We start from the raw sequence: 71632 nt of genomic DNA, 5'->3' as shown, positions 1-71632 counted from the left end.
TTCGACTTCACCGGAAAGGACACGCTCACGGACGAAATGGTAGTGCACCTCAATGTGCTTGGTCCGTGTGTGGAAAACGGGGTTTTTCGCGAGCTGGATGCTGTTGAGGTTGTCGCAATAGATCGTCGTCGGATCTGACACCTCCTCTTGCAGGTCCTTAAGTAGCCCCTTCAACCATATGGCTTCGCATGTCGCGACAGCCACTCCTCGGTACTCAGCTTCTGTGCTCGACAATGCAACTGTCAGCTGCTTCTTACTGCTCCACGCGATCGCGGCACTCCCGAGGGAGAACGCATATCCGGACGTGGATCGATGATCGGCGGCGTTGCCAGCCCAATCCGCATCGGTGTAGCCGACTAACTGCGCGGCTGCACCGGTCCGATATAGCAGTCCCTGGTCCTTAGTGCCGTTGACATACCGAAGTATGCGTTGCGCACACTAAAGGTGCTCCTCGGTAGGTCGCGCCATGAACTGACTGATCACTCCGACTGGATAACTGAGGTCGGGTCGGGTGATGGTCAAGTATATGAGGCTTCCGACAATTTGTCGGAACCTCGTCGGGTCGCATATCGTTCCCGTATCGGGACGAAGCTTGACGGTTCTGTACAGAGGAGTCGAGACGGACTTACAGTCGGCCATCCCGAGTTTGAAGAGCATACCCAGCACGTAATGACGTTGGCTGATCAATATGCCTTCAGGGTTACGGATCACTTCGATCCCGAGGAAGTAATGAAGGTCCCCTAGATCCTTCATGTCGAACGATGCCGCAAGCTGGAGCTTCACGCGGTCGATTTCACCTAGGTGGGCGCCGGTGATGACCAAGTCATCAACATATAGTAAAATACTAACCGGTCCGAGTCGACCTTTCCGGATTGTTGAGCGGCAAGCTCAACCGGAGCCGGATCGGCTGAATAAGCCGGAGCCGGTAAGCGAGACGGATCGGGAGAAACGGATCGGTATTACGGTGAGCAACCGAACCGGCAAGCAGTGGAGGCCGGGTGCAATCCGTAACCAGAAGTCCAATCAGAAGCCTAGTATAGGATAGACTACTAGGTAGCTATAGTCTCGTAGTAAGTGTCAGATGCTCGTGTGAGCATTGAAGTACATGGTACTTCTGTCAGTCCCAAGAGGACTTGTATAAATAGTGCTACTTAGCACATTGTGTGTACAGAGTCTTGATATAATTTTGAAATTGTGTTCTGCTCTCTCTCTCTCTCTCTCTCTCTCTCTCTCTCTCTCTCTCTCTCTCTCTCTCTCTCTCTCTCTCTCTCTCTGTTGTTCTCTGTTTTACGCTTCTGCAAACACTTACGTTTACATGGTATCAGAGCGCGATGGTTGAGAACCTCTGCTGCAGACATTTACTCTTGAGAAGAAAACCCTAACAGGTCGAAAACAGACACAGTAAAAGACATGGATAGAGGCATGGCTATGTCGCTCCCGGTGGAGAAGCTCGACAGGAGCAACTACGCATCCTGGTCTTACAAGATGCACCAGTACCTGCTTGGACACAGGTACTGGAGTTATGTCGAAGGAGCGAATGATGCGGCGCCCGACTCGACACACAAGGACTTCCCGGTATGGGAACAGGCGGCAAAAAGGGTGATGTACTGCTTCGCGTCCAGTGTCGGCGATCAACTGCTCAGCCACGTCCGTGACGCCAAGACACCGAAGGATGCTTGGGGGAACCTGAAAAAGGTTTTCGCTGCAAGCACCACTGCCCGGAAGCTGCAACTCAGACAGGAGTTGAGCAATGTTCGACAGAAGAACATGTCCGTGGCAGACTACACGGGCCGGATAAAGGAGATCTGCGACTCGCTCGCCTCTATCAATGTTACCGTAGAGGAAGACGAGATGGTGCAGGTATGTCTCAGAGGCCTGGCGTCCAAGTTCGGAGCGTTCCGGACTACGGTGTGTACAAGGGAGAATACCCCCTCATTCTTCGACTTACAGTCGATGCTCCTTCTAGAGGAGAACCACGCCGGTGCATCTACCAGTGCATCCCCGGACAGCCGAATGTTGTACACGGGAACGGATCGGCTCCGTGGGCATGGTGGAAGAGGTGGGTCGGCACGCAATGGAGGCGGCCGGCAAGAGCAGGAACGGAGGCACTATGAGCGTGTCAACAGCAGTTCCGGGACTTCCACAAGTAGGGGGAGTCAAGGCGGTGCCGGAGGTCGGCAAGACAAATCCGCTACGGAATGCTGGTACTGTGGCAAAAAAGGCCACAGGGAAAGCGAGTGCTAGAGAAAGCGTGCCGATTCGGACAAATCCGGATCCGGCAAGACCGGTAAGGATGGCCGGCAAAACTCGCACTACGCAAACGGATCAAGAGGATCCAGAACCGGAAAGGCCGGTAAGGGGCCAGCTTTGGTGATGAATCACAAGGCAAACTCAATGAAGAAGACCACTTCCAAAATGGAGGAAGTGTGGTATGTTGATTCTGGCGCGTCGAACCACATGACGAGCCACAAAGAGTGGTTCTCCTTTCTAGAGAAACCGGATCAACCAGGAGTAGTCGAAACCGGAGACAACACTCCTCATCCAATCGTGCACGTCGGAGAAGTCCCTCTAAGCCACGTCGGACAGAAAGGGAAGCTGATAAACGTATTACACGTTCCGACAATCACGAAGAACCTACTGTCCGTCGGTCAGATTGTCGACCAGGGGATGCAGGTGCGGTTTACGCACCTCGGGTGCTTCATTGAGGATGAGGGCGAAGTCATTGCGCAAGGGCGCAGAGACGGGAGGATGTTTATCCTCGACACCAATGACTTTGGCACCACTCTGTTCGCGAAACGACAGAAGGTCGAGTCGGACATCGACCTGTGGCACAAGCGTATAGGCCACGTCAACTACTGGAGGCTTCAAGACCTGCAAACGAAACAAGTCGTTTTCGGTTTGCCGAAGTTCAGCGGCCGGAGAGCCGAAATCTATGAAGCCTGCCAACTTGGGAAGCAACACCGGCTTCCATTCCCCACCAAACGGAACCGAAGCCGTAACAAGCTCGATCTCATCCATTCGGATGTGTGGGGACCGGCACAAAGTGTAAGCCTTGGCGGGAGCCGGTACTTCGTCTCCTTCATCGACGACTATACTTGACATACTTGGATCTACCTCATTGAGCAGAAGAGCGAAGTCTTCGACTGTTTCCAGAGCCTCCAGAAGATGGTGGAACGGGAATCGGAGAGGAAGATCAAATGCCTTCAGTCGGATGGCGGAAAGGAATATTTTTCCGGCCAGCAAAAGGGAATTCGGCGAGAGTTCAACTGCAGATACACACCGGAGCAAAACGGTGTGGCCGAAAGGAAGAACTGGACACTCGTCGAAGCGGCAAGGACAATGCTGGAGGAGAAGAGCATGCCCCGGTTCTACTGGGCGGAGGCGGTCCGGACGGCCGTCTACATACAAAACCTCATTGGTGACAAGGTGTCAGCTCATGAGTTGTATTTCGGGCGCAAGCCGAACTTAAAACACCTTCGGATATTCGGCAGCATAGCATATGTGCATGTACCGGATCAGAAGCGGAGAAAGCTGGATGCAAAATTGGAAAAATGCATCCTAGTCGGCTATGCTCAAGAGCAAAAGGGGTATAAGTGCTATAACCCCCGGACGAAGGAAGTCCGAGTTAGCCGGGATGTCGAGTTCGACGAATCGGCATCCTCCTGGTACTCCGTACCGACTCTGACTTCCGATCCCGACCCAATGTCGGAAGATCAGGCCAGTGAGCCTGAATCAGCCCTGGCAGAGGATGATGAAGCCGGGACTCAAGATGAGAGTCTGGAATCTTTTCGGTTGAGTGGACCGAACGAGCGACTGAGTCGATTGGACCAGTCGGATGAAGAGACGGCAAGTGGTGGAGACTCTGTTGTGCTCTCCCCGCGCAAGGAACTGAGGAAACGGTTCACGCGCAAAGAGAAGGGGAAGAGGAAGATGCCGGAATTCGAAACCGGCAACGATGAGTCGGATCGGTGCGTATCCGACTCCGGAAAGGAGAAAGGCAGATCTTCGGCAACGAAGACCGAACTGGCCAAGAAGGGCCTCAAATCAAGTGACGGTGCGTTGCGCCGATCAACCCGTCAGAAGGATCCCGTCGTGCGGTACGGGTACAATGAATACATGGCGCATCATTATGCGTACATGACTAAGGTGACAGAAGTGCGTGAGCCAGAGAGCTACGCAGAAGCGGCAAGGGACGCAAATTGGCGTGCCACTATGGACGAAGAAATGCGGGCACTCGATGCCAACGAAACTTGGGACCTAGTTGATCCTCCCCGTCACTGTAAACCAATCGGATGCAAGTGGGTGTACAAGGTCAAGTACAATGCTGACGGTTCAGTTAACCGGTACAAAGCCTGGTTAGTGGTGAAGGGATACGCGCAGACCCACGGAATCGACTACGACGAGACCTTCGCTCCTGTGGCGAAGATGACGACGGTTCGTGTGGTACTGGCGGTTGCTGCGGCAAGGGGGTGGCATCTTCACCAGATGGATGTGAAGAACGCCTTCCTTCAAGGAGAGCTTGAAGAAGAAGTCTTTATGACTCGGCCCCCCGGGTTTCAATCGGAGATGAACAAATTGGCGGTATGCCGACTGAAGAAGTCACTTTACGGCTTGAAGCAAGCCCCCCGAGCTTGGAACGCAAAGATCATGCACCGGTTGCGTAAGCTGGGGTTTGCTGTCTCTAAGTCGGACTCTTCGTTGTTCATCCGGCAAGGCTCTGACAGTCCGGTATGTATACTCTTGTATGTGGATGATTTAGTCATCACCGGACCGGGTCTTCCCGAAATCAACCGCGTCAAGTCCCAGTTGTCAGACGCATTCGAAATGAAGGACCTCGGGAACCTTCATTATTTTCTTGGGATCGAAGTGATCTGGACCCCCGATGGCATATTGCTCTCACAACGACATTACGTGTTGAATATGTTGTATAAGTTCGGCATGACGGATTGCCGACCTGTCTCCACACCCCTGGACCGGAACCAGAAGCTCCGTCCCAACTCCGGACCGGCCTGCAATGAGAAACGGTTCCGACAGGTTGTCGGGAGCCTGATCTACTTAACCATCACCCGACCCGACATCAGCTATCCGGTCGGCATGGTAAGTCAGTTCATGCAGAAGCCGACCGTGGAGCACCTTCAGTGCACGCAACGAATATTACGGATTGTCAGCGGCACTAAGGACCGGGGACTGCTATACCGGCGAGGTATACCCGAAGAGCTTGTCGGTTACACAGATGCTGACTGGGCCGGCAATGCGTCTGATCGCCGCTCCACTTCCGGATACATGTTCTCCATAGGTAGCGCGGCCGTTGCGTGGAGCAGCAAGAAGCAGCCCACAGTGGCTTTGTCAAGCACTGAGGCTGAGTACCGGGCCGCTACCGTAGCCACTTGTGAAGCCATCTGGCTTCGGCGACTGCTGCGAGACTTGCGGATCGAGGTACCAACCCCGATCCCGATTTACTGCGATAACATGAGCAGCCTGCAGCTCGCCAGGAACCCTGTGTTCCATGTTCGCACAAAGCACATCGAGGTGCACTACCACTTCGTGCGTGAGCGGGTCCTGAGCAGTGAAGTTGACCTACGGTATGTTCATACGGATCAGCAAGTTGCCGACATCTTCACCAAGCCGCTCGGATCGGACAAGTTGCAGCACTTTACCGACATGCTTGGTATTCAGCATCTCGACGTGCCGCACTTGAGGGGGAGAAGCAAGGGCAAAGTCTCTACCGAAACGGGCAAAGGCCAGAAAACTGTTGAACCTGTCGGTAAGAGGAGAGCCGGAAGAAGAGGAGACAAGAAGATGAAGGAAGTCGACACATCCGAACAGGTCGGAGGAAGCGGCTGTGAAGAAGAGTTGTGCACTTAGGAAGAGAAGCGTATGCAGTGCGGAGGTCATCACGACGGTACTGACCATGATACAGAGTCGAATGAAGAATTCAATTTCGGTTCACCGGCTGAAGAAGCCGAGGGAAGCATGGAGAAGGCCAAGACTCGGAAGTGGTTCGATGTGGTGAGAGGCCTGAAGCCGGAAGTCGAATCGGAGTGTACCGATTCGGACAAGAGCTGGAACGAGTCGGAGACAGCTGACTCGGATCAATAGATGGATCCGGATGAGTCGGATCGACTGAAGGCCAAGGGGACACGGACACAGCGGAAGTCGATGCCATCGTGGGAGAACCGACGGATTGGCAAGCGCCGGAGTCACAGTAACGTGAGTGCTGAGATGGGCCTATTGAGCAGACATGCCGACCGAGAGGGTCGAGGCACGCAGAACCAAAGGGGTCGCGGCAAACGGGACCGGACCGGACGAGGAGCGCGAGCAAGGCGGAGTGACGCCAGGAGAAGTCGGTTGGAAGAACCGACTGCACAGAGGTCGACACTACGACCCCACCTCAGGTTGAGCTTGAGGGGGAGTGTTGAGCAGCAAGCTCAACCGGAGCCGGATCGGCTGAATAAGCCGGAGCCGGTAAGCGAGACGGATCGGGCGAAACGGATCGGTATTACGGTGAGCAACCGAACCGGCAAGCAGTGGAGGCCGGGTGCAATCCGTAACCGGAAGTCCAATCGGAAGCCTAGTATAGGATAGACTACTAGGTAGCTATATTCTCGTAGTAAGTGTCAGATGCTCGTGTGAGCATTGAAGTACATGGTACTTCTGTCAGTCCCAAGAGGACTTGTATAAATAGTGCTACTTAGCACAGTGTGTGTACAGAGTCTTGATATAATTTTGAAATTGTGTTCCGCTCTCTCTGTCTCTCTCTCTGTCTCTCTCTCTCTCTCTCTCTCTCTCTCTGTTGTTCTCTGTTTTACGCTTCCGCAAACACTTACGTTTACACGGATGAACAGGGAAGAGTTCGATTTTGATGTGATGAAGCCCATCCGACGCAGTTGTTGGGTGATCTTCGCGTTCCAAGCACACGGGGCTTGCTTCAGTCTGTAAAGGGACTTCTTCAGTCGGCATACTGCCGAGGAGTTCGTTCCGGAGTGAAATCCGGGGGGTTGTACCATGTACACCTGTTCCTCAAGGTCACCTTGCAGGAACGCATTCTTTACATCCATTTGATGTAGGTGCCACCCCTTGGCCGCGGCTACTACGAGCAAAACACGGACGGTCATCATTTTCGCGACCGGCGCAAATGTCTCATTGTAGTCAATGCCGTGTTTCTACGCGTAGCCCTTTGCCACTACCCGAGCCTTGTACCGGTTGACCGAGCCATCGGTGTTGTACTTGACTTTGTACACCCACCTACACCTGATCAGTTTTACCCCTCTTGGTGTGTCAACCAGGTCCCAGGTCTCGTTCTCCGCCAATGCGTGCATCTCTTCCTCCATCGCGGCACGCCAATTTGCGTCTTTAGCCGCTTCTGCGTAGCTCTCCGGCTCACGCACTTCCGCTACACGGGTCATGTACGCATAATGATGTGCCATATACTCATTGTATCCGAACCGCAAAACAGGATTCTTCTGGCGGGTAGATCGGCGTAATCTCACATTAGCCGATGTCGAGGCCTTCTCGGTCGACGCGGTCTTCACCTTTAAAGACCCGTCACCGGTTCCCTCAGAGTCGGACTCGCGTCGGTCTGACTCGTTCCTATCCATGCAGGAATCTGACACCTTCTTCTTCCCTTTCTCTTTGCGCGTAAGCCATCTCCTCGGCTTCCTGCGCGGGGAATGCACGACCGAGTCTCCACTACTCGCCGGCTCTTCATCGGACTGGTCGTACCGACTCAGTCGTCAAATCGGTCCACTTAAACGGAGTGAAATCGGACTCTCTTCGCGGGTCTCGATTTCGGGCTCATCCGGAGGCATCTCGGCCTCGCTGACCTCATCGTCAGAGCTCGGATTGGAGTCGGGGTTCAGAGTCGGGGGCTAGTACCAGGATGCAGACTCGTCAAACACAACGTCGCGGCTGACACGCGCTTGTTTGGTGCGAGGGTTATAGCACTTATAACCCTTCTGCTCGTCCGAGTAACCGACCAAGATGCATTTCTCTGCCTTTGCGTCCAGCTTCCTCCTTTTCTCCTTCGGTATATGCACATACTCAATGCTACCAAACACCCTCAAGTATCGCAAGTTCGGCTTCGTTCCAAAATATAGCTCGTGCGCCGACACTTTGTCTCCGATCCGGTTCTGGACGTATACTACAGTCCTTACCGCCTCAGCCCAGTAGAACTTGGGCAAGCTCTTCTCCTCCAACATTGCCCGTGCCACTTCCACAACTAACCGATTCTTCCTCTTGGCCACGCCGTTCTGCTCTGGCGTGTATCTACAACTGAATTCACGCCGGATTCCCATTTGTTGTAGATAACCGTTGAATTGACCAGAAAAGTACTCTTTCCCGCCATCCGACCGCAGGCACTTGATCTTTCGTCCCGTTTCTGTTTCCACAAACCCTTTGAGGTCCCGGAAACAGTCGAAGACTTCGCTCTTCCTCTCAATGAGGTAGATCCACGTGTGCCGCATGTGGTCGTCGATGAAGGAGACGAAATATCGGCTCCCGCCAAGACTAGCGTTTTGTGTCGGCCCCCATACATCGGAGTGTATAAGGTCAAGCTTATTCTGGCTCTGGTTTCCCTCGTTGGGGAAAGGAAGTCGGTGTTGCTTCCCGAGCTGGCAAGCTTCACAAATTTGTGCCTTTCGGCCACTATCATTGGGCAATCCGAACACTACCTGTTTCGATTGCAGATCTTGAAGCCGCTAGTAGTTGACGTGGCCTATCCGCTTGTGCCACAAGTCGATGTCCGACTCGGTTTTTCTTCCCTTCGCGAACATTGCGGTGCCGCCGTCAGTGGAGTCGAGGATGAACATCCTCCCGTCTCTGCGCCCTTGCGCAATCACACGGCCTTCTTCCTCAATGAAGCACCCGAGGTGTGTAAACCGAACCTCCATCCCTTGGTCGACAATCTGTCCGACCGAAACCAAGTTCTTCGTGATTGTCGGAACGTGCAGCACATTCATGCGTTTCCCTTTCTGCCCGACATGGCTAAGGGGAACTTCTCTGACATTCGCGATTGGATGCGGAGTGTCGTCTCCAGTTGGGACTACTCCAGATTGTATCAGTTTTTCAAGGTACGAGAACCACTCCTTATGTCTCGTCATGTGGTTTGACGCGCCTGAGTCTACATACCACACCTCGTCCGATCTTGGGGTGATCCGTTTCATTGACTTTGCTTCGTGTCTCGTCACGAAGGCAGACCCTTCTCTGGCTCTCCCGGAGTCTTCGGCGTAGTGTGATCGTTGCCGATTTCGCTTGTCGGTATGTCCGGAGCCGTTTCCGGAACCGGTTCTCTCCGAATCGATGCGCTTCTTCCAGCACTCACTTTCCCTGTGGCCTTTCTTGCCACAGTACCAGCACTCCGCGATGGCCTTCCCTTGCCGGTTCTCATCGCTTCGACTCCCCCTGTTTTCGGAGGGTCCGGAGTTGCTGTCAGCATCACTTCGGTGCCTTCTTCCTTGATCTCGTCGGCCGCCTCCATTGCGCGCCGACTCGCCTCATCCTCCACATCCACGGGGCCTATCTCCCTTCGTGTACAGCATTCTGTTGTCGGTGTGCGTGCTTGTAGACGCACCCGCGTGGTTCTCCTCTACCAGGAGCATTGACTGTAAGTTGAAAAAGGACGGCGTATTCTCCCAAGTACACACAACCGTCCGGAACGCTCCGAGCTTCGACGCCAAACCTCTGAGACAGATCTGGACCATCTCGCTCTCCTCGATGTTCACCTCTATGGAGGCGAGGGAGTCGCAGATATCCTTGATCTTCGAGGTATAGTCCGCCACCGACAAGTCGCGTTGTCGTAGGTTGCTCAACTCCTGTCAGAGTTGAAGCTTCCTGGCTGTGGTGCTCGCGGCGAAGATCTTCTTCAGATTTTCCCACGCACCCTTCGGCGTCTTTGCATCACGAACATAGCTCAATAGTTGTTCGCCCACACACGACACAAAGCAGTATAATACCCTGCTCGCCAATTGCTCCCACGACGGGAAGTCTCTGTGTGTCAATTCGAGTGCTGCGTCATTAGCTCCTTCGACATAACTCCAGTAGTCGTGCCCGAGCAGGTACTGGTGCATCTTGTAAGACCAAGATGCGTAGTTGGTTCTGTCGAGCTTCTCTGTTGGAAGCGAGCTCGCCATGCCTCTATCCATCGTTCTTCTTGTTCTTCTTCGTCAAGCTGTGTCGGCTGCAGAGAGGTTCTCAACCCTCGCGCTCTGATACCATGTAAGAAGTAACGTGCGGAAGCAAGTATGAAGACGGAACAAAAGGAAGAAAACTCAGGTTTAATGGAGAGCTTGAGCTTACACAGTATACGCGGGAGAGACAGCGAGAGTGAGAGAGAGAAAACACAAGAACTATATTCAACAAAAGATCTTGATTCACTCCTCTACGCATATGTGTGTTCCATGAACACTTTTATACAAGTCCTCGAAGGACTGACTGAAGTACTGACCGTACTTCAATGCTCTTTAAGAGCTCCTACACTAACTCCCAAATATATTCCTCACGGAATATCTTTGCTAACGGCCTCCCGGTTTACGCACTCGGCCTAACCGATCCGGTCCTCGGCTTCTTCAGCCGATCCGGCCGATGTTGAGCTTGTCTCTCAACAGGTTTCAACAAGACACAAGCCGATCATTGTGTCTTTGTGAAGAAGTATGATGGAGGAGACATTCTCATCCTACTATTGTATGTTGATGACATGTTGATAGTCGGACAAGACATGAAGAAGATAACAAGTCTGAAAAAGGCTTTGGGAAAGTCCTTTGCCATAAAGGATATGGGTTCGGCTAAGCAAATTCTAGGTATGCATATTGTCCGAGATCGGATAAAGAAGATGCTATGATTGTCACAAGAAAAATATGTGATGAAGGTGCTCCAGAGCTTCAACATGCAAAACACAAAGCCGATCGGCTTGACACTGGCAACAATTTGCAAGCTGAACAAAAGTCAATGTCTGAAGTCAAAGAAGGAGAAAGCTAAGATGAACAAGATTGCCTATGCCTCAACAATCGGAAGCGTAATTTATGCAATGGTTTGCACCAAGCAGGACATTGCATATGATGTCGGAGTAGTCAGTTGATTTATGAGTAATCCTAGGCTCTTTGAGTAATCCTGGGAAAGAGCATTGGGTCGCTTCTTTCTGGGTTTTCACCTCACTTTGAGGTTTCCCACTAGTAATGAAATTGTTACTAAAAAAATCAATTGTTTGTTTGAATGCCACACAAAAATTATATCTATTAATGTGGCAATAATTTTTTTCACTCTAATACTTCACATCTATTTGAATAACAATGAAGTAGTAGGTTATTATGCATTGTTTACTTATAGTAATCAAAGCATGCATGAGAAATTTTATGAAAGCTTGTTAACACTATGTATTATATGTCTTCCTTGAAATGATGGTTAGATTTATATTACTATATGGTATTTGCAATGTTTTTAGGCAACTATTTGAGCAACAATATTAATAAAATTCATGTAAAAGTAGAATCATGATTTAGTGATCCTAATAATACTTTTCAGTTATTACAACATTCGCAAATTGAGACATTAAATGGATAGAAAACATCACACATTTTAATATTGAGGGCATGTTGTTTTATATAGATCACATCATTCTTTAAACTTATAAACATACAAACACACTTGTAGTTCTCAAGTAGACTTATAGTATGATAGAAAATTAAGACTATATACCTAAAACTTCTATTGCGTTCACATCTAGTGGACCAAATAAGAATGATTACTAGGGTTGACCAATTGCAAACGAAATAATAGTCCTTCCAACAACATTTGATTGTGAAAGAGTAACTATTGTGACTTGTATAAAGAGTTCAAGGGATCAAATATCACTTTTGAATGGTCATCCTTGTTTTATATTCAACACATAAGTCTAAAACTAGCATTACCTACCTACAAAACGTAATTTTGACGAAGGTTGCAATGCACCATTGTTTGAGTAAAGTCGCATGAGAATCCCTCTAAGGTGGAATTCCTTGGAACTCCACCTCCCATTTACAATTATTGAGATGACAAAAATACTTCTTGGGAAGCATAATGCCTATCATGCTTACGTATAGCACATGCGATTAACCATTAAAAAGCATTTCAACTCCCACACGAAATGGAATAAGTGAATGGTCAATACTAGCAAGTGGCATGCCACATAGAAAAGCTAAGCCATTTGTGTAGCAAAGCATTTCCAGGCATTGATTTTGGCTACGAATAGGTAGTCCCCAAACCGAGATTAAGAATTACGAGAAAAACACTTGAGCAAGCATGAGAAGAGAGTTCTACTATACAGAGACTAGTCGATGATGGGGATATATATATATATATATATGTACATGGAAGAGGAACAAACTACAACCGGTTAATATTCTAGTCCAAATGCCATATATCATCGATATGAGAAAAATACTCAAGAGAGAGCACAACCAAAGGGGTTTGCTACCGGGGGGGGGGGGGGGGGGGGGGCGTAGGTACATACATACATATACATATGGAGACACAGACCGACACCTACATTATATGAGAGTACACATTACAAGAGTTCCAAGTAATGAGAAATGTAAATGTATGTATACATACATATGTGTAGATGATGGTCCACGTGTGCGCGTGTGTACATATATGTGTGTAGAGAGGAAGCGAAAGCATGAAATGCGTGGACAAGTAATTAATACATACATATGTACCGTATATGTATGTATGTAATGTAAAATGTATGTAGAAATAATATATGTAGTAGTAACATCACTTCCAAGTTCCTCCTCCTCCTCCTGCTTCTGCTTCTTCTTCCGTTCTTACTTACCATAACCATGGCTACTACTGCTTCTGCTGCTTCTTCTTCGACTACGACAAAGTCTGTGTCTGAAGGCGCCGCTGCAGCAGCAGAAGCTACCTGATCCATCCAAACCCTCCAACTCCTCCGATCCTACCATTCTTCAACGACAATGGTTCTCCCTGCCAATGGTTGCTACCTCTGTGCCCCACTGGTCGCCCACACGGTGGATGAAATGGTGGAGCAGATGCACCTAGCTGTTGCCCAGGGCGCGGACATCGTCGAGCTCAGGATAGACCACATCTCTAACTTCCATCCATCTAGAGATCTCCCATTGCTCCTCCATGGAAGGCCCTTGCCTGTTATCGTCACTTACAGGTACATCTATGCAATGCTAAATTCTGTTTGCTTTCTTTCTCTCTATTGTGACATTCATTACTAAAGTTCTTGAACATCGATAGCAGCTACTCACTTTCACATGCATTATACGAAACTGTTTTTATTCTTGGTCATGTAGGCCCAGATTTGACCTTAGAAGACAATTATAAAATCATCTCAGTCCCTCTCCTTCTGTGTGTGTGTGTCTCTCTCTCTGTGAATTCACATGGAAGATGTGTATGACTTCAGGTAGAGAGAAGAAAGAAAGAAATGAAGAAGATAATTCACTTGGAAGATGTGTCACTTCAAATAGAGAGAGAGAGAGAGAGGGATTAATCTTTTGATGTGACAAAAACCAGGGGTTATTTTTATGCGCTATTTCTAGCACCTCCTACATATGGATGCTATGTATGATACTTTTTTTAGTGGTGGAGAGTCTAGATATTTTTTGGGGGGAGAAAAAATCGAAATGGAATTTAATATCAGTGTCCATAAAATGCCAAAACGACGTACTTGACCAGTCTTGAAACGGATATATCTAACCAGCCCTTGAACATTTCTATGATATTGTAGTATGTACATGCATGAGATGAACATGACATACATGACCCGTCATCGAGATAGATATATCTGAAACCAACCCTGAACATGTGATGTTGCTACAATATTCATAGTATTTACATACATGGGATGAATTCCTAATATTAGACTATATATTAGATACAACTTGATCGAAAGCTAGAACTTCTTGCAACAGCCTTTGACACATAATGAGAAACTATTGTGCCATTGAGAATGAGCAATGACCACCACTTAAAGGTACTTAAAGGTACTCAGTGACATGGAAAAATATAAATGCATTTGTCTTTGTGGATTCATGTTTCGATACAAGAAACTTGTTATTGTAGGCCAGCATGGGAAGGAGGGGAGTATGTGGGAAGTGAATCTGCTCGTTTAGATGCTCTTCGGTTAGCAATCAACCTTGGAGCTGATTTTGTTGATGTTGAGTTTAAGGTTTGCATTACAGTTACTTCAATTATAATAACTATACTCGCAGCAACATTACATATAACGGCTTCTTCTTTTCTATGCTTTCATCTGTACATAGATTGCTCCAAACTTCTTGGAAAGCTTGCAAGGTAAGAAGTCAACTGATTGCCACATTGTGGTGTCTAACCATAATTTTGAAACAACCCCATCACCGGAGGAGCTTGGTTCACTGGTTGCGAGCATTCAAGCTTGTGGGGCTGATGTTGTAAAATTTGTAACAACTGCCAACAAGATTACAGATGTTGCACCCGTCTTTAACATATTGTCAAGGTCACAAGTAAGTATGTATGTGTTGTACTTCACGTTCATCATTTGAAAGTTTATTCTTATACATAAGTTCTGGGATGGTGATTGTCAATGCATGGAGATACCATAGTATTGTTGGATAGTCACCGTACATTTTAAGCAGTTCCAATAGAATTATAGGTGTTGATAGGTGATTTTTTTTACATTTATTTTATGATTTGTTATATCCTAAAGAAAATGTGTATAACTGCTACAAAATTGAGCTGCAGATTCCGACAATTGCTTTGGTAATGGGTCAAGGGGGTATCATAAGCCGGCTTTTGAGCCCGAAATTTGGTGGATTCCTGACATTTGGTTCCCTTGCATCTGGTAAGGAATCTGCTCCTGGGCAGCCTACATTGGCAGACTTGAGAAATATTTATGGATTACAAGGTGTCAGTAGAGAAACAAAAATTTATGGCATTATTGGAAAGCCTGTAAGTCACAGCAAAGGACCAATTATCCACAATGCGGCATTTAGGAGTATTGGATATGATGGTATTTATGTTCCATTCCTTGTCGATAACTTAAAGGAGTTTCTCACTGTGTACAATGGCACAGATTTCACAGGTTTCAGGTAATAAAATGTCTTATATTGATGGAAAAAGGATGACACTTTTTTACAAGTTCTTTAGTATTGCTCTTATCTGTTATCAGTGTGACGATCCCCCACAAGGAAGCAGCTTTGGAGTGTTGTGATGAAGTCGAACCACTTGCCAAGGTTGATGAATAATCCTTTCTATTCTACCAATGCTTGATTGTGGTGTACTTGTCATGCTTAATGGATATTGGCATTGTCTTTTAGCAGCCATTCACCTCTCTTTTTATATTACCAATACTTGATCCCCCACTGAGATGAGATTGTGAACAGTCCTGAATTGATAGAGTTGTTTTGTGTCAACCTGGGTTATAAGTTCCTAAAAGAATTATACTTACTGGAATTTTCTGGTAGCAACCTTTTACCTCTCTACTTCTCTCTTCTCCCCCACTTAGAGGAGATTGTGATCCTCACTTGAATTAGTACAGTTATAGCTTCCTGAATGCGGAGAAAAAATGTTTGCCATGAACCACAGCCCTTAACAAAAATGTTCAGGCTCCGTGCATGTGGCCGCATTCCTCTAAGTATATTCATTTGCCTTCTAACTTTCTCTCAAGACATCCAGATAGGCCAATTTGAGCATCTCTTTTTGTGGTTCTTAATGGTGTAAATTTCGGAAGGCATTAAGCTGCTATCGTTCAATGAAAACGGCATCATGAATTCTCTTGATTCTCAGCCAAGACTGCTGTGACCAGCTATAAGAGCTCCCTGGTTAAGGTGGGTTATAAGAGATGAGATTGTGAACAGTCCTGAATTGATAGAGTTGTTTTGTGTCAACCTGGGTTATAAGTTCCTAAAAGAATTATACTTACTGGAATTTTCTGGTAGCAACCTTTTACCTCTCTACTTCTCTCTTCTCCCCCACTTAGAGGAGATTGTGATCCTCACTTGAATTAGTACAGTTATAGCTTCCTGAATGCGGAGAAAAAATGTTTGCCATGAACCACAGCCCTTAACAAAAATGTTCAGGCTCCGTGCATGTGGCCGCATTCCTCTAAGTATATTCATTTGCCTTCTAACTTTCTCTCAAGACATCCAGATAGGCCAATTTGAGCATCTCTTTTTGTGGTTCTTAATGGTGTAAATTTCGGAAGGCATTAAGCTGCTATCGTTCAATGAAAACGGCATCATGAATTCTCTTGATTCTCAGCCAAGACTGCTGTGACCAGCTATAAGAGCTCCCTGGTTAAGGTGGCCATCTGCCTTATGGGTATTAATGGGTGACCATCTATCCATAGGAGCCCTGCATTTAAAATCTCAAAATTTATCCTGAAAACTGAGTAAATTTTGTGTTTTAAGCTTAAGTTGTTTTGGTATACCCTCTTCACCCCTAAATCCATATATAAACATGTACACACACCAAGGAGACCTGTGAATATGTAAGCCACCAATTTTGTCTACTATGTACACAAGTTTATGAACCCTAAACTTTACGGATAGACTTTCACTCTTACTGGGCACTTCTACGAAAAGTATGTAAGAGTAGAATGTAGTAAACATTGAATGAACTCGGTTTAGCATCTGTATGAGCGATAATATCAGTGCGAAAGCTGCAGGTTGTTGCATATATTTGATATGCAGTTTATTTGGTCTTTTGGCAGGCTATTGGTGCTGTTAATACAATTGTTAGAAGAAATGGAAAGCTTATTGGATACAATACTGATTGTGAAGGAGCAATCACTGCCATAGAAGATGGATTGCGGGGTATGGTTATATAATCTTAGGTGGTGTTTGTCTGGATTTGCTTGCTAACAATTTACTGTAATCAGCTGATTTTCTCAAGCAAGTAGCACTGCGAAATCACCAAATTTAGGTGGTGTTTATCTATAATTGCTTGCTAACAATCGACGATAATCAACTAATTTTCTTAGGCATTTCAGGAGTAAATACAAGTAGCACTCCAACATCACCACTTTTTGGACGTACTTTTGTGGTGATTGGTGCTGGAGGAGCAGGCAAAGCCATTGCATATGGAGCAAAACATAGAGGCGCTGACGTTTTTATCGCAAATAGGAGTTTTGGTAAGTGTCTATTTTTCTCTTAATCATACTCTTGTGGATGCATTGGTTTCACAAAGGTTTTCTTTCTTAGAGAAGGCATTGTATTTGCATACACATGTGTCAGACAAATATCAAATTTTTAGGTTTTCTTACCAAGTACATCGGTAACTAAGGACTAAGTAGTAAATACTAGTTATAAAACCTCCAATTTGGTTAGATGACTTAGATAGGCTGACAATAAGCTAGTTCTTGAATTTCACTATTCTGGTCTTCCACGAGTTCTCGTTCTATTTTTGGGTAGACTTTCTTTTGGAGGGTGACAACCCCAGAACTGATATCTCCCTTTTGCAATCTCTCTGCACATTTTCTCTCTCTAGATTTACTTTATTCCAGCATTAATTACAACTGACTTTTAGAACCTACATCTACTTCATTACAATATTTAATGCATTTTTCTTTTTCTCACCAAGTAGAAATGTGGGGACTGAGTCTTAACAAGACAAATAAATGGAAAGATTTAGAGAGACATTTGGTCTCAATGATTGCCTGCATGATAAGGAGCATAGCATCAATGCTCCATGATATAATCCGGGCAATGATGTGAGCAGCCCCAATAATCATCAAGGCATTATTTCGAATAGTGATTTGTATCCAACAGCTTTGAGAGCTCCGTAAAGGTACTCAAGGTTGGCACTTATGTCATCAAAACAACTTACTGAACATAGAGACATTGATTGTTGGTATGCTGAAATGCAACAATGGTTTGATGCACATGGAAAAAGTGTAAATGCACTACCCCTGTTCCAAACTCCAATATAGCTTGGATTCTCCTCATCTAAACATGACCAAAATGGAAAAGAATAGAGTGATCTGAACTGATATTTAAACTTGGAAAGAAAGGTAACATGGATCAGCCCCAAAATATCACTCGGGGGCCCACTATAAGACACTATAAGACACTTTTTGCACACATCAAAGGGTGGATTCATCATTAGGACATCTTATATGGACATACATCTATCCTATTCGCTGCACAGTGTGATAGAGTAGTTGCAAACTTCATTTATTAGTTTGAAATTGAGGTAACAGATATGCATGAATACCTCTAGAAGACAGAATTTGCCAATTGTGTCATCAGGGAGTGGAATTTGAAGAACCCGACTCTAGTGTGTTTTATGAAATAAGAGGGAGATACTATTGCCTCTTTAAGGAAGGCTTTGACCCACTATTCAAGGTAATGGAATATGAGGACCAATGGTGCTTGGGGCCTTTCTTTCTTCTTTCTTTCTCCACTCATCTACTACTTTAACTCATTATGTACCTGGGAATATTTTATCTCCTTTCATAAAAGCATGGGTTACAAAACCCACTCTCCTTTTTGTAGTTTAAGGCTTTGAGCCTCATGAAGAAATATAGTTCTTCTTTTTGCTTATAGTTAGCTATTACTACCTTCTTTGACATCTTACAAGTGTTCATAACAATTTTCTTACATGGTATTAGAGCTGTGTGGTCTCCATAACCTCCACTCATATTTCTTTCTCCTATTCAACTCAATTTTATTTGAGTAGCCAACCATTTGTTTCTATTTTTTCCATTTCCATCCCTCCCACCTTTCGGAGAACAGTCTCCAAACAGCCATATATTTTCCCACTGGAACTATCATTTATGAAGTAGGCAGCCCTTGTGAACCTATTTAAGACAAACAGTTTATATCTTTAGAGGAGGTATTTATGGCTTCCAATGCCAGTATTATCTCTTCCACCATTCCACAACTTCCCAATGATTCTATTCTAGATGGAGCCAACCATCTAAATTGGGAACTGCACATGATGACCTTGCTACAATAGCATCGTTTGTGGAATATTGTAAAAGAAACAGGGTCCAATCTGGAAGCGGCCTCTATTGTTTCATCTTCAACACCCACACAGAATGCAATTGAATCTTGGCAAGACGATGATGGTCGCACTCATGCTTTCATGCTCTTCAATCTGAATCTTCAAGTTGCTCGTCAATTTCTTGGCAAAGATGTTGAGACAGCAAGAGAATGTGGGATACAGTCCAACAAAGGTATTATAGAGCTAATAAGGCCCAAATTATTGTGTTGGAGAACTAACTAGCGGATCTTCAAGTTTTTGATGGCCCTAATATTATGGATCAGATTGCACATTTTGTCTCTCTCAAAAAGAAGTTTGTTTCCTTAGGAAGCGAGGCCACTGAATTTGATGACAACACGCCCAGAATCTTTTGAGACATTTTGTAACACTATTTCCCATCTTCCCACTACCCCCTCTTTGAATAACTTTGTAGGGATGTTACAAGATACAGCTGCAGTAGAGAGACTCTTCTTCATGTTAAAGTCCAAGGCAAATGGAATGCCTCTCCAAATAACAATAAATCTTCATCAAAACCAGCTAACAATCCAGCCCACAAAGAGCTTACTTGTCACCATTGTAACTTATGCTCTTAACCATGCCTAAATGGTGTCATAAAATTTCATTTGTATTTTCTCCATTTCATTCCATGCATGAGCATGTTGGAATACTGCCTCTTAATATCAGTTTTACATAGCTGAGTTTGCCCCAGATGCTCTAGTCTCCCATCTTTGGGTTGTGCTCAAGTGGCATATCCTAAATCTACATTGACCACTTTTATATGTTAGAAATATGCCTCGTTCTACATCTCCACTGCTATATGTTAAAAATATGCCTTGTTCTACATCTGCCACTGCTATATGTTAGAGATTTAGACGCATCACATATGTTTTTCTCATCCATTTGGTAAAAGAAATAATCTGTATATATCATTGCAATACATATGCACAATTGTTCTATTTTTACAATCACTTTGAGGTTTTGGGCTTTCTGTAAACACATAATGTTTGGAAATCTTTTGCATCAAACATTGATCCTGGGCATGATTCTCTTTTTTGGGTCTTATTTTGTTCTGTAAATTCAGAGAGAGCAAAAGAGCTTGCAGAGGCTGTAGGTGCAGAAGCCTTGTCCTTAGAGCAACTCAGTACCTTCCGACCAACCACAGAAATGGTGTTAGCAAATACTACATCGGTTGGTATGCATCCCAATATTGCAGACACACCTATTCCAAAGGTTTTTATCAAAACGCCGACTATCTAAAACGAGATTGTTTTCTTTTTCTTTTACATCCACTTCTAAGGGAAGGCTACATGCATTTTGCAGGATGCTTTAAGTGCTTATAGCCTTGTATTTGATGCCGTGTACACACCAAGAGTCACGAGACTGTTGAAAGAAGCTGAAGAAGCTGGAGCTACTGTTGTGAGTGGTCTTGAAATGTTCATTCGGCAGGCAATGCAACAATTTTCCCTTTTCACTGAACATCCTCGTAAGTTTTATGCTTTAAGTCATTTTCTTAAAGTTCCATATGTACGGTTATTGAAACTCATTGCTATGCTTAATACTGATCAAATTTTGTTTTATACAAAATGTGGGCAGCTCCTGAGCGGCTAATGAGAGAAATGATGACTAACACTTGAAACTGGGAATTTCTATTCACTAATTTTGTACCAAAGAACATTGGGCAAGTTTTCAATGAGAATCTTCATACTTGACAACGAAACTTCTGCTTTGATTGAGACAGTAGGTCCTTCTGCCATTATTTATTCACATTAAATAAGTTGGAGCAGCACATACACTAGTCGAATTTGACATTGGCTGACCTCCCTTTTAGAGATAGGGTTGTTTACAAGAATCATTCAGCCGTTCAAAGCTGATCTACTCGTTCAACAAGTTGTGCATGTGGTTTTGTGTGATTTACAGACAGTGGTTTCTTTGTGAATTCAACATTAGGTTCTTCAACATGATCTCAACTCTTGAAATGCTGTCATGCTTTACATGTACTGTTAATATATTGGCAAGTGTTGTAAATTTACATGTTCTTTATTTTCACTTTAAGACCATGAATGGAGCTATTTTGAGATGCTTTGGATTTTATAGGCTTGACATGCTTTTGGGTTCCATAATGTATTGCTAACGTATTATAAGGCCCTCTTTCCCCCTTAAGTTTATTTCAGGATTGTGTTTCGTTAGTGCCATCTAGATCTTGGCTGACTCGTAAGTGAAATCAATCTTGAATTCAATTTACATTTCAGATAATCTCATTTCTCACTTTTGGAGAATAATGGTTGACATTGGCATGCCCTTTAAGTGAAGCTTGTGGATTAACTCATTGTTCAGCTCCATCAAAGCCCCCAAGGCTTGAAATCATATGCATTCATCTATTCGCTCAATATGATCATTTGCCTCACCATCACTTTTGATTTATTATTTTGGAATGTTTCTAGTGGTGTCAATTCTGATCACCTCCTAAATGCCCACAGTTCAATACCATGGTCTAAATCCATTTTATCTCTATTCTACTTTCATTATGCCCATCTTTAATCCAATGGTTCCCATCCATCCATTTGCTATGGCCTCCATGTTTTAGGGTTTTGTTGTCCGATGTTGAACAAAGAGGGTAATGGTGCTCTATGTCAAGAAACATGGTATTAATGGTGTGATGGTCTCCATGCTCCATGATTTTGGCTGCCTAAAAGACAAACATTTACCTCTATTCATTGGTCAATGAGGAACACCTATTTGTAATGCCTTGCCAAGGGTTGATGATGGCTTTGTTACCTTTTGTGACTACTTCCAACAAAGGGAGAAAATATTTCTGGTTTTATGCAACAAAGACAAGCTCTGATTTCCAAGAAATTGAACTGATCAGTGTCACATACTTTGGTGGTGTTCTCTCCTCTCAATGAACAACATTGTTGATCACGAACTCATTTCATCTGTGCAAGGAGAAGGATAATGGTCATTAATTGATAATTGATCATTTTATATAACATCCACATCATAAACGGCTATAATATTTCACTGACAATTTATGATGGTATCATAAAACATCGCTTCCAGATTGTTGTTGGTTGTTTGTCTAAGAAGAATCTTATTATCTCAAGTTGATGATGCTTGCTAGGAAAGAATCTGGGAAAGATACATTTGCTTGATGATGATTGATCAATGTCAACATTTTGGAATTTTACACTAAAAGTTGGACGATAAGATAGTTTCATACAAGAGAGTAAAAGTTATTTAACTAAGGAAAAAGAAATGTAAGAGAACATCTATATTCCAGCATTGTTCATGACAAATGACAATCAAATTAAATATGTTTTTGCATGCATTGCCTAATTTGTATTTTTCTGCTTACATGTTGAGTGTCTATGCATGGACTTGAATAGATGTGCATGATCTCACATTTTGGTATACAGCCATTTATGCCCCAATAACCGAATTATAGATATGGAAAGAAGGAAACTTGCATTATCATTCGTGTGTTACCCAATGGGACATGTGGGACAAGGTGTGAAAAGAGTAGAGAGAGCCAAGCACCATCTAAAACGAATAAAGGGAACCAAGTACCGTAATAGGCCCTACAAAGGCTATAAAAAACCGAATGCTTAGAAGCATAAAAAAGGGGATATAGATAGATGGTTCAAATGTAAAGCATCTTACTTATAGAAAAATATAAATGGTTCAAATGTCAAACTCAAAACCACACATTGTGTGTGAACACAAACTCACTTGGGGTACTCAATGCAACCGTTGTCTTAATGAATGGGAGGTTCCTTTGCATTAGTGAAGTGGATATTTTAGATATCCCACACTTTCCCATTCATTAGTAGATAGATCATGACTTCTATGTGTACTTACATTTATGTTCTATATAAGTCAAGCACCAATTCTTCTATCTTATGTTGATTTCTACTTGATATAGTGTTGATTCCCGATGATTTTTACTTGATTATATAGCTGGTTCTTTATCATTATATGATCACTTGCAATTATTCTAATATACATTGTCTTTGGCATACATTGTATGTTGTCTGCAACACACAGTCTCTTCTTTCACACATACATACAAAACACACACCGTGTACTTATCTCCATTATGGATACATGTGATCCTCGAGAGAACTATTCTTAAGGTCTTTACATAAACCACTCCACGTGCCAAGAATTGAAAACAATAACACTGCATCATATATGAATGTCGCCAAAAAGCGTAGTTTTGGAAAAACATGTCCTTGGCACCGAAAGAAACATTAGGCCCAAATCATCAGATGATGGGATGGATCATGGGACGGAGCAAACAATCGCGACCGCCGACCATGTCATAGAATGTGAAAGGGATGTTATTGACAAACAAAGTGTTCCACATTGTCTATAACTCTAAAGTTATAACTTATTACTACTCTGACAACTGAAAAAAATGTTCCCACACCACCACATTTGAATTTTGAAGAACACCAACCACATCTCCTACTGTAGAATTTGAAACCGAGAGAGAATGGTCGTGAAGGAGAATCAGACACAGTGACAGTGACAGTGACAGTGACAGCGACCGCGACAGAGAGATGCCTGTGCCGCGACAGAGAGTCATCGCTCACGTTGATCTCGATTGCTTTTATGTCCAAGGTACAATCTAAGCTCATCCAATCATACAGCGAACCTCCGCATCCATCCGCACACATCGTCAATTTCTCGAGGTTTCCATCGCTAGAAATATGCTGCAGAGACTCTTCTGTTTTCCTGATTCTGTGTATTCTAAAGAAGTAACAAATATTTTGATCAAAATGCACATAGCAGGAATTCACTCACAATGTGCTGTAAAGAGACGGGAATTGATCCGAAAATGATGCACAGGATTGTAAGATTTCACTGGCTATGTTCTGCAAAGAAGTAGGGAAATGGAGTGAGAAATGATGTACAAGTTTATAAAAGTTGATTTGCCATTATGCGTTGGAAAGGAGAGAATTTGATTAAAAAATGATGCACAGACTTGTAAGATTTCGCTGGCTATTTTGTTGTAAAGAAATAGGGAAATTAATCAAGAAGAACACAGGTGACTTCATTGCAAAGAAGTAGGGGCCACGAAACTGTAGCATGTTTTTGATGTTTTGTAGGAAAATAAACTCTGTATTTTTCCTGTATGAAGCTCATATAAAAACCAGAGGCTGTATGTTTGTGCCTGATGCTATGACATATCCAAAGATCTGATTCATATGCACAAAAGTGAAGGGAAGAGAGCTCTATGTGACTGAAACAATAGAGTGTGTAGCCAGCCAAGCCAGAGAATTAAAACATTTTTGGTCTCTTTGAACCATGATTAAAAAGTCGTTCATTCTCTCAAGCCTCTTGTACATAGACATTTAGGATTGTTTGCTCTTTTACAATTCAACTTGGCATATAGTAGATGGTGTCTATGTTGATTTTGCACTCAGTGCTTAGTTTACCCATGCTACAAACATTCACATCACACAAGGAAGAAAAGCTGAAGGATTATGCAGGAATTCCTTAAATTCGGGCATGTTGAAAGAGTTCTGAGGGATCTTGTAACACATAAACTCGAATAAAAGCAATAAATAAAGTAAGTAATTATTAAGTAATTGTCATACAAGAAGAGCTTAATTAACACCACCTAGTGATATTCCTGTTTATTGCAGGGTGCATCTTCTCATTCTTTTCTCCTTCCATGATTGTATCACAAATCTTATTTGAAACTAGGGCTCATGTCTAATGGGCATACAAAAAGCAATTTCATTTCAAATGGGCATTTGTAGTAAAATAAAAAGTTACAGACATGACACATTTGACGAATTCAATAATCTCAATCAAGATGCATTTAAAATGAACATAGCCTCGAACATATTTTTCTATTGATAGCATCAAATCATTAAGTAAACGGCGTAGTTAACATGCAATGTTGAAAGTCAAAAGTCTTTTTTCATGGGATATCTATTTTGCATGCAACCAACACCAACACACCATCATTATCAATATTTATTATGAGAATCGACTGCATATTCATTGCATGTATATTTTCCCTGTTTTACAGTGGAGCAAAGAAAACGTCCTGAGCTCCAAGGCAAGCCTACTGGAGTGGTTCAGTATAACCCATGGAAGGGTGGGGGCCTGATAGCTGTGGGTTATGAAGCTCGCCATTATGGAGTAACACGGTTCAAAATCTTTATCAGCTTCTTCAGTTTTGATCTGTTTGTATTGGAGTTTTCTTTGTGAGAGATGAGTTAGAAACAAGAATATTCACTAAATTCTTGATAATAGTTTTTGGATATAACAACGGTTATGGTATTCCTCCTGATTACACTGCCCACTTTTGCACTCAATTGACAAGACACGTATTTGAGTTAGGTCTAAACATTATCACTTTTGCAATCAAGTGACAAGTTTTGTAATGAGATAGATTGATGGTTCTAGAGTCAAGATCGTTGAAATTCTTTCTATGGAGGATAAATTAGTGTCAACTGTATCATGAGCTGTACACTGGGTTCCATATGTAGCTTATTGCTAGAAACTTTCCGCTAGCTCCCACTAACATATTCATACGTTCCATATATGAGCCTGCACATTGTCGATTTTCTTGATGTTTACATCAGCCTTCTTCAAGTAGATTCGTCTACATTTTTAAGGAACTCAAGGTGCAAGCTCACTGACCAAAACCCTCAACTTACAAGTTGTTGGATGGGCTGAAAAATGAAGCCCAGAAGAAGTTCGAAATCTCAGAATATGGATTGGGGCATATAATATACCCATTGTTTCAGGATAGAATATGAGTAGAGATGATTCTAGACCTAAGGCTTTAATCATCTGACTCACAGATATGGACAAGGAGCTTTTCAATCCAAGATAAGGACACCCAAGAGTGACAAAGTTCATTTAGACGAAGTTCTCACATCATCTCAAGTGGCACACTGCAGAGAAAACATGCTGCAAGTGATTGCCGCAAGAAATTATGGAAAATGGGCTGCCTATAGAGATGGCAGGGTCATTATTACAGAGAAGAGAGTTGCATGAAAAATTATGCCCTATGAGACTTTATGCATGACTATATGGAATTGCAATGGCTCTTCAAGGATAGATACCTGGTATTTTGAAAATACCTTCATGAAAACAGATGTTGTGTACAAAGAGACCCATCAAGGCACTAGCAATAAACTCCTCAAGTTATTGGGTTTAGATAGAGTCGGCATGCCGTCCCCAAGTATGCATCCTAGGAAGCACTAGAGACTCCAGTGGAGTGGTGCTATACAAAGAAGAGCTTCACGATAGAGTATGTGTTGTGCATAAGGATTTAGATGCACATTATGTGCATATGAATTCAAGGGGGGATTGTAGAGAGTTATATGCTGCAATTTGCTACTTTCCACTTCTCTACTCGTGTAGAGAGTTATTTGATATCATAAGATACACTAGTATGAGAGATACTATATTGTTATGGGACTTCAATGCAAATAGTAGGGATGACCAAACAAGTTTGTTTGACACAAGCAAGACAATGTGAGGAGAATTCTTGGTAAAGGAAGTTGGCCAAAAGTGATGTCTTGATCCCTTCGTACAGGGGTGGTTGGGTGGACCAGCACCCTTCCTTCTCTCTTTTTCTTGTCTATCTTATATTTCCTTCTCTAATGCTTGCATTAGAAATAATCTCTAACATATACTATGGTTTGTCACAATGGTCAAGATCAGATGCTTTGACATTTTGGAACCCCATGGGAGGTGCAAGGACAATTGATTACTTGATGGGATCCCTATCCCTTCTATTTGAGACAGCATATTTCACTCTCTCTAGTACACCTATTGTCTTGGCAACAGATCAGCAAATTATTACTAGAGGTCAAGAGATATAGATGGAAGTTATTGAAGAGCAAGAATACAACCACAAGCCATCAACAAAGGACAATTACAACTTTCTTTAGCCACATCACTCTTTCTCATGCTACAAGTCATTCAAGGACTGTGTAAGTTGATTCTTGACCAAGACACTTGAAAGAGGTTACAAATATCAAATAATACTGGTTATCGTGCACGTAGGCCACTGCCATTTGGATTGTGGGCTCACCATCCTTATCACCCAAAAATAAAGGTCATTATCACCTAGCAGTGAAGGTGCTTCCCTCGTTTTGGATATATCTTCATCTCGGAGCAGCCCATTTTGGAAACTTTTTGAAGAAAAATGTTTCAGTCTGTCTAAATTTAGGATCTTAAGTTCTTAGATATATATGTAAATTCTTCACTACCATATGCTTAGTTGTGTTTAATGTCAATATGCATATACATTGCATGAAAATAGATACATCCTTCTGTTGGCCACTTTACAGGATCCTAATATCTGTGAGGATCACTTTAGAAGATGCTCTCTATAGGTCAATCAGATTCTCAAGCATTTGTCTATATCTGTGATGATCTAGATTTTAATCATATCCATCGAATGATCATTGTGGGGAAACAAAGCTATCCACACTGGGAGCCTGATGGATCTATCTCTATTTAGCGTTCATTCACTTCCTGTTCAATAATATATTGCTATTTATGCACATTGCCATATTTATATATACAACATTTGATGTGTATTAATGATTTTATCTGTGAAGAAAATGTTTAAGCATGTTTCCTGACTATTTACATCTTTTTGTGTTTAAACTCATTCTCTTTTTCACTGAAAGGAACATGCGAGGAGATGATGCAAAGAAGTTCTGCCCAGAAATAGAGCTGATTCAAGTCCCCGTAGCTCATGGAAAAGCGGATCTTACACAATATCGAGAAGCAGGCTCAGAGGTGCTGGCCATGGTTAAATATTAAATCTGGACCATTCATATCTTTTATGTGTGGGATGTTTCTAGTTTTAAAAAACATCAGTCTGTTTTGAAGGTTGTATCTATCCTTTCTCGGAAAGGAACATGTGAAAGAGCGTCAATTGACGAGGTCTATTTGGACATCACAGAGGAAGCATCAATGTTGCAATTAAAGGAACCATTCTCAGAAGAAGTTCTTAAGTCCTATATACTTGGATACTCCGAGGTATGCATCTTGGTTAGTTCAATGAGTTTCATTGAACCTATATTCTGTGAATGAATTACAGGATAACAATGTTAAGTATATCCAGAATGCATTACATAAACCACTTTCTAAAATCTAGTAACTCCTGTAGTCTATATGCAGACATTGTCGAGCATAATAGTGTTCTTAGTTGTTGGGGGATGAAACACCTACACCGTGGCCTTTCTTTCTTGTGTTAAGCATCTGCTTATTCTTTTGTTATGTATTTATTTCCTGTTAACCATTACATTTGATCTAAGGACTATCCCTGTTTTTGCAAGGGTTCTGAGGAGCATAGAGATATCGTCAAAAAATGGCTGTTGAGTGATAATGCAGACATTAAAGATCACTTGCTGGCATGTGGAGCTGTTGTGATAGCTGAGCTTCGAATGGCTGTTTTGGCTGAAACAGGTTTTACATGCTCAGCAGGGATTGCTCACAACAAGGTAGTTCAATTTTCCATATTATTATGAATTTTATACTGAAAAGTATATTCATCCATTAAATCCCGTTAGCCTCATGACAATCTTCATGCATTTTTATTCTAGGTAAAATACTTTGTCATAATTGTGTGCTTTATCTGTTGTTTTTAGATGATTGCCAAGCTTGCCAGTGGAATGCATAAACCTGCACAACAAACCATCGTGCCTTCAACAGCAGTACCCAAATTACTTGCAACATTGCCAATCAAGAAGATGTATTTGTACATATGATTTGTAAGTAACTAAACTACATGTTGGAATTTTAGTGCAATGTGTATTCTTACTGCAGGAAACAATTAGGTGGAAAGCTCGGAGATTCCTTGAAATCTGATTTACAAGTTTCATTTGTCGGAGATCTGTTGCGATTCTCCAAATCAAGGCTACAAGATCTTTATGGTCTTAACAGTGGGTAATATATTTTCCATCCAACATTCTTCTGACCTGTGGATCATGTATCACATCTTAAATACTGTTTGTAGCAATTTACAATAGTTGAGAGTTTCCATCATGAATTTAAATAAGTGCATAATGATCTGATGTTGCAAGCAGGGAAATAAAGTCTAAATGCAATATGAGAAATCTCTAAATAGATTTCACCATCTATATTTGCGTTTTGTGTCACGAACCGTTTTACATAATTGCATGCTGATTTAGAATACGACAGTCCAGATGTCTAATAAATTGTGGTGTTGTGCAGCACTTGGTTATGGAATGTAGCCAGAGGTATGAGTGGTGATGAAGTGAAAGCTCGAACCCTACCGAAAAGTCACAGTTGTGGCAAAACATTCCCTGGTCCAAAAGCATTGAAGAGCGTAGAAGATGTAAGTTATGCTTTCCCATTTTACAGGTCATTTAACATATCATCTAGAGTTTTTGACCTGTTGTAATATGCCTTTTTTATCTAGAAATCTCATCTGCAAAATTATCAATAGAAGCTAATGAAGAGAACAGGGGTACCTTGGATGTATGCGACATGCCTAAATGTATAGCTTAGCTTCGGAGAAGTAAAAGGTTAGATTTATCTAGTCTAATTAGGTTGCACCGCATAAGTGTGCAATTTTTTATCAACTAGTAGAGTCTAAACTAGGTTTAAGGCTAAGAATAGAAAGGGGCAGGGGGTTGAGCTGTTTGCTGATTCTGATGGATTTCCTTGCAGGCAATGTGAGCCTTGTTTCTTTAAACGGAAAAGAATTAGAACAAGTATGACAAGAGAGGAGATAATGGTGGAAATTTGTAACATTTTGTGGTATTATCAGACCATAGAACATAGAATAGAAATTCAAACTTCTTGCGTAATGAGGCATTTAAGGGTATTCACTTTTCCCCTGCTATCAACTGCTGATTGATAAGAGTAAATGTCATTGATGATTTTTTTCTTGTCATTGCTTCCAGTAAGACTTCCCTTGCTTCGGAGATCTCTCCCTTTTTCATGGACATATGCTAGGGATTTTTCGAAGAAAAAAATTACAATCTATTTGACGTGGGAACCTCATATGTATACATCACAGGATCTGTTAGTCACTTTTATTTCTATTTACTTTTTTTATGTAGTTACACTTATTTTGGTTTTGCTGTTCTCAAAGACGAGACAGCATTTTAATTTTTTCTTTGGTCTTATAGGCCATTTTGTCCTCTTAAAAGACATTAACATATATTTCTTTCTTCTTTTGTATGTACATGTTTTTGAGTAGTTATTCATCTCAAAGGTGGGCTATGTGTCTGTACAGGTGCAGCAGTGGATACAAGAGCTAGCAGCAGAGTTGCAGGAACGACTGGATCTAGATTACCAGCAGAATCATCGCATTGCCCACCTTTTGTCACTGCATGCAGGGATAAATCATGTAAGCAAACATCTGTTTTGATTCAGCAACGGGATTTATGTACAGATACAGTTGTCATTGTTTGCATGCTGATAAACACTTACTAGATCTTGTTGACGTTAATGGGGGAAACCCAATCTAACAATTCTTTCCTATATAGAGGCATTATTCCCTCCAAGCTCTCTGTTCTAACTTGTTCCAGCTCAAAGCAAATTGTAACGATCAGTGAATTGCTGATATTGAGATTACTTCCACCCCAGGCTATCATACCCACATCACCAGCTACCCTTTCAATGGATTATAGATGAAATCTTCAAGCCCTTTATCCTTCTGTTTATGCAAGTCTTCCTCGATGATGTCATGGTTCATGATAGGATGCAGGAACATTTGCAACACCTTACCCAATGTTTGGTATAGTCCTCGACCAAGAAAAGCCAAGGCCATTGTCAATGCCCAGAACCCACAATTGCTCGATCTTTGCTTGCTTCCTGGGGCAAATACACTGGCATAGCCAGATGCTCTGGTACCTCATGAATGTCTTGACACTCCTACATGCTATGGTTCATTGAACCCATTCTCATAGCCCAACATGGAAGAACAGGCTTCTAAGCCCTCAAAATCCTCCCATCACATGCCCTGGGTGTACAACTCCCTGATTGGAATTGAAAGTTCCATGTCTTTGTCTATGACCTGTACCTCACCATCGGCAGCATATTCATGCAGCTGGACAAGCCAAAGCAGTACTGGTTGGTATTCTATGCAAGCTGGTGTCTCGTAAGTAGAAAAGAGCACCGCTACTGAGTGAGAAGTGCTTGGCATGTTTTTTTGTGCGATCAAGCTCGGTCACCACTTGTTGGGCCTGAAATTCATGTTTCACGACAACCCCTTTGTCCTTCTTTACCTCTTCCAAAGCAGTGCTTGTAGGTAAGCACTACCATTGGATGCTCATTCTCCAAGGGTTCGAATTTGCCATCTTACACATGCCCAGCATCCAACATGCGGTGGCTGATTACCTTTCCTGACTTGAGTCAGGGAAGCAATGCATGGAAGGCAATGAAGGCCTTCCTGGAGGCGACCATCCTTCTGATCTTAGCCACTGATCTCGTGCCAGTGACCAGCACTGATTCAGAGTGCTGCATCATCGATATGACCATATTAGCAACCAGTCTACCACCATGGGTCTTACCAAGGACGAATGCAAATGGTTGGCATGAAGCCACGACTTTTGCCTCCTGGACATGATGAGTTAGCATATTTGGTAAAGCCAGCTAATGCTTAACACGGAAGTTGTATGTTTGAGGTAGGCCTTGCCAAAAGCTTTATTTTATGAGTAATCCCGATTAATACAACAATAAGCCATCATATTGTCAAAGATGCAGTTTGTGAAATCCATTAATCCCATGTGAGTGAAAAGGGAGGGGTTTGTTGATAGTGGAATTGAATGTGCAGGGGTTTTTCCTCCTGAACGATGTCTGATTTGGTAGACAACTCAGGCCTCTTATCTCAGCCTTCCTTGATGGTCTCAACATACGTTGAGTTGGATTACTCCAAGTCCTATGTGGTAGGGGAACCAACTACAAGTGTATCAGACATATTACCTTATCACCTATGAAGATCCACACTGAGTGTATTTACACATTACATCCAATTGTTTAGATCACAAATGGCAATTTGCCACTTGAAACTCTACACACTAAATTAGACAAAGAAGAAAAATGGTACAGCAGAATAGAACCGAACAGAAAATCTGCTTTGTTTAGTGTATTACAGTTGATAATTTATACAAGATAGTGCCCTATACAAAATTATATATCCTCTATTACATTGGCGGATATTTATAGTTGTTTGGCAGGTCGCCTCTGGCTGTTTGGCTTTAAAGTCATATAAATTGGTCAATCAACCAACAATCTGTGTACACACCACCTACTGGATGGCCAACACCCTATCCATGTGTCCTTGATCCCTTGTATGCCAGGTTGACTTACGAAGGGATGGGGACCCATGTAATGTCCACCCATGGTTTCCGAGGTTCTGTGGCTACTAGATCTTGTTGACTTCGGCAATAGATATAGAGGTAGGCTAGTTAGGGGAATTCAGCTTGACAACCCTTTACTTCATGGAGGCATTACTCCCTTCAAAGTTCTCTCCTAGCTTGTTTTAGGTCATGGGAAATTGTGATGATCGGTGAATTGCTGACCTTGATTTGTCTTCCACGTCATACTATCATACTCACATCACCAGTGCCATACGGCTCAAGAGTTAATCGTTGCGAAGATGAAATAATAACAAATGTGTGATACCTAAAGAGAATCCCCATGCTACTGCTTCTCATATACTGTCATAGGGTTTATTTTCTGGAACTTTCTTTTGGGGAGATACCGTATAATCTGAGGTGCCTCACCAGAGTCTCTTAGATGTGGTCTTCTTGCCCTAAAGGGCGTCCTCATACTCCATCTGTCATAATATGTGATTTTATGGAGGCAGCTTGAGAAAGTTTAGCAACTTAGAGACGCTGATAGTCCTAGCATATTTGCAATGTCATTGAAGAGGAGGTATGAGCAACACATTCAGCAGGAAAGCAATATTTTCTGTCCCATTTACTACATGTCACATCCAAAATTACATCAGGATCTACTGTGGACAGATACATTTGTTCTCATAGTCAGATTTCTTGTAGTATACATCTTTTTCAAGCATGTGGGAATGAGAACATTCTAGGATAGTGCTCATAGAGCAACAGAATTCAGCAACAAAGATCAATCCTTGATGCGGTACTTACCATAACAAGAAATCAATAATATTATCACATGTGTATATTGCAGTGCTTGTGTGCATGTATAATAGTATGAAACCATGGAGAGTCAGGATATCTTATTTTTTTGGTGATTAAGGTAAACTCTGATAGGAAATTTCCTTCAAGATCATGCGTATTGCGCTATGGGAAGGAGAAATTGGCTGAAGATGCGTTCAAGCTTTTTGAACGTGCATTGAATGCATATGTGGTGCCTTCCACCGCCTTCACCCAAGAAATAAGTAGCAATATGTCTGGTGCTTGGGTCATCACTGCATTATTTATTGGAGCATCTAACATTTCGGCAGCACCATCTGTAAGTTATATTGAATCCAGTTGTCTGAAGTATGCTTCAGATATTAAAACTGTGTTTAATTTTGATAGGTTATGAATCCTATAACACGCTTTTTCTCCTCTGCTGTTTCACCATTAAGTTACTCGGATCCCTCTTCTCCACCATCTTCGAATTTGTTCAGTTTCGTGCAGCATTGTGGAATCCCTGCTCCTGATTATGAAACCAGGGGTAAAGGTTTGCAACCTGCTAATGATCCTGACTTAGATGAATTAAAAACATCGCTCAAAATTTCCAGCACAATATAAGGACAAACTTGACAAAATCCTCAACTGGAGCTACTGTTGAACTATATGATATCTTGTCTAGTGATGAAGATAGTTCTGATTCTATGATAAGAGTCTCTTGGCTCTCTTCTTCTGTTATATAATAGGGTAGTAAATTATCTTTTCACATATTTTTCATTGTATGCAGGCATCGATACATGTCAGAGGGAACAGAGTGATGGACAAATTAGGAATATGAAAGAAAAAATGTCCACTGATGATATTGTTGAAACAATAAGAGACCAGACTTCTGCTACCTACGATTTTTCAAATGCTAGACACCATGAACTCCAGCTTCCACCTAGTCCAACAAACATTTCAGTCACAGACAAAATGGATCCAACTAACAAAATACAATTTCCTACCATTGTCCAGCGTTCATCACCAGAAGTCTCTCATATTGATGAACGTGAACTCGTTGTAGAAGAAAACAAAAATGAAGCTGATTCTGGAGTAGACAACCTCTCTGGAAATGCTAGGCAGAGAGAGTCCCAATCGATTCGAAGGTTATCTGATGAAATGGATACATCAAACGAGAAGAAAAATTGTCATGTATCTCCCATACACCATTCGATGGGAGATATTTGTACCTCAGGTATTCATAATGATATTTATGATGCTCAACAGAAAAAGACACATCATTTCCCTGGAGCAGAAAATGTGGAAAGGGAAAACTCATCTTTTCCAAAGGCAAAAAGATCTCATTTACGACAACAGAAAGAGATGATGGGATTCTCAAGGCTCAAAGATTTGTGGAATACTCAGGAAACCATTTCTTCAGGTATCAGCTCAGATCCCTTCAATGAGATGTTGTGGAGCTACAGGAAAGGGGGGATAGATGCAAGGGTGCTCTCTGAGCTCCCTGAAGAGATTCAGCAAGAGCTGTGTATTGCCTTGGGATTGAAACGACCTCGTCTGGCAAAGAAATCAACCATTACCGATTTTTTCAGAGGTCCATTGTCACATGCACACAACAAATCCTAGCATTTGTACTACATTCTTAATCATTTGACCTAATTGCCACTCGAGAAAAGCTTATCCGTTATGGTTTGGAAAAGTTTACAGACATTCACGCAAGTCCATTAAAGTACCTACGGATTTTAGGTATATGACACTTTGCCTAACACTTTGATACCATACATCAACTTACCTCGGGTGGGCGCTACGTTTAGTCTGTATAAATGCATGCAAATGTCACCTAACAGAGAACTTGCATGGCACTCGAATAAGAAGAGGATTTGAATGTATGATATGAATTTTGAAATAGCTTGCCAATGATTAAAAAGCTTTTCCTTGGAATATGGACAGATTGTTCGTTTCTTCATAACTGTTAAATTGTAGGTGTAAAGCCATGCTCAAAAAGAGACAATTTTTTGGGTGTAAAGTCAAGCTCATGGGCATGATGGGCATGAGTTGTGTAAAAAATCTGCATTTGCAAGGGTTAAATCTTATGTTGTGTTATTATTTTTATTCAATCATTTAGGAATATAGTTATCTACTTAAAAACATTTTCTTGACTATTAAGGTCACTAAGCATTGTGTGGAAAATGTGTGCCACCACACTCTAGGAAATGCACCCATATATTTAGAAAGAGAGCTCTAGAACCCTCATTGAAGAGGGTCCTCTAACATGTGTTTGAGAGAGGGATATTCGGTGGAAGTGTGATGGAGATGGCCCATGGGTATTTTGAGAAGTTTGATAGGTTTTAATGTGAAGATGACGAGAGGACAAATTCAAAAGAATATATGGAGAAGATTGTGAGTTTCATTAAAGTTGGTATCAACTTATGGCCACATCGCCTTTTGTTGTCATAAACCCTTTCAACCCATGTCTATTATCAAACATGAAATAATGCTTTCTATATCCACTTCATTGCTATCACTTTTGCATTCTAACTTTACATATTTCTTTCATCAAACCTAGTTAGGTTTGAATCTATAATCTTATCGTTTATGTATTTCTTAGCTATCTTTATTTCTTTATTTGTGTTGTATCTCTTGACATGTACTTTCAATTATGTCTTAGACCAAAGCTTGCACCTAACATAAACTTGAATTTTCGTGCTTCTTCTCCTTTACACCCTCCCCCCTAAAAGGGTTAAGTTAACCCTAAAATGTATCATATATGTATAAATATACTTGTAAACTCCAAATTATTATTATTTTTTTTCCAAAAAATAAACTCCACATTTTTGAAATACTGGAAATAATTGTGTTGCGTGGTTGCGTGCGTCGCTTAATTGCGCACGTGTGTGTGTTCCTCTATTGATGTGTGCTCTTCAAAGTTCTCTGTTCCCTACTTGCACATAACATTCTTTTGCTGCATGTGCTCTTTGTTGTAGTGCCTTCTCCTCCTTGCATGGTTGCGGCTTCCTCCTCCGTGCGTAGGTGTTGAGTTCTCTCTCTCTCTCTCTCATGGAAGAACTCAAGGTGCTAAGTGAATATATCCTTGCAATCTCCTATGAGAAGGTTATATATTGTATGTGTATGAACGATAAACTTTCAAATTTTCTGGATAGCACTATTGGTGTGAAGCAAGGATGCCCACTCTCACCAACTCCATTTGGTCTATGCATTGATAAATTGGAAGAAATGGTTGCCAAGTTTGTAAAGGGAGAAGGCGTTGAAGAAGTTGCAATTGGGAATGTTGTCATTATGCTTTTGCTATATGCGGATGATGTAGTGTTTTTGGCAAATACTTTAGGAGATGCGCAAAAGCTTATGAAGGCATTGGAAAATTTTTGCATGCATACGAATTTAAGTGTTATAGCTCTAAAACAAAGACTATGCTTGTGAAGAGCCAAAAAAGAGATAAGCCATGCATTATGTATAATAATGAGCAACTTGAATGTGTGGAAAGCTTCAAATATCTTGGCCTTGAAGTTCCTTCAAATCGTAGATGGAATGAATGTGTTACACACCGTTTAGAGGCGGGAAAGCAAGCATATTATGCATTTGAGAACACATGCAATCGTGGAGATATTAAGTGTAGGGTCCTCAAGAAATAGCTTTTTGACACTTTGGCAGCGCTAGCGCTTCTCTATGGGATGGAAGTATGGGGTGGTAACATCTCTAAATCTACTTGGAAAGAGTTTGAAAATATCCGAAAACATTTTCTTACAAAGTTTCTACAAGTTAGGAAACAAATGCCATACATCCTCCTCCTTGAGACGGGATCACTTCCCATTGAGATCATGGCCATGGAAAGGGGTGTTGAATACATGCTTAAGGTTCAAAAAAGTCCCTCACATCGATTTCCTACAATCGCATGGGAAGCAAGCAAAAAGATAAAAAAGACAAATAAAAGCAAAATTTCGTGTTTCGGTTGGATGCAAAATATGAAAAATTGGTTCAATAGATGGGATGCAACACATTTGCTTCATGATGAATCACTAGATTCCTTTGTAAATGAGGCCTTCCAATGTATCATGCCATGGGAAAAATGTGGAGGCTTACGCTTCATACATTATACTACACATGTTGCACCTAACTAGAAAAGCATATTCTTCGCGGAACGAGGAAACCATACACATCGATACATGTTAGAGCCCATTTTGTTGGCTTCTATTCGAACCATTGTTTCCATGCGACTTAGCTCACATACATTGCGATGTGAGATGGGGCGTTGGGGCACAAGTGATGAGAGTCATCGGCTATGCACACTTTGCCCTAAACAAGTTCGAGAGTTTGAGTATCACATTTTGATACTTGATGCTCTACCGTTGATCATATTCGACCATGCTTTCCACACATCTTCAACCAAGCCCAATCCTTGCATGAATTTCTCTCACAGCCACAATGTGCACTCTCGATTGCAACATTCATTGGTAAAGTTCTTGAACATTGAGAATCACTACTCACTTTCACACGCAACTCGTGAAATGTAAGTTTTTTGGTCTCATTTATCATATTTGACCTCCGAAGATGATAATCTAATCTCTCTCTCTCTCTCTCTCTCTGCTGGTTGCCATCGCCATCGTTACTCACTCCATCACTGCTGCTTGCTTGGTTTGTTGTGTGGTTTAGCTATACGCGAGCATCTACATTCCTGTGGTGACAAAAGACAAACATAATGACGGAGAAGGAGAAGGATAAAGCATTCTTCTCTATGCATGGGTGGGTGGCTCCTTGTGTGCTCCTCTCTGTCTCTCTCATGCTCGTTGTCTCTTTCTTTCTTTTTTCGGTTGTCATGTGCGTGCTTGGTGGAGTACATTCCTTTGTGGCGTGTAGTTGCGTTAGTCGTGCTCCCTTGCATTCGGCTTACAACATCCTCTTGCGTGTTGCATGGACGCATAAATAATCGACAAAATATTTGCAAGCTCACCGAAGTCAATGGGATGTTGTCGCGGCGATGCTAGTGCGTGTGCTACTCGAGTGGAACCACAAGGGGTCTTGGACTAGGGAGACAATTGGATAAAGAAACTTTAGGGCTTACGCTCGCCGAAGAACTTGTTGGAAAAGCTCGTCAAATTGTTACGGGCATGACCATATAATATCTCGTGGTAAGATTGTACCATAGTATTCTATAATGGTAGTAGCATTTAGCTGAAACAAGTCTCTAGATTGAAACAGATAGCACTAATTGACGCAAGAAATGAAGACGTCGATTTTCTTGGCTTAAGGTACATGCATGAGCTCCACTAAATATATTGTACTTCTATAAAGACAAAGATAGACACCAATTCTTCTACTCATTCTAAATAGCATCTTTTCTTGTCTAAACCCAAACCTGGACTAGAGACCTCTAGTGTGTTAGACTAACATGATAACCAACTACACGATCTGGACATATCACTGATATGATTCATTAATTAGCTTGGATCGAGGAATAAAACAATATTCTCAACAAAAATTCCAAATTAGACTCGAACCAAAGACCTCTACAGTGTGAGACTAGCGTGATAACCAACGGTGTGACCCATTGTCATAAATTGTATATATTGAGATGAATTTGTGAATTGCACCAAGCCATTGGCATGTCACAATGACATGGACATAACTACTTTCTAAGTTTGCCAAGCGGTAGTGGGATATATCTTATAGAAGTCTTTGTGACTACATACCATTTAGATTGAAAAAGATAACATGAATGGAATCAAGGAATGAAGACATCTTTTTTCTTTCCTTAAGATATGTCTATGGCTTGCGCTTAGCTTAACTAAATATTTGACTATTGTCTACATAATTACAATATGTCAACGGTGCAAAGAACAATAGCAATGATTCTGGACAGTCAAAGTATCACTTCTCTTGTCCAAATGTAGACTGAAACCGGAGACCTCTAATGTGTTAGAGTAGCATGAAAATCAAGTGCACCATCTAAACATATGAACGATATATATTTGTGTATCTAAATGGATCATGGTGCAATAACAAGCTAGGATCCATTGAACAAAGTTGTCTTCTTAGCCTAATTTCAAGATATCATTTCTTTGCAAAAGCATAGTTCAAAACATGTTCCTTGTTGTAACTAGCCACTTTATTTGTCCAAACCCGGACTCAAACTGGAGATCTCTAATGTGTAAGACCAACGTGATAACCAACTACAATATGTGGACCAAATAGTGAAAATCAATTTCATGGTTTCAAATGAATTTGTTACTTTGACTGAAGCCATGTCACAACTACATGGGCATCACGAGTTTCAATGTATCCCATGTGGTAGTGGCATTTAGCTCAAACAAGTCTCTAGATATAGCACTAATTGACCCAAGAAATGAAGACATCGATTTTCTTGGCTTAAGGTAGATGCATGAGTTCCACTTAGTTCCCCTAAATATATTGTATTTCTATAAAGACGGATACCAATTATTCTACTCATACTATGTAGCATCTTTTCTTGTCCAAACCCGAACTTGAACTGGAGACTTCTATTTGTTGAGCGAGAAAGCTCAACATCATCCAGATCGGTGTCCGGAACGGAGGGACAGATCGGTGTTTGGATTTGAGTGTAATTGGTAGGCCGTTAGAGGTCTACAATCCTAGCCTAGTACGTAGGGATATTTTTAGGAGTCAGTGTAAGTTGCTCAGTACGAGCGTTGAAGTACATGTCAATACTTCTGTTAGTCCTTTAAGGACTTGTATAAAAGTGCTCATTGAGCACATTGTATGTATAGAGTGATATTTTGAATTTAGTTTTATGATGTTCTGATCTCTGTCTCTTCCGCTCTCCCTATGTATTCATATAGCTTCCATTAAACTTGCACATATTTTCTTTTGATATCCGCTGAAGTCGGTTTTGTCTATGAACTTTTACATGTAACTCTTTTCATGGTATTAGAGCGCGAGGGTTGAAAATCCTCTGTTGTCGATAGAAAGCGCTAAGTAGACAAGAAAACCTAACTTCCGGAAAAGAATAGGACGAAGAAAGAATGGATAGAGGCATGAATAGCTCCTTACCAACAGAGAAGCTGGACAGGAATAACTATGGATCTTGGTCATACAAGATGCACCAATACCTGCTTGGACACGGATACTGGAGCTATGTTGAGGGACTCCTCGGCATGGGAGCAAGGAGCGAGCAGAGTATTATACTTCCTCACGTCCTGTGTGCACGACCAGATGCTCGGCTACATCAAGGATGCAAAAGCACCGAAAGAAGCCTGGGAAAATCTGAAGAATATTTTCATGGCAAGCATCATGGCCTGGAAGTTGCAGCTCTGACAAGAGCTCAACAACATCCAACAACAGGATATGTTGGTTACCGACTACACCACCAAAATAAAGGAGATCTGTGACGTGCTGAGGTCCATCAACATGACAATGGACGAAGATGAGATGGTCTAGATCTGCCTTAGTGGTTTAGCGCAAAGGTACGGGCCTATCCAGATCGCAATTTGCACTTGGGAGAAGCCATCGTCCTTCTTTGACTTGCAATTGATGCTGATGGTCAAAGAAAACCGCACGAGTGGGTCAAGGACCACTCAATTAGAAAATTGGATGTTGTACACGGAGGCGGATCGGCCCTGTGGGCATGGAGGAGGAGGTGGATCAGCACGTAATAGTGGCGGTCGACAAGAGCGTAATTAGAGGCAGAGAGATAGTGCCACAATAGTTCCGGACCCTCCACGAGCGGGGGCAGTCAAGGTGGCGCCGAAAATTGGCAATTGAAAACTGATACGGAATGTTGGTACTGTGGCAAGAAATTCCACCGAGAAAGTGAATGTTGGGAAAAGCGCGCTGATTTGGATAAATCCGGATCTGGCAATGTCGGACAAGGGAATCGGTAGAGCTTGCACTATGTAGAAGAATTGGAAGGATCCGGAATCTGAAAAATTGAAAAAGGGCTAGCCTTTGTGATGAAGCACAAGGCAAACTCGATGAAGAAGACCACTTCCGAATCGAAGGAAGTGTTGTACGTCGACTCCGGAGCGTTGAACTATACGAGGAGCCACGAAAAGTGGTTCTCGTATCTGGAAAAACGGAGTAGCTGAGCGGAAGGATCGGTCAATTGTTGAGGCTACAAGGGCGATGCTGGAGGAGAAGAGCATGGCCAAGTTCTACTAGGCCGAAGCGGTTCGGATGACCGTCTACATCCAAAATCGGATCGGTGAGAAGGTGTGGGCACACTAGTTGTATTTCAGACGGAAGTCGAACTTACGACACTTGAAGATATTCAACAAGATTGCCAAGTGGAAGGCTCGGTCAGTTGTGGAGGTGGAAAGGGCGATGCTGGAGGAGAAGAGCATGCCCAAGTTCTACTGGGCCGAAGCGGTCCGGACAACCGTCTACATCCAAAATCGGATTGGTGAGAAGGTGTGGGCACACGAGTTGTATTTCAGATGGAAGACGAACTTATGACACTTGAAGATATTTGACAACATTGCCTATGTGCATGTGCCCGATGAGAAAGGAGGAAGTTCGACCCAAAGTCGGAGAAATGCATATTGGTTGGCTACTCACAAGTTTTAGTGACCCGAGATGTCGATTTCGATGAGTCGGCATCATGGTAATCTTTACTGACTCCAACCCCTCACAACTCCGATCATCCGACTCCAGAGAATGAGGCCAATGAGCCCGACATAATTTGGGTAGAAGAAAAGGAAGAAGAGTTCGGTACTCTGGACGAGAGTCCGATCTCATTTCGGTTGAGCGGGCCGAATAAGTGACTAAGTTAGAACAACCAGTGGATGATGACCCGTCGAGTAGTGGAGACTTGATTGTGCTGTCGCCGAGCAAGGAACCGAGGAGATGGTTCACGTGCAAAGAGTAGGGGAAGAAGAAAAGTTCGGAATATGACACTGGTAGGGACAAGTCGTATTGGAGTGAATCTGACTACGGATAGAATGAAAATGGACCTTCAAAGACGAAGTCCGAGTCATCCAAGAGGGCCCTTAAATCGGCTAACAAGAAGTTATGCCGATCGACCTGCCAAAAGAATCTCATCAAGCGGTATGGGTATAATGAATATGTGAAGAAAATAGCGCTCGGCCACAACCGAGACTTAAACAACGAATGGAAGAAAACAAACTAACATAGAGATGACACAAGATGCTTACGTGGAAACCCTAAATAGGAAAAAGCATGGGAGCCCACAGACTCCAACTATCCCTATATAAGAAAGGTACAATCAGAGACTCGGAGGCAATGACCTCGAGCTCTATGTCTTCACCAACCGGCGGTTACAACAAAAGTCGCTTTGTATCTCCTCTCTCTCTATACAACAGTTATGCAGATACAACAATATGACAACCACACAACTCCTGTGATTGCCCTGGGTCATATTTTTACTCATATGAACTTAGGGCTACTTACAAATATAGCCTCAATAGGCTTACTCAAAACATATTTACAAATATGTCTTCTCTTCCGGTTCCCACCGGGTCCATCCGATCTGGTTTCCCGATCTCTTCATTCATAACCGGATCCCATCTGGAGGGATCGACTTCCCAACAATCTCCCCCTTCACTCCAGCATGGGATGTCTCGTCAACCCGATCCGCTTTCGGCATGCTATCGTGCAGAAAACCGTCCCTAGGCGGAAACCGAGCTTAGTGTGTGTAAACCGACCCTTACACGCGAGCACAATTTTCGTTGTATAGTAAGTAGGTAGGTACAAGTCGGCTGAGAGGAAATCCTAGGTAGCATGCATTCAATAGGGAGCAAATCGAGGTGTATCTCTGTCCGAAAGGACAGAGAATTAATATGATGTAACGGATGATAACAACCTCCCTCCTTGGGCTATAAAAGAGAGGGAGAGGAATGGGAAAAGGTATCGCGCGTTAGAGAGGACGAAGTGCTGCTGGACTGGGACTGGGACCGAGCCCTTCTCCTCTGCCACTCTCCATAGCCATTTTTGCGCAGGCTTTCGGGAGGCTGACTCTGCTCCGTGGAACGCCCGTGTGCTTCCGGTAGAGTCTCCATCTCGCTCTTCTGTGTGTGAGTGAATAGGCGTCGGTGTTCGCCTTGCCGACCTGTTAGTTGTAACCGTCTCAATATATATATATTTATATATTTATATACATACGTGTTCATATACTCGGACTTCGAGTCGTCTCGTTTTGTTGTGTTGTTGGACTGTGATTCCTGTGTGCTTCCGTGTTTGTGTGTGTGCAAGTGCGTCCGTTGCCTTTCCTCTCTCCTCCTTCTCAGATATTTCTCGGTCCAAGACCTCGGTGGTCCCACCTCATTCCCCACACACGCGCGTAACAACGCGACATCTTTGGTGAACCCGACGTGAAACGGGCGGTAGAGGAATAGGAAGATGAGGGGGTCGAATCTCGCGGAAGCCATGGCTTCGACTGTGGATCGGATAGTGAGTGTGTGCAAAGGCGCAGGCGCCCTCGATAGGGCTATTGAAGCAGTCGTCGACACGATAGGCCGGTTCGGTGGGAAGGACGCCACAAGCTATTTGGAGGCCTACCGGGCCGAGATGGTAATGAGAGACATTCCGGAAGAAAGGCGACTGACCGGATTCCCTCGGGTGGCGATGCCAAGCATCCATGCGGAGGTGCTCGAGGTACGGGCTGAGAGCCGGACCTGGGAAGAGTTTGAAGGTCGGCTCCTCGAAAAATACGGGCTTGATGATGGGCTTCGGCTCTTGAAACGGGACTTCATGGAATGGGTAGAGACCCCCGAAAAGGGGAGAAATGCGTTGATGCTCCTCCGGGAGTTTGAAGAACACTTCGCGCGTCCATCGGCGCTTGACCGGACCGTACTTGACACAAGTCGCGTCTTGCTGTTCGTTAAGTCGGTGGATGCGAGGGACCGGGAGCAAGTGGGTCTCCTGCTGGAGACTGATGACGGGCTGACGGCCAACTAGGCCGTGGTGAAGAGAGTCTGTGGCCGTTTTGACAAACGGTGAGATTGGGTCGATAAAGGGTCAATAGGGACGGGCTCTGTCACAGCAAAGAAACTCGAGCCAACCCCGCCAGCACGAAGGGAAGAAACCCAAGACTGGCTCGAGACCGAATCGACTTCGACCGGCATGGTCAAAGGCTCGTCCGGAGGAGCAGCTCTAGAGGAGTTGACTACGATGGTAAAGGACCTCCGGATTGCACAGGCACAGAGGGACGATGGCAAACATGCCCGTGACCGAAGGCCTCTGGCTGGAAATCGGTGTTTGTGGTGCGATGCGGTCGGCCACGTCCGGAAGGACTGCGGGGACTTTGCCGAGGCAATGAGAGCCGACGTGGTGTACCTATGGAACGGTCGGGTGCACCCTAGCGAGACCCGAAGGGCCCTGGACCTGAATGTTAGAGGAGGGGTAATGAAACAGCTGATGGAAGAAGCGGCGGCTCGCCACGCGGAGATCGTCCACTACTCGGCGTCGGCTGGGATCCGGATCGGAGGAGGTGAGGCCCGGAAGACGAACGAAGCCGGATTTTGGTTGTTGGTGCTAGAAGGCCTCGCTGGTGCACGACTAAGAAAAGAAGAAGCGGACCGCGCGGAAAAATGTGTCCGGGAGGTAACCAGGTGGAGCAACCCGGTCGAAGAGAAGACGGGCTTCGTGACAGGAACTGTACGCTCTCTATACGCAACGCTCGGCCACAACCGAGCTTAGAATCATACACAGAAAACGGGAAATGAAACGCACGACACAAAGAAGAGAAGAGTACACAGGATGTTTACGTGGAAAACCCAAACTAGGGAAAAACCACGGCAGCCCACAGGCTGCAAACTATCACTATGCTAGAATGTACAACAGTGAGTTCACGGAGGCAACGACCTTGTGCTCACGATCTTCGCCACAGGCGGCGGTTACAACAGAGGCAACGACCTCTTCCTCTCTCTCTCTCTCTCTCTCTCTGTACACTGCTACGCGCTCTCTCTCTTCTTGCACCAACAAGAATAACGACTACCAACTAAAAGTTTGCCCTAAGTAATATTTATACTAATATGCTATTTACAAATATAGCCTCGATGGGCTCTCAGAAACATATTTACGAATATGTCTCTTCATCCGGTGAGCACTCCTCACCGGGTCTTCACCATCCGGCTCTCCGTAGCCGAGTACTCCTCATCCGGTTCTCACCGGGTCTACACCATTGGTAGTTCACCCATGCGCTCACACCTTAGAGCTTAGATGGGATCTGGACCAGCTCACTACAAAATTAGTGGGGACTGATGATCAATACACCACTGTGTAAGAGAGTGGATTATATTCTCTGTTTGGTTTGAGTGTAACATTAAATGTGCATGTAGTTGATAGTAGTGGAGATATTCCTTTTTTGTCAACTGACTTGTCATTTAATATGACCCAACTCCCTAGATACAGGCTAGTGCTAGATAGTACTTATCTTGAAGTCAATGGCACATACTTCAAGACTAAGTACATTGTAACTTGCCCACAAAATATTCTAGTTGACTTGATTAACCAATCCTATTACCTGTTTCACTCTTTCCTAAATCCATTGTGTCCTACACATCTATGATTTCCTAGATTAACACCATTCGACCCATATGGTTGAGTTGCACAAAAGCCGCTCCTCATTTGGGGCACTATCACAAAATGTGCACTCTAAGAGCACATATGGGGATAGATTTACACTCCCTCCCATATATGTATGTATGTATGTGATAGAAGTGGTAATGGTTGGCCAAAACTAGTATGTACGTACATACATACATACACATGTTATACAAAATTGAATGGGAGGTGATGGTGATGATGAGACATGAGATTTTAGACTGTGTGTCAGTCAGTTAGGCCACAACAGAATAGGTTTTTTAGGGTTGTGACTCGTGAGCAGGAACACACTGATGAACATGGGCGTGCGTGAACACTGATCTGGTCATGGTCGCCCACAACAGAATACACTCTTCTTCTTCCTCCCGTCTTCTTCCAGACATGCAGGTGACACTCCCTTTTTCTTGGCGTATGCAGCATCTAAAAGCCGTCAAAAGTTGTGTATATAATGCTGCCCGATCCACCAAGCAAACCATTACATGCCCTGAATGTGAAGAAGAGAAAAGCATCATGCCATGGCATTGGTCATGGCCTCCTCCAATCTGCAGAAGCAGCAGCAACTACACCCTGCAGCAAAAGAGTTTGCAATGCGAGCAGACAGCAGGCGGAGGCGACTGCGAAGGCCCCTGATGTGAACATCACTACAGTGTCACTTCAGGAATGCATGGATAACATCATGGAGGAGCTGAGAGACGCCCGACAGAACCTTTTCCAATGGATGAAACGAGAGATCAGAGGTGCTCTTTTGGTCTCTGCATCTGAACTAGGTACGAAGGAATTTCACCGGCCACATGATGCTGAAGACAAAGGAGGGAAATCTGATATTGGCTTAAGGGAAGGGCATAAGAGTAAACACGGGAATGGAAGAGTTGACTATGATCCTAATCATGGACAGGAAGCTAACACTTATAGAGGAGACACAACACATGAAGTCTCATCAGAAATGAAAAATGGTGGAGCCGATTCGGATGTACTGGCAAGAGATGTTTCAGCTACTAGGGAAAACATTGGGGATGCAGATGCTGTAGATACAAGTGCTAATGAAGATGCTCAGAAAGCATTAAACTTTGATAGTAATTTTGATGCCAATGTTGGCTGTGTCTGTGTTGCGAGTGATGTTGAGGGACTTCTGTATAAGCCCAGGCAAGCTATACACAAGGTATGTCCTGATCAAGAGCATTGTTTTGATGGAGGCTCTGGATACACAGGAAGCAATCCGGGCCATGAATCGGTTAGCAGTTTGGGAGGTGCTAAAGAACATTTCGGGCTAGATAAGTCGAGCGAAGAAATCTTGGGAACTGCAAAAGAGCATTCAGGACTATATAAGTCCAGCAATGTAACCGTGAATCGTTCTTGTACTGCTTTTAATGGCCATGGCAAGAAGGTGAAGGAAGAACCTGGTGTGGCTGATGGAGTTGGAAGTTCTGATTCAGGTGGATTGAACAATAGAGTGCATAATGAGTTCCTGAAGGTTGTCAATGTTGTTACCAGAGAAGGGAAACCCGCCATTTTCGATATGGGAGTTGTTGTCAATGCAAAAGATACACTATCAAAGGTGGAATGCAAAGCCTTTGGAAATGTCACAGAATTTGATGCGCGTGAAGCTTCTTACAGAGTCAATAATGTGCAAGGATATGAGGATGCGATTGGCGCTCATCAGTTCTCCGAGCCAACCAATCCATGTGGAGATGCCCCCAATAAATTGACAATGTGCAATATTGGAAGGAACTATGGAAGTGCAACAATGACCTTCAAGGGGTCTGCTTTAGAGGATGGAAATGAGACGACAAAGGCAAGCATCGAAAATCTTCATTCCAATGATGGTTTTCCTACAAAACCCAGCCACAATGGAGCTGAGCTGATTGGAAATATTGGGCTTGCCTCTGGTGCTGAAAAATGCAAGTTTGGTTTCTGTGACCAAAATGATCTGGAGAATTCTGCATCCATGTGGAACATTCCCTCAAGTTGTAATGTGATTGATCCGTCACACTTGAATCAGATAAGCCATAGCAAATTCGGGGGCTACAACACATCCAGCAGTGGAAGAAAAGTCACCTTTACAGGTTTCGATTCACGTCTCAGTTATGCATCACAAGTTCAAGCAGATAATGCAATGCTCGATGCATATCAAGGTAGGATGACTACTTCTTCCATGTATTTTTCGACACCTGATTTTGTGCACTTGAATGGTCCAATGGGGATGCACAGGCATCCCATGTTGATGGGCACACAGGGTCCTTTTACTATAGATCATGGCCCATCCAACATGCACACTTTTTTAGGGCTTGGCATGAATGCCCAATCAGTGGCCATGAATCAAATGGAGGCATTGTCAGGGGTGTATATCCAAGGCAATTCGAATGGTAACGGAACCTCGAAGCAAATATCGATATCCAATTCATTGGTTGCATCCCATCAAAGCAATAATTCATCAGAACAGGAAAGGGGTAGCTTAGAATTGAACTTTTGAACCCTGTCTTTGGTCGGTGCTTGTCCGTAACACGGTTGAGATCTTGTGGTGATCTAAATGAATCCGTTTTGAGGTTTCTTGATACTCCACAAGTTTGTCATCATTTAATTTATGAGTGCTAATTCTCCATGGAAGGGGCAAGTGTGTACTGTTTGCTCTTCACACAGGGTGCTGAATCTGACGTTTCAATATGTAAACATGTCATATACACATACATACACATTTAGATTCCAGATAATCTTGCTTTTTGTGTAACATGTCTCTACTGGTACGCATGTAAAAAAAAAAGGTATAATTATTTTGGGGTGAATATGGAGTTTGTTGAGTATCTATCTCTCTATCTATCTCTATCTTCAAGAGCTAGCAGAGATCATCCATGGGAAGAGATGTACCCCGAGCATACCATCCATCATTCATTGGAAGTCTTTTGTGTTGTTTGTGGTTGTGTTACTTGCAAGCCTACCATCTCAAACTCAAGCATATTGACTAATTTCCAGTCTTTGCCATTCTTTTGTCCTATGACCAAATAGTTTGACCATCCTACCAACTAAGGAAGGATACAATGAATGTGCCCATGTTTTGGAAAGGGGCCAAAGGCCACTGAGGTTTGGACCGCATTCAGCAATAGGCCGAGCCTTGGTTCAAGAAGGCCAATATCAACAACGTAAAAGTATATGCTAATCGAAAATATGGAGCACAACAATGTTGATGTGCTTAGTGCCCTGGTTCAACACGACACTTGGACCACTCCTCATAAAACTACATGCCATCACCAAGTGGGACAAATGCTTGTTTTGATTGTGGATGGTTAAACCAGTAATCAAATCAGCATGGTTGTTGAGGACCAAGAGAAAGTGGACTTCTTCATGAAATAGGGCATTTTGCATTTCCATTGTACTAATGTTTGGCTTAAAGACACCATCATCGAGATATTTGAATTGAACATGCTAGCATTCATGAAAGGAGAAGTTTGTCAATTGCTTAGTCATATGTATTCCTATGTAGAAATACCTAATTTTCATGTGATGAGTCGAAGGTTCATTGATACATATAATGTTGGGTTGTCCCTAATTTTATAATAAAAACTGGTCTTCATCCATTGTTTGGGTAAATCATTCTATCACTTTTGTAATAACTAGTGTTCCCTACTTTACTATTGTGTGATTGATCCAACAATTCAACAGTATTATTTCAACGTTGAAGATGTTTTCCTTAGAATTGCCACTTAGATTACCCCATATGCATAACCTTGACTGTAAAATAGATCCCATACCATGTGGTGTTCTTGTAAATTCCACATTACCAACATAGGCAACTTGAAAGAGGATAAGATAGACTCATAAAAAGGAGTGTGTATCTAAAATTATAGTTCAAGGAAATAACTATTGAAATTTTGTATCACATGTTGACAAATTGATTGATTGATTGTATTGTTCTATACTATATAGAAATTGGTCTATGACCTAGCTACTATCAAAGACAAATTGTTGAGGAAGATACTCCTAAAATTGCATTTCCTACATGTTATGTCCATTACGAACTTTTTGTCAACATCGTTTGGGTTAACGAATGCTCCACCACTTTTCAACAAGAAAAGAATGAAATTTTTCAAGATGAAAAGAATGTTGTTTTCTTGGGTGATATTCTCATTTATAGTCTTCGTTTGGATAAACAATACACTCATGTTTGTTTTATCTTGAAAACATTAAAAGACACATTTTTATGCCACAATGTTGAAATGGAACTTTTCAAAAGATCAATAACTTGGGACGTTTAATTAGCGATCAATGTGTTCATTGATGAAAACAAACTCTCGCTTATTCTTTGAAATTCATGAGAACTCATTCATTCCTTTGTTTTGATGGTTTCCTATGAATATATCATCGTAAGGTGGTTTTGCAATTGGCTACATAAGCGACTCATTTTAAAAGGCCAAAAGCTTAAGTTTGCTAAACCAAATCGTGGGAAGTTGGGATGAACATTTACAAGAATGTTTTTCCATTTTCGAGGAGCATGAATGTATGTATTGTTCTAACACTTAGCTTGATGAACCCGTTGAAACATTTTGATGTTGAAACCATAGTTGTTGATTATTTATAAAGTCAAGATTCACCTTGGTTACTTGTTGATTATTTAATTGGCGCCATTCTTTAACAAGATGGAAGAGCTATTCCTTTTGAGAGTAAGGGAGTTGATTTTACTGCATGTGGATGTTTAGCTCAAGAAAAAAAGTTCTTGGAGTGGTTCATGCACTTATTAAATGGAAATTACTCACGCTCACAATCTTTAAAATATTTAAAATTTCCTTCGGTGTGGTAGTGTTAGTCATAAAGGTACATGGGCAAATATTATCCAAGACTTCAATTTTTCTATTTATTTTTGCAAATATCTTATCAATATAGCTACTAAGGGGTTGTCATGGGGATACATTGCAGAAGGTCCAGGCAAAAGTATAGAATGTTGGCGACGGTTTATGTCAATGCCACTACAAGATCAAGCGAACATACTCCATGGAATCAGGGGCGGATGGACTATGAGATCGGAAATCATTAACGCGCTATTGATTAGGGAATCTGCCACTCAAAGGACGACAATGGAGAAATGGATAGGCCACGAGGAGGAGGGCTCTCTGATCCCGAGAGGTAGGGGATCACTAGACATGCTCGAAGGCCATGAAGTGAGAGACACTGAGACACCCACACAGAATAACGCCATTTGAGTACTCGCGTACACTGGTCATAAATGGATTGTAGATCCTGATCCGATCAAAGTACAACCCGATTGGCATATATGTACTCATGAAAACACATGGCTACGTAAGATCAGTTGGGACCCTTTGCAATGGACCGGCGTGATCCCTACGCGGGGCAAGGAAGCAAACCCATCCCTTTCTTCCAATTCACAACTAGATTGGGTCGCCACATTCTAGCTGCTCAAGCCGCCTGAGAACCGGCTGCTGTGAAGGTCTGGCACACATTTCAAGTTCCCTCCGCAATAATCACCAAGTTTTGGCAGAAAATCTGGAAGCAACAACACGTGAGGCGAATTACCACTTTCCAATGGCTGTTAATACATAAGTCCCTACCGGTGGGAGCATGGCAACGTGGGAACCTTAGCTCTCCTAATTGTGTAGAGTGCCCACATGTAGTAGAATCCATACGACACGCTTTGTGGGACTGCCCAACGTCCCATAGAACATGGCGGGGGGTTGGCCGCTTGTTGCAATTATGCCAGGTGCAAGGTTCAATCAAGTGGGGAAATATATGTTGGCTATCATGGCAAGCTGCAATTGGCCGATACGAGCATCAGGAGGAGGGGATGACTTTGGTGATAAAAGCACAAGAGGTTCTTTTCTCCTCTAGTGGCAATGTCCACTATTTTCCTGTTAATGACAAATCTCAAGAGGTGTTGGAATTGGTCAGCCCAATAACCCTTTGGATTCTATGGAAACAACGATGTAGGCGAGTCTTCTCCAACCAAACCACCCATCCAACAAGGTTACTATAAGAGATATGGAATGAAATTGTAGCCACTCTAAAGAGCCAATATGATGGCCTTAAAGGTGGCTCCGAGGGAGTTGAAAGACAACGCATAGCCTTCATCCAACAATGGTTGTCCTCTCCCTTTCTTGAGTCAGTGGGCTTCTACATTAGATGGAACTATCGCGTCCCTTTAGGGATTTGTACATAATCGCCTCATTTGTAAAATTTTATAACTAATGGAAGGAGTTTTTTTTTTGGAAAAAAAAAACTAATGCTTTTAGTTATGTTTACAAAATTAACATTCTCAGCTTCATCGAATTAAAATATGATATTTTTATTAACTTCGAAGGAAATACCCTAATGATAGTTTTATTAAAAGACTCTAACGAGAGTTGAATACATTAAAGATGCCATTAAAATCACGGTTCCCACGAAGTCACCTTTCACATTTCTCGTGTGCTTCTTGTCTAATCTAACATTGAACATTTGTGTTCTAGATGTCTCTTAGGTCAATTTTGTTTTCTTTTGAGCATTATGATAAACCATCCCTTAGGTAACTTGGAACACATCAAACACTGGTGTCTAATCTATTGACATTTTTTGTGGCCTAATTTACTTGATGTGTGCAAAATTACGTGATCAAATATGTTTACAATATCAAATGATATAAGGTAGAGCGACATAATGTTGTAGGTCTGTTGCATTCACAAGATATTCCTTATGAGAAATGGGAAAGTAAACATTCAGATTTTATTATTAGGCTACCTTGAACACAAAAAGGTACCCATGCCTCTACATATACATATATATGGGGGTGGTTGTCGAGTGACTGAAAAAACCAACCAAGTTTATATTAAATAGAACCATAGTGATAGATCACGAATTATTCATAGATGGATGTAGATCGCTATACATTCTAATTTCATTTTTGGACCCGAGTCTTTAAAAAGCTAGAAACTACTTTGAGCATGAGTAGTTAATCAAATATGGAGGAAGTTCTTCGGGTCGATGTGGTACTGGTGAAGACGCCGATATAAAAGATGGGAACAAATATATCTTGATTCCTACTATTGCTACTGAGAATTAGGAATCAGGAACGGTTCGGTTTTGGCTTAACAGGTTTGGGTTTGTCCAAACCAAACCGGTAGAGCCTTATCCGGTTTGGGAGTTTGCAAATATTAGCAGAACCAGTTCCTAAACCGGTTTAGTCCTAGGAACAAGCCAATATCCATCATCTATCATAATTCTTTTCGATCTGAGTGAATGAATTGTTGAATCAGTAGTGTTACACAGTCTTTCTGTCTGTGCAGCCACTTTTGCGGATCCTGATCGCCACCACACTTTTGCTTCTTACATATCTGAGTGCCATCCTCCTGTCACATCATGGATAAGGTCTCGGTAGCAGAGGTTAGCCCCAGGTTCTCCCATCTCTATCAGGTTTTCTTTTTTCTCTTTCAGGATTTTTGAAAGATCTTACCTAGGCTGTTATTTGCTCATGATTTAGTATCTACCTGCGTTATAGATGGGGAAAACTGTGTCCTGTTTGTGTTGCGTTAAAGCATATTATTGTTTCCATAAATATTTTATTCTGGGAAGATGAAGGCCGACAGATAGCAAAGATTGATACAGCAGGCAGCTAGAAAAGCGTAAGTAAATTGAGATAGATTATTGTAGGTGATTTGAATCAAGAGCGGAACATCCATGAGCACTGATGCATGTCTAGGTTATTCTATTATTCGTAAAAGAAAATGGATTCGATCATGACGAAGAACTGTTTACTAAAACATACAGCTCTCTATTTATAATGGCACCTGCCCAGTGCCCAAAGGTTAAGGGAGTTGATGACCTGATGATGGGGGAGCTGTTGAATGAAGCCTGAGTTAATGGCAGCTGTAACTATAATGGTCCTTATGTAGCAAAGGCAGCTAATCCCATACAAATGGTATGTGTGCCCAATACCATAAATTGCATCGCATCATATACTGACATTCAGGCTAATATTGCTCAACTAGGAGAATTCATGTAAAAGCAAATGCCGTTGGCTTCATCATCAAGCGGAAAGTTGATTAGTAATTTCATCATCAACGTGTTGACACAAGTAAAGAAGACTTTCCCAACAAAGCTAATTGACCATGACAGTTTTATGCATGTGTCAGGCACCTTCATCCCCTGCTAGAACCATACGAGCATCATTTGAAGCATACAGCGTACCAATATCAGGAATTCTTCTTATGAAGGGAATGCGACTATGCCCTACTAGGGCGTGTAAATCATTTTGGCATATCTTCCATAACAAGGAACCTTTTTTGTCCAGACTGAAAAAAATTAAGAAAATCTTGAGAAGAGTTTTGAGAAGACAGCGAGAAGTAGCTTATTAGAGCATCCATACATTTAAGCATATATTGATTTTTTCCGTTTCTTCTTTACTTAATATTATTCAAGAAAGCGGAAGTAGTTCTGCAAAACAAAATCCCACTACTTGAAAAAAAATGTACAAGGTATGAGTGCACATATATATTAATGTGCTATTCAAGGTACATAGAATATGCTCTTAGAAGAAGAGGTTTAAATTTTGATGGGACAGCTAAGTCATGGCCTCATAAACACGTATTTAATGCTGAGTTGAAATCTTGTCCAAGGATCCCATTTAGTGTACAAAATATTTTTTTAGGAGTTGTACAGTTCTGAAAATGAGACTGTATACCTCTAACAAAACTAAAAAAATATTAAATTATATAAAACATGTTTTTCTCGTTTAATAGGAGCAACCCAAGGGCTTTTAGCCCCAACAATCCCTCACTTAAAGGAGCTAGGTTACTCAATTGGATAACTCCCACTAGCTCAAAGCAGTGTTGGTGAAAGTGTCTGATAAACACTTGTCAAACAATCTGCCAGATTCTTGGTGTTATCAATCTTTACTAGTTGGATTACACGATTGTCTTCACCTCTCTAATGAACTGATAGCAAATATCAATATGCTTATTCCTTACATGGTAAACAAAGTTCTTTGCCAAACGTATGACACTTTGGTTATCACACTTAATTTGCTTTGGAAGGCCAAGCCCATTCCACAAGAGAGCTAACCAAATGGCCTCCATAGAGGCCTTTGTAGCTGAGATATACTCAGCTTCTGTAGTAGAGAGTGCGATGATTTGTTGCCGCTGTGAACACCACAAAACTTGCGAGAGTATAGATGTAACTATAAGTGTATTTTCCATATCAGAATCACAATAGCCATGAAGTTCCCTTTGCCGTAACAAATGCATTTTTCCTTAATGCCACGAGATATCTAAGTACTTGACTATAGGCGAATGGTTTTGTCCAGATTGACTCATAAATCTCCTTACTACTGCTGCATATGCAATATCAAATTTTGTTGATACCAGGTTTTGAAGCATGAAAGAATCAAATTTCTTATACCATAGGTGTGGGGCTTGTTTCAGCTCGTACAGGCTGCATCAAAGTTTGCAAACAAGATGCTCTTTTCTTGGAATCATGAACCCTGGTACATATAAAGGGCCTCGTCTAGCCGTCTTTACATCCATTTGATATAACTCAAATCCAAAAAAGGCTGAAATAGCGAAAAGTGTCTTAAGTGTAGTCATTTAGACTACTAGAGAAAAAACTCCTGAAAATCAATTACTTGTATTTGTTTGTACCCTTTGACTACTAACCAGCCTTATACTTGAGTTTACCTTCTAGAGTTTTTGCCTTGTAGATCCATTTGTTGGGTATAGCTTTTTATCCTTTTTGCAACTCCACAAGATCCCAGGTGTTATTCTCATGCCTTTGATCTCTTCTTGCATAGCAAGCTCCCACTTGTTAGAGTCCATTTCCTTATACTTGGGTTTTCCTTCTAGAGTCTTTACCTTGTAGACCCACTTGTTGGGTATAGCCTTTTTTCCTTTGGGCAGCTCAATTAGATCCCAGGTGTTATTCTCATGGAGCGCTTTGATGTCCTCTTGCATAGCAAGCTCCTCCTTGTTAGACTCTACTTTCTGCACAAAAATTTGTAAAGTGAGTGTTTACTTTCCTCGTCTCTCCTTTGGACATTTCAGTTTCAAACCTGTTTGAGTAATAGTAAATGCATGAACGTTTCTGAAAACAGCAAACACTTCAGTCTTATCCTTAAATACACCCAACACTTTCTAGAGGAATCATCAATCAAAGTATGAAATGTAAGGAGCCTCCTCTCTGCGTTTACAATTGCAATGAATCCAATAGGAAGAGCTTGACTTGAAAGGCAATAGAGTGTACATCTCTTGCTGCCTGCCTAGGCAATGAGTCTTGTACCGCTGTTCTAGAGTTTGTGATTGGTATGTTGAACCGCAAGGCTTATGAATGGGGGGAATTCGTAAAATAAAGGGAGAGAGAAAGATATATTAACGTCTTTTAAGAGGCCAAAATGGCCTATAAGATCAAACAAGAGATTACATCTTAAGTGTTTTCTCATCTTTGAGAACAAATCAAAATATATAAATGTTACTAAGCAATAGGTTGATCCAGAATGGAGAGGTCTCCGAAGTGAGGGAAGTGCTTGTGGTGATAGGAGATAATGGCCTTTATCTGTCAATGACAAGGATGGTGATATCATGGTCCATGGGGTTGGGTGTACGTGCATGAGAAATTGTTATTTTGCCCTATCTACTGTAACCCCTTTGTTATGTCCTCGCCAGGAGCCCATTTGTGTAACCCTTGATTGACTTGTAGCATGAATAGGACCATGGTTGTTTACGTACTCGTATTTAACGTTTAAATATGTATAGTACCTCATAATTTGTATAGTACATATTATACCTCAACGTTGTTCAGTCAAATATCACGTACATGTACATTTGTCCAATATGGTATTTAATGTACATTTGAAAAAACAGGTATAATATGTATTTATAAAAAAATGTAAGGAAAACCCCAACAAAAAGCAAAAGAAAAAAAAGGTTTTAATGAAAAAGAAGCAAAAAGAAAGAAGAAAGAAGAATAGAAGAGATGACGAAGAAGAAGAAGAGCAAGAAGAAGAAAAAGAGAGAAAAGAAGACAGAAACCTGTGCTGACTTTGAGTGTGATAATCGCAGAAGATAGAAGATGAAGAAGGGAGAAAAGAAGAGAGAAACCTATCTTGAGTCTGATAATCATAGATAATTCCTCAATCTATGAAGGCATAATCGTAAATAATTACAATTTGAAGTATTTATAGAATAGAATAAGTGAATGTTGACATCCATATTATAAGTATTTTAGGATGTAAAATGTTCAAATGTCTTATATGCATTTTAGGATGTAGAACTATAATGTACATCACAAAATTGTATAAACATAGATGCTTTTTACAATATTACAAATATTTTTTAGAAAGGTAAATAATTTTCAAATTCTAGAAGTATTTAACGTACTATACGTAAAATACATATTTTATAAGTATTTAACATGTTAAAAAACGTATTTAATGTATTTTTAAATTGGGAGGTACTATATGCGTATTAATACGTTATATACGTATGGTATATGTACCGTATCTAACGTACCTAACAACCTTGAATAGGACATGAGTTCTCATGGTATTTATCTCAAAGACTTACTGTAAATCTTTGTCTATTAGGTTGGACATGTTAGGCTTGCATTCCGAACTAATCTTCTAAATGACTGTTATCCTGCCAGCATGCCAAATCTTCTGCTTCATAGAAAGGTCTCGTTAAGTATTTTGATGTGTCTAATGCATGATCTAGTGCCTAGCAAGAACCAATCTAAAATGCATAGTGGCGAGAAATACTAGACTGGTAGGAACTTCTTGTACATGAATGTTGCTGTGTGAAAATTCCTGTTGTATGTTCAATCCCATTTACTCCCAAATGTTTCTTAAATATCCGACTCAGCTAATTCTACATGTTATTGATAGCTTCAACAGATATTTTTCTCGTCGCAACTTGTTTGACACGAACTTTGATTTTGGGAGAAGTGCAATCAGAATGTTATGAGTTTAATATTGATCCTTGCTATCATGCAAGATGTGATGGGAAAAGCATCAACATACCATGCTTTTCTTTGGAGAAAGAAAAACAGAGAAATGGGGTTGTTTCATGGTGGCAGAAATCAGTTCTTTTCATCAACAGTGTATAATATGTATTATATATTCAATTAGTTAATGTTCATTTTGACATCTTTTATACAGAAGCACAACAAAAAATAGGTGCATCTGACAAAAGTGAATAGGAAGGACTATTGTGTGTGTTCAAAACTGTTTTGTACACTTCTGCAATGTCAAACAAACTTCATGAGGATCAAAAGCACATTCCGAGGAAATCTGCGCTTTCTTATGAAACAATTTCCCAGAATATCTTCACTACATCAAACAGACAAGACTTCTTTTGGAGATTCAAGAATCTAAAAGTTGGTGAACAAAATGATGCTGTTAATGGAACACAGCATGGTCAGAAGATTGAGAATAATGCCAGGCACACAGATGTTCTAGAAACAATAATTCTTACTGGTTCACTTGCTGGAGGTAAGAAGACTTTGAAGGAAACCAACGAGAATGCTTTTCTCTCCGCAAAGCTAACAACAAAAGAGTTTACATGCGCAGCAACATGTTTGAAATTAACTGACATTGTTGCGGTAAGTTGTATTGCTCATTAAGGGAGAGGGAGGGTGAGAGATTTATTGGAACCAAAGTGAAACATATTCATGTAGTGTGCAAGATAAGGAGAGAGATAAAAGAGAAATTTGGTTTGCAGGTTTCTTACAATGATGGTACCTGTCAATTCACTGTTCATTCATTTCCCATTTCGAAGTCATATTGGTCATATAAGATGAAATCGCGTAAGCAAAAGGATATCCAGTTTTTGGCTCCAGACATTGAAGAGGCTTTGAAGTGGATTTATGCTTTTGAATCCCAGAGATGTTTCATCAACCATTCACCACTCCTGCCAATGTTATCAAAGAAGCAAGGTTCCAGGATTGATGTGCATGATTCACCACCCAGTTTTTATGTTGGGCGTGTCATGCTTGTTATTATTAATCCTCGTTCTGGCCATGGCCGTGCCCTCAAAATTTACAGCTCTGAAGTAGAACCAATATTGAAGGTGTGTTGTTTGACATGGTATTATACATATTTATTGACTCAAATGGTTCAGTGTGTGATCTTTTGTGTTAGGAGTGATTATCTTCTGTATTGCATTTTCAACAAATGGGACTTATTTACAGCTGGCAGGAATCAAGCTGAATGTAGTAGAAACTACTGGTCCACATCATGCAGAGAAACTGGCTGCCAATATTGATATTTCAACTTGTCTAAACGGTATGCCTGTAGGAACCATGCCGTGAACACATTTATGGTCTTGTTGATGAGTGACGTGTGGAGAGTCTATGATACTGATAAAATAGAACAGCATCACTTAAGTAGGCCTCTTTAGTGCGGGCAATAGTAGATCTGACTCCAGAGGATGATGCATGGTTAAAGTTGGACAGGTGAGACAGTGACAGATCTGCTTAGGCAATGAGGATGTCAATTCAATGATAGGAAATCAATTGAATTTTACAGTAGACCATAAGTTGGAGATCACTGTCAGTGAATGAGATAGAGGTTGTGGCTCATAATCATAGGATGGGCAAATTATTGAATAGAAAGTTCTCATATTGAATTCATAGGTAGCAGATTTAGCAATTAACTAGTTTATGGCACCAGAATAAGAAACATAAATGTTAAGAGTAACGTATTGTCCATTACATCTTCTGAAATATAACTGGAATTTTTGTCTCCTTTGCGTTTGAATTTCTTGCTTTGTTTTTTTTATGTATTTAAAATATTATATTTGTTACATTTTCACTCTACTAATTTATCTGTCATTTTGGACCTTTGGGGAACTGCCTTTAAAACATGAAGGTATTATATGTGTTGGTGGAGATGGCATTGTCAATGAGGTATGATAATGTGGAAGTTCTACCCTTCAGGATCCCATGTTGTCTTTATTATAGGTATTGCCTTTAGGTACGTTAAATAGTATTGCTAATATTGAATTTGTGCAGGTGGTAAATGGGCTGTTAAGTAGAGAGGATATTGAGCAACAGTTCAAACAAATTCCTATTGGAGTTATACCTGCAGGGTCCGACAATTCCCTCTGCTGGTCTGTTATGGGTGTCCGTGATCCTTCAGCTGCTGCACTTGCAATAGTGAAGGTACATGCAACAAGCACAAACTAGTGCATGGTGTATGGAATTGACAGCAAGGTGCAACATAGTTTGATTCATATATGCCTCATATCTTTTTGACCTTATGTCAGAGTGCACAGTTCAGATGCATTAGTAGATGTTGTCTATTAAGCATAGCAGATGTTCAGGCAGCAATCCATTTGAACCGGTGTAGATGCTCTCTAGGATCTGAAATATTATCCAACATTAGTACCACGTTTGCTTCAGGGGTAGGCAAGCGGAATCCTGATATCTGATTATATTTGAAGCTTCCACTTTTATCCCTGGTTGATGAGCCAGGGTATGTGATGCTTGAGATGTGGCAAAATAATTTTTAGTGAAATCATAATTACAAGAAGTATACATTCTGCCGAGACTGGAGAAAGACCTTGCTTTCATACCTTTGACTTCGAACAATATGCACTACTTTTGGCATTCTAATTGGTTGTATTGTTGAATGTTTTTGCTTTATGTTCGCAATGGGCTTCTTGTAAATGTAAGATGGTATGGTGAGGTACAAATTAGGTTGGCAATAGCGAATGCACTAATGTGATTAGTAATAGTAAAATTTTGTATCTTCGCTATATGGAGTTTCTAAAACATTACTTTCAAAGCATTTCTTCTAAATCATGCATTTTCTTTGTCACAGGGAAACTTGATGCTTACAGATATTTTTGCAGTGGAGTGGATGAAAACTGGCAATGTTCATATGGGTCTCACAATCACCTACCATGGCTTCATGAGTGATGGTGCGCATCTGACTTGACTCCCTACTTGTGTAAATAGCCTGCGAGCAAAAAATCAATCCCGTTCTATATTCTAGGTGGAGTAAAGATATTGAAGAAAATTATAACTCTGCCTACATACATTAAACGCAAGGCTATAGTTAGGCATCTTAATTTGAAGTAGCTACTTAGTTCATTATGCATTCAGAAAAGGCACTTGATGTACAAAATACTATTACAAGGGTTTCCCATTGTCGCTGGTAATTGTTTGCATCAATGATGTAAACATGGCCTATTTTGCTTCTATTTGAGGTGCCATATGCATTATGTTTATATTCTACTGATTTTTCCCCTTTTCCTTTTGAATTTCTTTCTTTGGCAGTATTTAATTATTTACTTGAATTGAGAAGTGAATCGTGTAATAATGGTAACAAACAATCCTTAATGCTTGACAGTGTTGGAACTCTCTGAGAAGTATCAAAAGAGGTTTGGACCATTGAGGTACTTTTTCGCAGGTGCTCGGAAATTCATCTGCTTACCAGCATATGAATGTGAGATTGAGTATCTTCCAGCTAATATAAAGCCTCAGCAGGATGGGGCTAGCAAAAATGGACCGTGTATAATACCTTCGATTTACAATTTTAATAATCTACAAGGTGATGGTAATACTGACTTGGAAGCAGGATCACAAATGAATAATGCTCATGAGGCTGCTGCAATAATAAGCAGAAAAAGCATGGGTGAATATGATATACTCAATGGAACGGTTGATGTGAACAATGAATCATCGGACTATGTACGTGGGTTGGATGCAAAATCGAAGCGAAATCCTTCCACGCGAGGAAGTACAACAACATCTGGAAGTGAGGATGTGGTTGCACTCAACTTTGTGGCACCTGCACGATCTCCTTCCCCCCGACCCCGCACCCGCACCAAGTCAAAAATAGATAGAGGCTGGTCAGGTTCCTCATGGGACTATTCCATGTTAGGAGGAGAGCAGACGGGGGAGATACGTGTTTCTGAAGAATTAACAATGGAGTCGAAACGGGCCCTTCAAGTTGGCAGTTTCCTTGATGTAAAAGATGTTCCTCAAACAGATCAATGCCACGTTCACTCGGAGGACAGGCTTTTAGAAGCTGCCGAGGATGAGAAGTGGGTCTTCAAGCAAGGTCCATTTTTAGCAGTCTTGGTCTGCAACCATCAATGCCGAACAGTTCAATGTGCAGAATCACAACTTCTTGCACCGAATGCTAAGCATGATGACAGGAAACTTGACCTTTTACTTATCCATAAAGTAGGTCGACTCCAGCTTCTTCGGTTTTTGATTTTGATGCAGTTTGGCAGGCATTTATCCTTGCCATTTGTCCAGTATACCAAGGTATCATTTCATTGATGATATGATAAATATAACTTATTTTTTCATTCATGTTATGGAGGTAACAAATAGATTTTTTCAGGTGAAAGCAGTGAAACTTAAGCCAGGAAATAGTAAACACAAGGGATGTGGAATAGATGGAGAGTTAATGAACCTTAACGAACCCATATCTATCACTGTCCTGAGGGAACAATGTCAGCTCATTGGACACCTTGCAAACAACTAGAAGAATTCTTGATTATTGGATATGCTTATTGAGCATTCATGAAAATTAGCTATATTAGCTTGTACTTGTAACACTGGAAAAAAAAACTCGCGTCTTAGCTTTGGGGACTATACAAGAAGATTGAAGTCGTACCTTTGAGGACTGTCTCTTTGAAATGAAAAGAAGAGTTTTTTTGAGCCTGACCTGAAGTACATGTAATGAATCAGAATATGATGCTTTATTGTCTCACCACAAGACAAGAGAACAACATACCAAGGTAATAGCCTCCATCAAGGTGATAGTTAAATATCTATGTTGCAGTCCCCTTTTAGTTTATGTGTGGCTTTTTAGTCATTGCCTATAGGGGAACATTGCCGTGAGAAGTTAGTTTTTTAATGATATTGTTGGCTATGTCTACTCAATATGGGGACATTGAGTGTACATTAGCTCAATATGGGGACATTGAGTGCATAGCTTAATCTGGGTCTGGATTATACTGCTTCATTTGAGGCCATGTGCAGGGGTGGGTTTTAGTCAACACTATTGTTAGGAATAATGTATGAACAATCATCAATCTTTCGTAAGGTTAATAAAATCATGTGAAGGACCAGGAAGAACTCTAGTAACCTTTTAATTTCTCTACCATTCCCCCAATTTCTAGAAAATATTTTTATATTAGAGAAAATATTACATGGGGAACATTCCCCTAATTTCTAGAAAATGCCCGCCACTCCTTTGTGCACACAAGACACTTAAATAACAATTTACTCAACTACATGGCCCACTAATATCTCTAACTACTCCCAACAACTCTTCCCTTAATTTCTTTAATCCTAACTACTCCATAACACTCCCATAAGGTGAAGAGTTCCATCCTTGAAATTGAAGATACTTACAATGCCATCACTCACTAAATCTTAAAACATAATGATAAACAGAAAAACCAATGGCAAGAGGTCTTACCATACTAATGCAGTAGGTAGTGTTTGACCCCTTCCCATTGTACTACTAATTATAGATACAGTGCCCTACCAAGAATGTGGGATCTGAACAAAACAAACTTTCTTGAAAGATCCATGTGGCTTTTGAAATTAGCTGCCCTTTCCATTTGATCAAATTTTTTGTATTTTCATTGTGCAATTGTATTTATATTGCTCTAGGTTCTTCAACTTCTTTACATAGATTAGTCTTCTAGCTCCAATGTTTAATTGTATGAGATATTCTAAGTAAACTTACATGAAATGTACCATGGACCTTGATGGAACTAGCTAGTTTCAACTTGTAAGTTACCCCATTACAACTTTGTAGTACTTCATATGGTCTGCATTAACGATGGTTAAATTTGGGTGAGAGTTCTCCATGTAATGGCCAATGAGCAACACTAACAAGGACTAAATTGCCTTTGAAAATTTCTCTATGTTGACGTTTTTTGTTGGTTGCTTGAACCATTCATTTCTTTGATTGTTGTAATCCTTGTTCTGCACCTCACATTGTTGCTTGCTAGTCTACTAGAAAGAGGTCGACATCAAGCTCATCAAATTTATCTCAAATGCCATGAGAGACCAATGCCAACAGTGTAAGAGCTTGCTTCCTTGTGGCTAATTCAAAAGGAGAAAAAACAGTAGCAAAACGTTAACATGAATTATAACAAAATTTCAGCATGTTGATATGATCCACCAAATCTATCTAATCTGCCTACACATAACAAAGAAAATAGTCTTCAATACCCTAATTTACCATCTGTCCATCTGTTTGAGGATGAGCTATTGAGGACATTCAGAGTTTTGTGTCTTGCAATTTGAAAAGTTCTTGCCAAATTTGACTAGTGAAATGTGGATGCCTATCTGACACTGTTGGGCTAGGCATGCCATGATATTTAAATACATTTTTGAAGAACAATTTGCCAACTTGGAGGGCTATGAGAGGTGGTTTTGTTGGTACAAAGTGGGCTTGTTTAGAGAAATAATCGGTGACCACCACAATTGCATTATAACCTCTCGACACGAGAAATCCACAATGAAATCCATGTTCACCACATCCCATGGTTAATTGGGTATTGGAATGGGTTATGGTAAGTCATACAATCCATGCGGAGCTTTGACTTGTTGACATGTCAAACAGGATTGGATGTAGCATTTTACATCCAACTCCATATGCCCAGCCAAAAATAATGTTGTCGGATGTTAGAAGTGGCAGGTGAATATCGTTGTGCACTGCCTTCTTACACTCATGTGCTTCTTGCAAATTCATTATCTTGATTTCCCTTACATTTGGTGCAAATCACTTACCATATACCATTAATAAACCTTGTTGCATTCCAAACGGCCCATATTTCCCAATTGCACTTCTATATCTGAAATCAATAACTACGTATAGGGATCGCGTTGTTGAGATGATCGAATGTCTTGTAGCAAAGAGTTATGAGAAATCACCAAAATGGTACAAGCATGGGTAGGCCACCTTATTTCAATATTTGAAAATTTCTTGGATTCATATGCAACTAGGTGATCATCCTGTATCAAAACTACACCATAAGCCACATCAGATGCATCCATATGGATTTCAAATGGTTTGGTAGAATCAGGTCGAATTGGTTGTGAGCAAACTACTTGTTATAGTTTCTCGAAAGCATCTTGCTCTACTGGTGCCCATTTAAAACATGTTTTAGCATTAGTTAGGTTAGTTAAAGGGGTTGCAATCACACTAAATTGCTTAATGAACTTTCGTGCATACTGCACAAAACCTACAAATTGTTGGGACTTCCACGGTTTTTGTAAGAATTGGCCATCTTTGTACCGTGTCCACCTTGGTTGTATCCATGGAAAGGCCAGGTTTCCCAGAACCAGAAACCATGGGTGAATATCTACTAAAACTGATGGAGGAGAAAAAAAGATCTAGAACGCATAAGTGATGATAGAAAAGTGTGGTAAATGTGAATATGTTGATGTACATTTTACCAAAACTAAGCTTCCATGCAAGGATTAGGACAAGTGCATGCTCAAAAAAGGAAAACAATGGTGCATGTTGAAAGAGATCATTCTATTTTTATTCAACAAGAGAGCTCTAAAGTGTTATATAATGATCATGAGAGCTCATTGTCTTGGCTGCAACTGCATCGCAGACTTTGAGAACAAATTGAGTGGCAAGGGTGTTATAGAATATTCCCATGGTGTGTTGCCAGGTTGAGACCTTCATGGTTTCCTCTGTACTCAGTCAGATTGTACAATCGCATTGCTACCAAAAAAGTCGGTTGTTAAAATTGTGTCGCGCTTATCCTCCCGATCTGGATTGTCGAGCCTACGTCGGTCTTATATTGAGTTACCTCGTGGGTAGGTTCCCAAGTTTGTTTCGAGATTATCCGATGCCACGTCGTCACTAGGTTTAGTCTAAATGTCCTTCATATTCATTATCATTGATCATCGACATGTCCTTCACGTCAAGCTGCCATGCTTTAGTCATCATCCTTCACGTCGAGTAGGTTGTGTTCATTGTCCGGCTTTCTCCCCCTCATCAAGGACACGTGGTCTAAGGGTCATCGAGAACTACCACAACTTGTCAACTCCAAGTTCCTTGGTGATAATGTCAACGATCTCCCTATAGATGTTGTTGCCATGTTGGAGATCGATGTCTCATGCTATGGTCCATTCTCATATGTAGTGGTAGTGCACCTCAATGTGCTTAGTCCAAGTATGAAACACTGGATTTCATGCAAGTTGGATGTTATGGAGGTTGTCACAATAGACAAGTATTGGTTCGTTGATTGATTCATTCATATCCTTTTGTAGTCTTTTGAGCGAAACGACTTCACATTCAACTAAAACTGCACCCCTATATATTTGCTTCCATGCTATATAGTGCAACTATTTGTTTCTTCTTACTCCCCTAGGAAATTGCTTCGCTTTTGAATGAAAACATGAATCTAGATGTCGATCTATGATCTGTAATGTTTCTAACCCAATCCACAAATGTATACCTTTTGAGTAGAATCAACATGTTCTTCTTGTAGAAGCGTTCTTGATAGAGGGTGTTGTTGACATATCGTAATACCCCTTTCACAAAGTTCAACTGTGTTGAGAATCGAACTCAACTTCCCACAAAGACAGAGTTCACACTAGCTAGTGGACATCATAGTAGGCTAGATTTGTAAAACTGCACCCCTATATATTTGCTTCCATGCTATATAGTGCAACTATTTGTTTCTTTTTACTCCCCCAGGAAATTGCTTCGCTATTGAATGAAAACATGAATCTAGATGTCGATCTATGATCTGTAATGTTTCTAACCCAATCCACATATGTATACCTTTTGAGTAGAATCAACATGTTCTTCTTGTAGAAGTGTTCTTGATAGAGGGTGTTGTTGACATACTGTAATACCCCTTTCACAGAGTTCAAGTGTGTTGAGAATTGAACTCAACTTCCCACAAAGACAGAGTTCACACTAGCTAGTGGACATCATGGTAGGCTAGATTTGTAAAACTGCACCCCTATATATTTGCTTCCATGCTATATAGTGCAACTATTTGTTTCTTTTTACTCCCCCAGGAAATTGCTTCGCTATTGAATGAAAACATGAATCTAGATGTCGATCTATGATCTGTAATGTTTCTAACCCAATCCACATATGTATACCTTTTGAGTAGAATCAACATGTTCTTCTTGTAGAAGCGTTCTTGATAGAGGGTGTTGTTGACATACTGTAATACCCCTTTCACAGAGTTCAAGTGTGTTGAGAATCGAACTCAACTTCCCACAAAGACAGAGTTCACACTAGCTAGTGGACATCATGGTAGGCTAGATTTGTAAAACTGCACCCCTATATATTTGCTTCCATGCTATATAGTGCAACTATTTGTTTCTTTTTACTCCCCCAGGAAATTGCTTCGCTTTTGAATGAAAACATGAATCTAGATGTCGATCTATGATCTGTAATGTTTCTAACCCAATCCACATATGTATACCTTTTGAGTAGAATCAACATGTTCTTCTTGTAGAAGCGTTCTTGATAGAGGGTGTTGTTGGCATACTGTAATACCCCTTTCACAGAGTTCAAGTGTGTTGAGAATCGAACTCAACTTCCCACAAAGACAGAGTTCACACTAGCTAGTGGACATCATAGTAGGCTAGATTTGTAATTAGTAGAAAGGGCACTTGCCCTAGATCAGTTGGTATTTAGACCAACCTTTTGTAACTTAGTTACTGTTGGATGTAATATACAGTTTCTTGTCTAGAGCTCCCTCTCTCTCTCTCTCTCTCTCTCTCTCTTGTCTCACATACAAACACACACATCTGCTGCACATAATCACTCTTGATTTTTTACATGGTATCAAAGCGTGTGGTAGCTTGATCTAAGCCCATCGCCTTTACGTGTGTTGTGCTCAAGCTCGCATCAAGGGTAGAAGAAGTTCAACAATGAACACCCATATGGGAAGCGCTCTTTCCACCGAGAAGCTCGATAGAACAAACTTCACATCTTGGGAGTACAAGATGCATCACTACCTTGTCGGACAAGGTTACTAGAGCTACATCAAGGGAGCTCACAAAACGCAACCCAACCTGACACACGCCGACTACCTAGTGTGGGAGCAAGTCGCGAGCCGTGTGTTGTATTGCCTTGCGTCATGCGTTCATGACCACATGCTCGGCTATATTCGAAATTCGAAAACGCCGAAAGAAGCTTGGAGAAATCTCAAGAAGATTTTTGTGGCCAATACGGCTGCACGAAAGCCTCAACTTCGACAGGAGCTAAACAACGTGCAACAGAGAGATATGTTGATCACCAACTATACCTTGAAGATCAAGGAGTTGTGCGATGCCCTCAGTTCGATTAATGTCGTCATCGATATTGATGAAATAGTGCAAATATGCCTCGGCGGATTGGCACCTCAATTGAGCATGATCAGATAAGCCATTCTTGCGAGGGAGAACGCTCCCTCCTTTTTCAACCTTCAATCGATTCTGTTGGTTGAAGAAAATCACATTCGACAAAGGAACAATGTGCCTAATGGTCAGATGCTCTACTCAGAGTCGGATGATAGAAGAGGATTTGGCCGTCGAAATAGAGGTCGATTCTGTTGGTTGAAGAAAATCACGTTCGACAAAGGAACAATGTGCCTAATGGTCAGATGCTCTACTCAGAGTCGGATGATAGAAGAGGATTTGGCCGTCGAAATAGAGGTTGATTCGAACGAGGCCAACACGATCAGCCGACCCAAGAGCATAACTCCCACCAATGGCAAGAGGACAGGAACTGTCCTAGAGAGTTTGGTAGAAGGGGGAACCACTCCGCCGGACCGAGCAATCATAACAACCCGATCGATTGCAGGTACTGTGGAAAACATGACCATTATGAAGAGGAGTGCCGAAAAAAGATACGAGGCTTGGCTTTGACTAGTGGACAACTCACAAACTACGCTTCGAATTCCAACTACGACGATCGTGGCGGGATGTTCGTAATGAGGCATGAAGCACATTCGATGTCGGCACAGGCCCCGACTAGCACCTCTTCTTCAAATAGCATATGGTTTGTCGACTTGAGAGCATCCAATCACATGACGTCCCATGAAGATTGGTTTTGAAAATAGCGAAAGCCTAATCGACCCGACTATGTCGAAACCGGAGATGATATGACTCGCCCAATTCGGCATGTTGTAAATGTTCCATCGAAAATGACGGCAAACAAACCTACCTCAAGAACGTCTTGCATGTCCCAACCATCAAGAAAAACCTGGTCTCAGTCGGCCAAATTGTCGAATCTTCTTCCATCTCATCTTCCATGAGTTTGTTGTTGTGTGTTGGCCGACTCAGATACGGCTTCATCAGCCGGTTGTTGTCTGCCGATTGGTTGTGTGGATGTGGGATTGACTAGTGTTGACTCCATAATAGTAGTCTGTTGGGAAGAAAATATATCGTGGTATTCCACGTGCACGTAACGGATCGGGCAGTACCACCAGGGGCACGGACTAGGAAGAGATGGATGCAAGGAGACCGACTCTCTCCGGAACCGGCTGCACCGGCTGTGGCATAAACCGGGGTGGTTCCAGACGCGTACCGGAGGCTATCGAACAGGAGAGAGGGAGAGAGACAGCATACGCGCAACACCGACTCAACACACACTACTTATGTACAGAAATGGAAAGAAAGAAATGCACCCAACACCAACAGAGACACAGATATGCACAACCTTTCATATGTGTATTTACAAGACAGTGAGATACAACACTGACTTCGAGCCAGACTTAGGTAGATCAGGTTACAACAGTTGTCTACTGCCAAGCCGCTGGCCGGGGGAGCTCTAGGGCTCGTCGCGTCGAGCGGGGTCTTGCACATGGGACATAGTAGAAACAAAACCACTAGTACATGCGAGCTCTCTACCGGACAAAACCCTTAATAGACAAAGACTCAACCCACACGACGACGAAGAAGAAGACCTAAACGGACCCTAAAACGAAAGTAAGAAGCAAAGAAAACTACCAAACCCGAGATCTAACGATATACCCTCCTAACTCAAAATGGGCAACCCCTTTTACAAGGGACCCTCCCTTCGTTTTATAGCACAAGGAGGGAGAGGTGTTACAATGGACCCTCCATTCTTTTATTCTACATACATCTTCCAATGTACATGTGCACATGTTGCACCTTGCCGATTCCACTGACTTGTCCAGTTTTCTTACTGTGGTCCGGAATCTTCACGACATCTGCCCCCACCAAACCGCACATCCACTGGTATGTGCCAAGCGAGAGAGAGGGTGGTAGATTCTGTCCACGATGATCAAACTGGGCCTTCCGTACTCCGCTTCTTGGTGGCCAAGTCGGCCTTCACCAGTCCTGAACCATCGGTATCGGTTCCCTCCTTTCCGACTCACGCTCGCCCCTTCGTAGGCTTAATCCGACCTCCGTAGTAGGTCATTTGCCGCAGCTCCCCCAAATGCATGCTCATCCTTCAGTTCTCGATTGAGCACACGCATGCCCACGCTACGTCATTTTGCATCAGTGTCCTCAACGATCTTCAACACGGTACGACGTCCGAGAAACACCCCCTTACTCCATCCCACGTGGCCCCATACGTTCTCCGCGATGCCTTGATTTCTTGTTCGGTTCCGTTGTCCGCTATCACCTTCATCCCCTCGCCACCACCTTCCTTCTCCTCGATCTTACGTTGCCACGATGGCCAAATTGATGAGGTCTCCGGAACAGGTGTGGAGGATCCTTCTCCGGCCTTCAACATCTTGTGGCCACCGACCTATGTAACCCGTCTCCACTTCGCGCTTCCGTCCCGGGCTTGACCTACCACCGCTCGTGCCGAACTCTAGTCCTCCGCTGTGCTTGCTTCTCAGCCCTTAGTGGCCACATGCACGTTCGTTGTTTTCGCCTCAGTGTGTACCCTGTCATCCGATATATCGCCTCTCCGTCTTGGTGTCCTTGGTAGCCCTTAGTGCCACTACCCGCACATGGAACACCCTTGTCTTCCGGCCTGCTTGGCCCCGTTGTCCTTGTGACGCCTCGGTTGGGTTCTGTCATGAAGACATACATCTTGGCTTATCATGACATTCATCTTGGCGAACCAGGAATCGAACCCATAACCTCTTGGTTTACATATTGTACTTTAACCATTGTAATAACATATGTGAGATGTAATCATAATAATTATATGTTTAGTTATTACGAGATATTTAGAACATTCTAGATTATTCTAGAATGTTCTTGAATATTTCATGATTATATTTATTATTATTATTATTCATAAATATCTAAAATATTCTAGAACATTCTAGAATACTCCATAAGGGCCTATAAATAAGAGTCCATACACTCATCACAACTCATTCGGTTCAACACCAGTCTTTAGCCCTTAGCCTACTCCTTGTAATCTTCTTTCTCATAATATAATCGCATTCCCATTTCTTATCTCTCACTTATACTTTTCTCTCTCTCGCACTCTCTCCCTCTTTCACTCTCTTTTGCTATCACTATCGCTATCTCTACCGCTCTCGCCATCTCTATCGTTATCGTTATCTCTATCGCCATCGCTCTCTCTCTGCTTCCTACTCAAGAGTCACGACAGTTTGAACCGAATATTTCTTTTCCCTTTCTCCAATAACCCTAGCAAGCTTTCTTCTTTATCCTTCTTTCTTTTTCCCCCGCGGTTATGGAGTCGGTCAGCAAGCAAGAGTATATGCGTGTCCTTTCGGAGCTCGATATGCTCACCACTAAGTTTGTGGCATTAGAGCAAGAAAATCAAAGGCTACTCGGGGATCTTCAACAAGTCAGTACTGAGAAAGCTCATCAATATGAGGAGTTATCACAACGGGTTCATCAACTTGAGGCTACTATATTAACATTACGAGAACAAGCGGCGGGGGTTCAAAACTCCCCAAGGGAACCAAAGATTAGCCTCCCTGCCAAGTTTGATGGTACCAGATCTCTCTTTCGAGGTTTCCTGAATCAAGTTCGTTTGGTGATTCAGTTACATCCCAATCGGTATCCAACTGATGCTGCCCGTGTGGGATTAATAGGAACCTTGCTAAGCGGTACAACGTTAGCATGGTTTGCACCACTTCTTGAGAAGAAATCACCAT

At 42.0% G+C, this 71632-nt stretch overlaps 4 protein-coding genes and 1 long non-coding RNA gene across 11 annotated transcripts; 4 read left to right on the top strand and 1 right to left on the bottom strand.

The window, feature by feature from the left end:
• The first annotated feature begins 12887 nt into the window (after window positions 1-12887).
• Window positions 12888-20989, top strand: LOC147853986 (bifunctional 3-dehydroquinate dehydratase/shikimate dehydrogenase, chloroplastic-like). Of its 2 annotated transcripts, none has more exons than XM_087332038.1 (10): window positions 12888-13153; window positions 14062-14167; window positions 14262-14480; window positions 14719-15065; window positions 15146-15209; window positions 16688-16790; window positions 16958-17107; window positions 20042-20190; window positions 20281-20443; window positions 20554-20989. In XM_087332038.1, the coding sequence occupies exons 1-10, from the start codon at window positions 12948-12950 to the stop codon at window positions 20592-20594; spliced, it is 1548 nt and encodes a 515-aa protein (XP_087188164.1). In that variant the 5' UTR covers window positions 12888-12947; the 3' UTR covers window positions 20595-20989. The 2 variants fall into 2 exon arrangements, with proteins under 2 accessions (XP_087188164.1, XP_087188165.1); XM_087332039.1 differs by having other exon boundaries at window positions 12889-13153; window positions 16967-17107.
• A 2475-nt stretch (window positions 20990-23464) lies between these two features.
• Window positions 23465-35038, top strand: POLH (Y-family DNA polymerase H). 5 transcript variants are annotated; one of them, XM_087331943.1, is made up of 12 exons: window positions 23465-23580; window positions 25001-25121; window positions 27627-27738; window positions 27832-27981; window positions 28281-28445; window positions 28593-28696; window positions 28771-28890; window positions 29179-29302; window positions 30209-30322; window positions 33193-33408; window positions 33477-33615; window positions 33859-35038. In XM_087331943.1, the coding sequence occupies exons 1-12, from the start codon at window positions 23520-23522 to the stop codon at window positions 34692-34694; spliced, it is 2262 nt and encodes a 753-aa protein (XP_087188069.1). In that variant the 5' UTR covers window positions 23465-23519; the 3' UTR covers window positions 34695-35038. The 5 variants fall into 5 exon arrangements, with proteins under 5 accessions (XP_087188069.1, XP_087188074.1, XP_087188073.1 ...); XM_087331948.1 differs by having other exon boundaries at window positions 23468-23580; window positions 33477-33621; XM_087331947.1 differs by having other exon boundaries at window positions 23559-23580; window positions 25001-25086; window positions 33477-33621.
• Window positions 32033-33221, bottom strand: LOC147853985 (uncharacterized). Its single transcript, XR_015531154.1, has 2 exons — window positions 33081-33221; window positions 32033-32901 (listed from the first exon to the last, which is right to left on the bottom strand). It is a non-coding gene; the product is annotated as an uncharacterized LOC147853985 (long non-coding RNA).
• Window positions 35039-46065: 11027 nt separating the features above from the next.
• Window positions 46066-48237, top strand: LOC147853983 (uncharacterized). The gene has a single exon (XM_087331958.1). The coding sequence runs from the start codon at window positions 46066-46068 to the stop codon at window positions 48085-48087; it is 2022 nt and encodes a 673-aa protein (XP_087188084.1). The 3' UTR covers window positions 48088-48237.
• A 4608-nt stretch (window positions 48238-52845) lies between these two features.
• On the top strand, window positions 52846-62216 carry LOC147853982 (sphingoid long-chain bases kinase 1-like). 2 transcript variants are annotated; one of them, XM_087332113.1, is made up of 10 exons: window positions 52846-52976; window positions 57736-58178; window positions 58298-58645; window positions 58767-58860; window positions 59446-59483; window positions 59589-59738; window positions 60400-60499; window positions 60858-60902; window positions 60991-61853; window positions 61933-62216. In XM_087332113.1, the coding sequence occupies exons 2-10, from the start codon at window positions 57822-57824 to the stop codon at window positions 62074-62076; spliced, it is 2139 nt and encodes a 712-aa protein (XP_087188239.1). In that variant the 5' UTR covers window positions 52846-52976; window positions 57736-57821; the 3' UTR covers window positions 62077-62216. The 2 variants fall into 2 exon arrangements, with proteins under 2 accessions (XP_087188239.1, XP_087188238.1); XM_087332112.1 differs by lacking the exon at window positions 60858-60902 and having other exon boundaries at window positions 60931-61853; window positions 61933-62211.
• The last annotated feature ends 9416 nt before the right edge of the window (window positions 62217-71632 follow it).

Source organism: Azolla caroliniana, unplaced genomic scaffold, assembly GCF_043228905.1.
Source record: "Azolla caroliniana isolate FFs.n. ecotype wild unplaced genomic scaffold, voAzoCaro1.0.p SCAF_16, whole genome shotgun sequence".
Lineage (NCBI taxonomy): Eukaryota > Viridiplantae > Streptophyta > Polypodiopsida > Salviniales > Salviniaceae > Azolla > Azolla caroliniana.
Note: the sequence above shows the minus strand (reverse complement) of the source record. Positions and strands in the feature narration are given on the sequence as shown.

Bases quoted from the DNA above. Each gene is read 5' to 3' on its own strand.
- LOC147853982 (XM_087332112.1), top strand. From the start codon at position 57,822: ATGTCAAACAAACTTCATGAGGATCAAAAGCACATTCCGAGGAAATCT. The intron at 59,484-59,588 runs GTATGATAATGT...GAATTTGTGCAG, and splicing joins GAGATGGCATTGTCAATGAG to GTGGTAAATGGGCTGTTAAG. The intron at 61,854-61,932 runs GTATCATTTCAT...AGATTTTTTCAG, and splicing joins CATTTGTCCAGTATACCAAG to GTGAAAGCAGTGAAACTTAA.
- POLH (XM_087331948.1), top strand. From the start codon at position 23,520: ATGCCTGTGCCGCGACAGAGAGTCATCGCTCACGTTGATCTCGATTGC. The intron at 27,739-27,831 runs GTGCTGGCCATG...TCTGTTTTGAAG, and splicing joins ATCGAGAAGCAGGCTCAGAG to GTTGTATCTATCCTTTCTCG. The intron at 29,303-30,208 runs GTAAGTTATGCT...GTGTCTGTACAG, and splicing joins CATTGAAGAGCGTAGAAGAT to GTGCAGCAGTGGATACAAGA.
- LOC147853983 (XM_087331958.1), top strand. From the start codon at position 46,066: ATGCTGCCCGATCCACCAAGCAAACCATTACATGCCCTGAATGTGAAG.
- LOC147853986 (XM_087332038.1), top strand. From the start codon at position 12,948: ATGGTTCTCCCTGCCAATGGTTGCTACCTCTGTGCCCCACTGGTCGCC. The intron at 14,168-14,261 runs GTTTGCATTACA...ATCTGTACATAG, and splicing joins TTGTTGATGTTGAGTTTAAG to ATTGCTCCAAACTTCTTGGA. The intron at 17,108-20,041 runs GTAAGTGTCTAT...CTGTAAATTCAG, and splicing joins TATCGCAAATAGGAGTTTTG to AGAGAGCAAAAGAGCTTGCA.